The following is a 61,860-nucleotide window of genomic DNA, read 5'->3' on the forward strand; positions in this document are numbered from 1 at the left end:
GTTTTTATGCTTTGAGTATTCATAGGTCAGTGTTAAATGCCTTAAAATAATCACAAAGAAAAAAAAGTTTCTTTGCAATGGTTAGGTACAAGGACAAGATTAAAAATGAGTGACGAAGCAGCCAGTGTGCACAGAAAACTTTGAAAGACCATCAGAAATCTCAGAAAAGTCTGACTCCTTGGAAGCAAAATAGAAGGAAGTGATAGTAGTTTCAATAGTGCTGTGCCTGCTCATTGAAGGTTTTGTTTTTAATATTTTACTTTAAACCATTAAATATATGGAACAAAGTATAGTACAACACAATAACTCCTAATAAGTGGGACTAAAAGTTTACTGTAATACAGAAGAGCAGTTCATTAGTTACCAGCCTTGCAAATAAACCAAAACCTCAAATGTCAGCCCAGATCAATGCTTCTCAGTTTTTTGGTACAAATGGTTTGGCCCAAACTGCCTAAAGTAGTTTGGGCCACCATTTGTTTACACATTTCAGCAGCACTCTATAATAGTCCTTAGAATAAGGCAAAAGTAGCCTGTAATTAGATGCAATTTGCAGGCAACAAGTCAGATATTTGTAGGAAACAATGAAACAATTACACTGTAAGACCTGCGACTAAGGTGTAAGTATCCTGTAATTACAGTTTGTGCGTAACAAGGCGCATGTACCCTGTATTTACATGCAGTTTGCCGATAACAAGGTGCAAGTACCTGTAATTATGTGCAATGTGCAGGCAACAAGTCAGGTTGTTGCAGGAAACAACTACACTGTAAGTACCCTGTCCTTTATGGGGTGCAGGCCATATTATGGGGTCACCTGTGACACCTGCGACAGGGTACCCTGTAATTACAATGGGGGCAACGATACACAAAATTCACAGGACGGTTCAGTTCGATACTTTGGTGTCACGGTTCAATATTTTTTGATACAAAAAATATTCATGCCTTTTTAATTTGTCATTTATTAAAATTACAAATATATATTTTAACTCAAAATGACTCTGGTAAATTTTGTAGCATGCATGCTTGTTGTTTTTTGTCTGCTTCCACTTGTCTTTGCATTAGGATGGTGTCGGCATAAATGTGCAGTCATAATCATTGTGTTCCCACTAGTGCTGTCAGCGTTAATCTCGTTTAAATGACATTAACGCCATAACGCTGCAAATCTCCGTTAATGAGTTACCGCGAATCGCCCCGTGCTTGGTGCTGGACGGCGTCAACACGTTAACGAGCTAACTGCGCTAACGCACTAGTTCCCATCCAATGTAATTGAGCATTGCGTGGCACATCCGACATACTGTTTTGCTTTTGTCCATGATGCGCTTACCTTCAGGGTCATACTTCACATGAAAACCAAAATAGTTCCAAACGCCAGATCTGAATGAGGGGGGGGGGGGGGGAGGTTCAATTTGCCATGTTGCAACGAGCTTAGCTTCTGTCTCGCTAGCTTGCGCTGCGCTCAGTGGATCTGCGCTCGACAGTGCAACCTAGGCAGAGTAGTCGAACGCAGATCCACTGAGCTCTCAACACAGACAGCATCGTCAGAAGAAAAGTTGATAAAATAAATTAAAAATGTTGTATTGTTCGATACATATGCATACCAAACCGAAAGCACTGTATCGAACGGTTCAATATCGATACGAGTATTGCTGCACCCCTAGTAATTACATATAATTTTGTGTAACAAATCCAGCCTACATTATAACTGCCTGCACTGTATTTAGGCAATTGACATTCAGTGTAGGCAATTGGCTAGAAGGAGAGCTGTAGCTGGAAAGGAATTACAGCAGTTTAGTATGATGAAAGATAGCAATGTTAAAGTGCTGACAAGTAAAGTGTGTGTTGAGAAGGTCAGAAGCAGTTGCACTATTTCTTTGTGAATGTAAACAATGGCTGCTGCAGTACATCTATGAGGACAGGGAGACAGTGGTAAAGTTTGCAGCAGGAGTGAAATTCACTGTTCACAGTGGGGATGGACAGCCTGACAGATGAGGTCAGAGCGAGGTCAGAGCTTTACTTGCAAAAGAAAAGTTACCTCGATAACCTATTAATAACTGTGTGTTAATGGCAAATACATAAGTTGTTGTACATGAATTACAATTCAAACTTAATTCTGTGAGAAGTCTGTGGCTGAGGTGTGGTCTTTGGCTCCACTGCAGGGAAGCAGCAGGCAGCAGGCTTGAGGGGAACGGTCAGGGAGGATGGCAGGGCAGGTGCAGCTCATCAGGCAACTACGCCCTTCCCTTTTCAGTCCAGCTGGTTCCAGGTAGAAGGGGTGTGGTGTGGTGACAACTGGAAAGCTGTCTGGTCATCACAGGAATAATTAAAGTTCTTTACAAGCGTACTGAGTGACTGCAAGTGACTGGGGTTTACAAGTGGTGCCAAAACCCAGCTTGCAATGTTGGATGTGGTGACCACGCAGAGATGGCCGCAGTGCACAGGGAGCATGCAGCAGCGAAAGAAGTGCAGATGCCAGGCTTTAGGACCAGGCCAAATGCCAAACCTGGGTGCTGGAGAGGCTGGTCAGGGCTACTGCTGTCAGGAGAGGCGCAGACAGCAGCTCTGAGCCTGCTGCCAGCCTTACAAGGGAGCTTGACTGACATCAGCTGAGCCATCCTAGACTGATTGGGCCTCTCCGGTTCTGGGGCAGCCGGCACAGTGATTTAGTGATCATTAAAATTGATTCAGAATTTGAAAACGTGTAATTATTCGTGTCATAAATCATGACACACTGCTCTCTTCTACATAAGCTGCCTTTATAGGTTGAAAGTAACAGTATCTGTATTGTTATCTGCAATACTGGCCCTGGCCCTCAAAGCAGCCATGCTCTGTTGGCTGCCTTGATTGACAGTTGTGGTAAAGTTTGCTGTAAAGTCAAACTTTTGAACTTTACAACATCCAAATGTTCAGATAATTAAAAACAAAAATACAACCCTTTGAACCTAAACTTTCATAAAGTGTCAAAATCAATCCGCCACATATTAAAATCTCACCTCTCTTGACCATTTCTTCTTTTTGGTCCAGCTCTTCATGTTCCTTCATGTGCTTGAGTCTACTGTAGCAGTGGTAATCATTTTCAGAGACCATGACATCTATTTTCTCTAAGAGATCTATTATCTCGTTGGCATCCATCATGCCTCTTGTGCACGTGTGGCATCTTTTTTCACTAAATCTACTGTTAGCTTTCAGGTCTGCCAGTGCACTTTCATATTTTTCACCCGGCCACCGAGTCACAACAGTCATTACATAAGGAAGAGATCCTTTCCCAAAAGCTTTTTCAAGCCACTGAACCCCTGAGGTGTAATGGCTGCTATGCCGACCATATGGTACCAGTAAGAGAAAGGCATGAATTCCCTGGTTTAAAGGAATTTTGTCAATATTTTGCAGACCAAGAATGTTGATGACCGAGATGTGCCGGCCACACAAATCATATAGTTTGGATGAAAATTGTTCAGCATTTCTTTCTTCATCATGGTCAAATAAAATGTTTCTCGGTCCAAAGTCAATGGCATTTCGCTCACCGGTTAGCACAAACGTGAGGTCAGGCAGCACTGAAACAAACAGAAACAAACAAAAGAATTAAAATGACACTATCAGAGAAAAACAATTGTTATATTATTACAAATATTACCTTTGTCACTAACTGCAGTTGATGCAGACATAGTTTCTCTCTGTCTTCTTGTAGTTTTATTGCTCACTGAGTAGCAAACTTCATTACTGGGATTCCAACTAAAAGAGTGGTCATACCTGAAACCACGTAAAGAGCAACCATGCACCAATACGCCATGTCAGAATACACTTGCACTACTGCAGTATTACATATAGAGCTAGATAAAACAAGCATATGGTACCAAAAGGAAGGAGGCAGAAAAAAAATATACAACAAATTCTCACTTGGATGAAAAACATAAAATCTGTTTGGCAAACCTTTCATATTATGTTAAAATGCTAGACTACCTTTGTTATCTTTCACAGATGTAGTTCAATTGGTTTTGGATTATTTTCCACCTCCAGGTGCTGCATTATCTTTATTCTCTTCCATCCAGCGGCTTTATTACCATTACAGTCACGGGACAAAGTAATTTAAAAAGAAAGAAAGAAAAAAAGATGAAATCACATAGAAAGATTTTTTTGTAAAATGATTAAAATGCAAACATATTTTTGTTTATTTGTTTTACAAATTAAGAACTTTATTAAAAGTGAACTCTTGCAAGTATAGTAGTTTGCAAACATGCCAACTTTTCTCACTTCTTAGGATGACCCAATTGTGCAACAGACATTTACTGGTAAATTTTAAAGATTCACTGTCTCTTATCGTGGCTATAAAAGATGAATAAAGGTGATAAGAATAAAGTTTTTTAATCTTTATACCATAATAACAAACTGATGGGGGAAGTATCTGTGTGTCAGTAGAAAAAATTCTCTATTCTTCCTGTTGCTATGCAATAACAAATTAAATGGACTGAACAAAGTCCATTTTTAGTGCCTCTCTCTTATGACATGTCTGCAATGAAACGCAGAGACAGTTTCTCAGCAAGCCTAACTACCAGTCAAGAAGTTCTTGAAGCCTTGATGACTTAAAAATGCACAGAGCAAAATTATTTGTTTTGATTAGTTTGTTTGTTGCACATTCTCTGATTTTCCAGCTGACTAAGTTTTCAGTCTCTCATAAAGCTTTAATAAAAATGATCATGTTCTTGTCAGCATGACACTCTTCTACGGCTACCATTACAATGACAGAAATTTGTTGCTTGATCAACTCACCATTTCTGTTTAGATACGGCTGCCCTGTCAGAAATCCTCCTAGTACCCCTGAGATATTTAGAGTAAGATCAGAGGATGATTATATGTCGCACTATATTTCTGCTTCTGACCAATCCCTCCCACAAAGGTAAAAAGAGAAAAAAATGTGGCGCTTTGAAACCTTATCACTTACGGGAAAATTTTGGGTTGGGCTTACTGGTAATGATACTGGTAATGAAACTGTTAGCACTGCCCTGTCATGGAGTGAAGTGTACCCAGATGTAGACTCAGATAAGAACTAACACAAAATAAAACACACCTTTATTTCAATTGTGTTAGCAAATATAAATTACAGTAAACGACAGAAGCTGAACAAGTCAAAATGTAGTATGGGAAACCACAAGGGCTGAGAACCAGTACAAACAGTACAACACAGAAAGAAAAACAAGGTTAGAATATGAAAATCTAAAGTACAAGAATAAAGAACAGATTATGCAAAAAATATAATAATGAGCAAAATTCAACTACTGAACTCAAAGCTTGGAGTCAAAGCAGATTAATACATGGCAACTTAAAAAAACAAAATAAATGCAGTGAGGTCATAAAATTTCTTCATTCATTTGATAAATCTTTTGGATTTTATGCCAAGTAAAAGCTTTTCTACACCCACGTACTAATAAATTTATTTTACCCTGATCAAAGTATTATGTTGTAAAGATTACAAATAACTGTATTCTTATCAGCATGCTTTTATACAGCCAACATATTATACAGAATAAAATTACTAAATGAACTTTGACACACCATGTGTTGAGCAGTCAGATCATGTTACATGAATGATGATTTAAGATTATGATGTTATTATGATGTCCATGTAGTGCAGACAGACAGTACAAATGGTATGTTTTATTCAGATTCAGTTTATCTTGTCTAATAAGTAAATAGTGAAGGAAGGCATTTTTGTTTGTTTGTGCATTTTGGGGGGATGAGGGTGAGAATCATCTCTGCTTCCCTTCTGTAAAAGTGGCTACACTCCACTGATACAATATATATAATGAATGGGTCAAAACATAAATGAATGCTGTTACCTTGTCAGCTGTTCTCTCCCACAAGTGGACTGCAGAGTCATGTCATGTAAGAAAGGATCATATAGGATCATTTTTATTTTTGATTGAAAATTATTAGGAAGATTTTATTTTAGCAGTTGATTACCTTTGTTATTTGTCATCAGTGAAACAGACTTGGCTTTATACTTTACATCTTTTCAAGATGCTATGCTATTACTATCATTGTTCTCTTCCATTGTTCACTTTTCTGCATTTCATTCTTACAGTAATGATGAAAAATAATTCCCTAAATGAAATATGCCACAAAGAATGTAACTGTAAAATGTAACCTAAAGGCCTAGTGACATTCACCATCTCTCGTAAAACTCAAGAGGTAAAAAGATTATTTTAGACATTTTTTCTGTGTGAATTTCAGGTGCCAGAAACTTAGTGACATAATGACAAAAATAAAAAAGAAAGAAAGAAGACCTTTTTTTTTTTTACTCAAACTCCTTTCTTTTAAAGCAAATGTAAGTATATCATGAGTATTCAGTGAATACCCTTTATGATTGTCTTCAGTCAGAGTAGGGTTTTTAGTTTGTTTTGTTTGTTTGTTTTTAATTCAGTTCATTTTGATCCTAAGAAATCCAGTGACAAACTGAAAGGGTGTAGCATGAAACCTTAATGACACATACAAATAATACAACAGTCAACACATAAGGAAAATTTAATCATCAATATTTTTAACCTCTGATTAAAATACAAAAAGAAAAGAAAAGAAGAAAAAAAGAAAGAAGTCATAAATAGTTACAGCACTATAATTTTAGATGATCTTGGATTTTGGTTTGCTTGTGTTTAGAAATGGACTGCAGAGATCTTTATAGCTATTTGGTGCCCTCTAGTGAATGAAAACACTTGCCGATTCCTAGGATGATGATGATGATTAATGTTTTTAAGTGCTTTCGTGTTTTTCCTTTAACATAAAAACAAACATAAGCACTTGAAAGCTGTTTTAAGTTCGGTGAGTTATATGGGGGGCGCAAAAAGGTGATATTTATCAGACGCTCATGTGTCCCACCCTGGGCAGGCCTAGGACACGCTGGAGAGATATCTCTCACCTGGCCTGGGATCGCCTTGGTGTTCCCTCAGACAAGCTTGGTGTTCCAAGCTGGAGGAGGTGGCTGGGGAGAGGGAAGTCTGGATTCCTCTGCTTAGGCTACCACCCCCATGATCCATCCCCGGACAACCGGAAGAAAATGGATGAATGCACAGGTAAATACACAGCCATTGTTCACAGCCATTGACATGTTGAAGAGGTTAACACGTGAGGAGCGGATCGAAATTGTGTTGATATCTGGTGAACGCAGTAACCGGGTCATTGCAGCAGATATCAATGCAAGACACCCTACGAGACCACCCATCTCCCATGCTACAGTTAGCAAACTGCTTGCTAAGTTTGATGAAACCAGTTCAGTGTTGGATTTGCCAAAATGTGGACGCAAGAAAACTGTCACTAATGAAGAAACATCAGTGGCTGTCCTAGCTTCATTCAGCAAGAGCCCACAGTGTAGCACTCGCCGCATGTCACTGGAGAGTGGCATTAGTCGAAGATCCCTTCGGCGGATCTTAGCTACTCAGAAATGGCACCCTTACAAACTCCAGCTACTGCAGCATCTCAACGAGGATGACCCAGATCGGCGCGCAGAATTTGCAGAATGGGAAAAACAAAAATTGGAACAGGACCCTCAGTTCACGCAGAAGATTTTGTTGTTGGAACAACAAAAGTGATGGTTTGGTGTGGTATATGGGGTACAACGATAGTGGGTCTATTCTTCATCAATGGAAACCTCAAGGCCACTGGATATTTGAAATTGCTACATGATGATGTGTTTCCCTCTTTATGCACTGAAGCTGGCACGTTCCCTGAGTTTTTCCAGCAAGATGGTGGACCACCACATTATGGGTGCCAGGTCCGAGCATTCCTAGATGAACAGTTTCCTGGAAAGTGGATTGGTCGTCGTGGGCCAGTTGAATGGCGCCCAAGGTCTCCCGATCTGACCCCCTTAGACTTTTATCTTTGGGGTCATCTGAAGGCAATTGTCTATGGTGTGAAGATACGAGATGTGCAGCACCTGAAACTACGGATACTGGATGCCTGTGCTGGCATTTCTCCTGCGGTGTTTCTATCAGTGTGTGAAGAGTGGGAGAAGAGGGTTGCATTGACAATCCAACACAATGGGCAACACATTGAACACATTTTATAAGTGGTCAGAAACTTGTAAATAACTCATGAACGAATAAAGTTACGTTGAAACCAAGCACACCATTGTTTTTCTTGTGACATTACCAATAAGTTTGATGTGTCACATGGCTCTCTTCCTATTGAAAAAACAAAAGTTGTATCCAAGATGGCCGACTTCTAAATGGCCACCATGGTCACCACCCATCTTGAGGAGTTTGCCCCCTCACATACACTAATGTGCCACAAACAGGACTTTAATATCACCAACCATTCCCATGTTATTACGGTGTATCCATATAAATGGGCCACCCTGTATGGGGCAAGAGGGAAGGCAGTCACAACTGCACTACCAGAAGACAATCTTGCAGACACTGAGGACAGCTAAAATTACCTGGGAATCCCACAGGGTCAGCGTTCACCCCAAATCCAGCACTTTGAGATTGCACACTAAGCAAAAGGAAGGAGGCCTGAGGACTGGTGAGAGTTAGAACCACAGGCCAGGAGGAGACAACAAACATCCATGATGTTTGTTGAAGTATCAATGAATGGTCTAAAATGATAGTTTGGAGGAAGTTACCTCAGAAAGAAGAAAAAGTGTCCAAAAAAAATCAGTGGTATTGATATTTATCTTAAGATTACCCTATAAAATAAGAAGTCATCTGTAAGTTTTTAATTAAATTGACTAAACAGATAGGCTACATAAAAACACCGTTGGGAGTTCGCCTTGTAATCGGAAGGTTGCCGGTTCGAGCTTGGACAGTCTCGGTCGTTGTGTCCTTGGGCAAGACACTTCACCCGTTGCCTACTGGTGGTGGTCAGAGGGCCCGTGGCGCCAGTGTCCAGCAGCCTCGCTCTGTCAGTGCGCCCCAGGGTGGCTGTGGTTACAATGTAGCTTGCCATCACCAGTGTGTGAATGTGTGTGTGAATGGGTGGATGACTGGATGTGTAAAGCGTTTTGGGGTCCTTAGGGACTAGTAAAGCGCTATACAAATACAGGCCATTTGCCATTTACCATTAATAACATGAGGTCAAATTCCACTTTTTTATTGTCATTGATTAACAATTCCACAAATAATCGAAACAACATTGTTTAAAAATATTCAATAGTTAAAATAAACTCAGATTTGAGTAAAAGGTAAAACATGCTGTGATGATTTAAATGAAGTTAAAGTTCGTATGTCAAATCAGAAACATAAAGAAACATAAACATCAGAAAGATAAAATATTCATTTGTTACACCTTACATCTAAATAAAATTAGAATAGAACACACACATAAACACATTATCGAAAGAAATGTTTCATGAAGCTACAAAAAAGAAAAATATTGTAATTTCTCATTAAAAATAAAACAATAAACTATTCGTTAATGTTCACAACAATATATTTGGTTTTAATTCTCATTATATTCTCAAAATGAATGTTTCTCTCATGTGTGAGCATTTATGTGACCAAAGCAGAAATATATATATACCATTCTGTCACCCACATGTAATGTTTAAATCACTAACATTATGTTTTAAAGTTTATTTGTGAGTAATCATGGTAAAACAGGTCTTGTGATTTTCAGCAAACTAAAAATGTGTAAAACTGAAACTGTTCAATTTGTACTGTACATTTCATCCAGACTTTGAATAGCCTCTTTTTTATCGTGCATTTTCCATTCACTGGGAATCTCACCACGCTGTGTGAATTTTAAACCATGGTGGTTTTCGAGTTTCTCCTGAAACTGACACACAAACCATGTCCAATACTTGAGCTTAGACTCATCAGGGGTAATGCTCCAATTTTCATATGGTGGTCCAGCAGTTCTGTATTTTTTAAAAGGAATGGTATGATTTGAGTCATGGCAAGGGTAAAAACTTCCTTCACTTGCAACTTGGGTTGTACAAAAGTCGACACACAATATCTCAGTGTTTCTGTAGTGCCAACCATTGATTGCTTGAGATCGATGAAAGGGGACACTGTGATCTTCAGGACTGTGATCTTTAATTGTGTTGGTACAAACAGCTGCACAGAACGGGCAGGTTTCCCAGCAGCAGTTACACAGCTGATCGATGAGGATTTGATCAGGTCTCAGTCTGAATTCCTTCATCTTATCCAGCGAAGTCTGGCTTATCGTCTTTGTGATGGACACAAGGCCTTTCTCAATCGTTTCTTGAAGGAAGTCAAAATTTTTTATGTCCTTGAAGTTTTGACAAGACATGGCATCAAGGGTCAGTTTATCACTGAGGAGACTAGAAAACTCCTTTGCCCACATGTCTGTGTCTCCTCTCTGGGTTTTGACTTTTTTTGTTGTGTCAAATAAAGCATGAATGACAAGTTTGTTGATGTCCTCCACATTTTTCCTGAGTATATTTAGTGCTTTATCTTTGTGCTCTCCAAGCATGTGTGCGTTTACTTTCTCTTTGATAAAAGCTTCTACTTGCTTCCTCGGATTTCGGATGTAGGTGATGAAAGCATCAAAGTCCTCTTTCTCTGCAAGTGACTTCAACAAATGTTTCTCTAAGTTCAGTCTGTTCCCATTAAATGCTGGGAAAGTGCACCTCATCTCTCCAGCGAGATCAATGGCAACTTTGTTACAGACTGCTTCAACAATGGAAACCCTCAGTTTTTCACAGATCATTTCTCCAAACACAACAGCAGATGAGTTTCCTTTGCAAAAGCTGCTGAAAATGTTGTAGTATTGTGTTTTCTTGCTTTCCAAGTAAGTGTGTGCATCATTGCTCGTTTTGTATTGTTTGTGAGACTGTGAAAGCCAACTGCAAGCAGTGTCAAATACATACAGTAACAGGTCAACTCTGAACTCCTTCTTGAAAGCACATTTCTTATTTGATTCAAACTCTGTCACTGTGTCCTGAACTGTTTTAGCCACTTCTTGTAAGTAAGTTGAACTGTAGCCTCTTGTTGCTACAGGCTTGCTCATAATGGCATCAAGAGACTGTTTTTCAATACTGTTTATGAGGGATCTTATCATTTCCTGGTCTTCATGCTCAAAAGGTCTCTTTAAGTAATGTATTATTGTTTTAGCACCAACTTCAAAAAATGTAGCCACTTGGCTGGCAAGCCCTTTTCTTGTTGTATCTTGGTGCTTGCCAAGGACAATATAATCAGAATAATTGCCAACCTCAGATATTTTTTTGTATCTGCCATTCTTTTTGCATTCAAATATGAGATTCCATTCAAAACCAAGGTCATTAAGGATATTTGCCTGATCGTCATCCAGCTTGATGTCCTGAATGGGTTGTGCATCTGCAGTTAACTCTTTTACCCAGTAATCCCAAACTGAGTTGAAACGTTTTTTAAGTTCCTCTTCATTTTTTGCTTTGTCTTTTAACTTATGAGCAAGCTTTTTACTCTTTTGCAGCAGCTTGTTCTCAAATTCGGTCTTCTTATCATCCAGCTTTTTACAAGCTTTCTTCTGCTGAATAACTTCATCCAGTTTTCTTTCCACTCCTCTCACCAGTTCCTCTTGGAATTCCTTTATTTTGTTTTCAAATCGGCCTCTCCACTGAACCAACATTTCTTTGTCTCTGTCATCCTCAAAGTACTTTGACATATCTTTTTCTACTTCTTTATATTTTTCACTCATTGCTTTGAAAAGATCACTACGCTCAACCTTGTCAAGTTCTCCATTTTCAATTCTGGTATGAAGCTGGTTTTCAATCACCAGCATGTTGCTCCTTAGGGCCCAGGTCCAGTTTCCATACTCAACCTCAAGTTTTCTGTAAACTGCAATTTCTAATGTGTTTTTGAAACTGAAAACAAATTGTTCATTCATCAGGGCTTTCCACAGGTCTTGTATCTTTCTGTTAAAATGTGAGAGAGTGATCCCAGGAGAGCATTTAGCCTTAGACAGGATGATGTTCTTCAGCTCTTGGATGCTCTCGCTGTAGCCTGGATTTGGAGGAGCCATCGGTGGACTTCCCTCCCATAGCTGAGCAAAGTATTTCACATCTTTTTGCACATCGAAGTCAATGATATCACTGAAGCACTCAGCATCACACAGCTCCTCTTTAGCAGCTAGCTGAGCCATCTGGTCCAGTTTTTCTTGCAGGCGTCTTTTCCCATCCATGTTTTTCTCAGCAGCTGCGATATCTGTCACATTCTGGTGAACAAACACACAACTCGGAGAAAGTTTAACTTTCTTCATCCTCATGAAAGCCTGAACAACAATCTGCAGGACATCCTGCATCTCAGCTGGATTCTCACCAAAGATGTTGATCAGTGTCAAGCTTCCTAGGCCAACAACAAATGTCGCTAGTGCATTGTCGTGATGAAGAGTAGCATTTCCTGCCAGCTCAAGAGCCCGCAGTCCTTCAGTGTCCACCACTAGAAAATAGTCAAACTGGAAGTCTTTCTTGACTTCCTCTGACACTTTGACCAGCTGCATGAAGGCACCTTTGGTGCACCTGCCTGCACTCACTGCAAACTGCAATCCAAACATGGCATTCAGCATTGTTGACTTTCCACTGCTTTGTAGGCCCAAAACTGACAACACAAAAACTCTCTGGTCACCTAGTTTTTTAATCAGTTCCTTTATAAGACTGGAGATCCATGTTAGAGGCACATGACCTGCATCACCATCCATCAGCTCCACTGGGTGTCCTGAAATCATCAGATCTGCAGCCAACTTTGGATATTTAGACCAGGAAGTCAGTTTATTCTGTGTTTGTACTGCTCTATGGGCTTCATAGATCTGTCCCATTTCTCTGAAGATGTGTTCCAGGCCAAAGGTTGCAGACTGCAGTGTTTTGGAGATTTCTTCAAGCTCTGTTTGTTTGCTTGTTAACAGATCAGATTTGTCGTGTTTCTTCTTCAGAGTCAAGACCTCAGTCCACTTTTCATCATAGCTTTGGAGAATTGAAGAGAGATCATCTGTGGATAGGGCATCTATTAAGATCTGAGTCCATTTCAGGAAGTACTCCTTCTGTTTTGATGGCAAAGACAAGAGGCTTTCTGTGAATGACTTCATCAGTTCACTACATGAAGCTTTGCATTGATTTTGTCTTATTTTATTCAGTTGCTGTTGCTTATGACTTTTTTCCATCTCAATGTTTCCTTTAAGGTGATACAGCTCTTTATTTATTCTGCACCACTCATGCCACAGATCGCCTTGACAAGGTAGAAATGTATCTTTGATCTTTGAAATTTCCATCCCTTGAAGCATTTTAACTGTTTTCATTGCAGCTGATTTCCCTTTTTGACAGACTTCATCATCTTCATCCACTGTGACTCCAGGGACTTTAGCCATTGATTCAAGCTGGAAGGATGTGTGAGGTTCATATAAAATCTTTCTGATAATTCCTTTCAGTTCTTCAGAAACATCTGACTGGCTTCTGTCTTTCAGACCCACTTTGTATTTTCCATCTTTGACTTGAACTGCACCACAATCATTATTAGCAACGAGAATAATGAGAGGCTTTGGTGACCTGTAAAGGTCTGAGATGACTGTAGTACCTTTCTGGCCTTTTTCCAGAGTTCTCACAAGAACAACAGTGACTGAAGCTTTTTCAATCAGTATCTCACGCTGTTTTTCAAATGACAGAGCATCACCATGAAGATTACAAAAGGCAATGCAGTCTGTGAAGGAGTCATTGGGTTTTCCGGCTGGACAGTACCAGGCAATCTCTGCCACACCATCCATCAGCAGGCGAGATTTGGTGCTACCTGGGCAGTTCCTGTGGAAGAAGGTGCTGTGACGGTCATTGATCACAGTGTTCATGAGCTGAGATTTTGACACTGGAAGTGAACCCAGGCGGAAGAAAAACACCATGGGTGTCTCAGCTTTGCAAATGGGCATTGTCTTCATGGCGATGGCATTTGAATCACCCTTGATTTTAGTTTTCTTCCATGTTTTTGTTATCTGCCTGAATGTCCACAAAGGACATTCAATATCCTTTGTGACTGGGTCAGGGACAAGCAAAGGTAAGGCGTACTGACACTGGGATAGCTTTGTAATTATGTTCTGCTTCAGAAAACTGTCTGAGCAGTGAAATACTGCCATCTGAACATCCATTGGATGCACATGACACTCTTTTGATTGGGAATCTACACTGGTGCTAAATAGAGCATCTAAGTCATCACTGTCAGAAATCGTAACAGTTTGTGAATAGCTCACATCAGCATCGTCTTGTCTTACAGGAATGTATCTGGCTCGATAGTCCAGCATTGATAACTTCTGAAGAAATGTACGCGCTAGATCTTTCTCAGATGTGTCATGGATCTGTTTCACAGGAGGACATATTTTAAGTAAGTCTGCTGGTGACATCTTTGTTTTTTTGTCTTGAAGGTGAAGCCTGCTGAGAAGTCCTTCAATGTTTCCTGTACATTGTCGTTTTTTTACTTGAGTCACTGACTGCTGCAAGAAATAAAGCACACTTAGGAACTGATAAACTGATAAATTCTTAAGACTGTGTGGAATAAACATTAAAAAACAAATAAATAAATAAGTCAATAATAAATAAGTAAATAAAAAAGATTCTGACCTTATCCTCGCTTACACTCCTTGTCATATTGGAGGTACCTGCACAAGACAATTGATTTACCAGATCAGCAGAGGGACAGATTAAGGGACTATGGGGGGAAAAAGGTGCAATACACAGTTCAGCCAAAAGTCTTCATTCAATTTATTTTTGCCTTCTTTGACCATGGGTTGTGTCTGAGCTGTTCTGATTAGACTGTAAATCACACTCTATGATAGAACTCCAATAGAAATACCACCCAGAAGGAGACTAAGAAGAAATAAAGAGATAAGGCCTGGGAAATCTTATCAAAACAAAACAAAGAACAAAAACATACACAATTACCTATGACTCAACTCAGAAGTCTTTTCATAATTCTACAGATATAAACAATGTGTTTATGGACTGCCTTCATGTGTTCCTCAAATATATAACTGAATATTGAATACACCCATAAATTCCCTAAATCTCTAACTATCCCATAATTACCCTGTGATCAAATCCATTTCTTATAGAAACCCAGATTTATTGTAATGTGAACTGAATCAATTGCAATCAACTAAAAATGTTAGATGCAAAGGTCCTTGACATCCAAGACTTTGCTATGGTCTCATTACTTTACAACTGCATCTTATGAAGTTAATGCCAAAATGTGGGAAACTAATAATCAAACAAACAAAAACAACCTAGAATGAGTAGCTGTATAAATAAATTGTTTTGTTTAAGATGTCATAGAATGTTACCTTTCTTCTTAGTTTTAGTTGGTACAGGCTTGATGTGACCCTCTCCACCTGTATTGTCATCATTTTTCTGTGAGTGTTCAGAAACACCAGGGGCTTTCAATAGATTGCACTATGGAAAAAATAGTTTAGTTGAGCTTTAGTTCACAGATTGTGGGCTTAACAACATTCACAAGTCAGAAAAGAAAAGCACATCAACAGCAACACACACACCTTGTTAACAAAAGTATCCAAACACATGGCAGCAACTGGGCATATTTAGGATTTAGCTGTGTAGACATGGTCAAGACAACCCGATAAAGTGTGAAAAAATGTAGCAGAACTTTTTTTTTAAAAAACTGTGATTTAAGTTACTTTGATGTTGTTAATGATGCCAGATAGGTTGGCATGAGTATTTCTGAAACTGCTGATCTACTGGGATTTTCACACAGAATCATCTCTAGAGAGAATGATCTGAAGAAGAGAAAATAACCAGTAAGTAAATGGTAAATGGCCTGCATTTATATAGCACTTTACTTAGTCCCTAAGGACCCCAAAGCGCTTTACACTACATTCAGTCATTCACACACTGGTGATGGCAAGCTACATTGTAGCCACAGCTGCCCTGGGGCGCACTGACAGAGGCGAGGCTACCGAACACTGGCGCCACCGGGCCCTCTGACCACCACCAGTAGGCAAACATGGGGTTAGTATCTTGCCCAAGGATATTTGGCATGCAGCCAGGAGGCAGCCTGGGATCAAACCACCAACCTGCTGATTAGTGGCTGACCTGCTCTGCCACCTGAGCTACAGCCACCCCAGTAAGCCATAATTATCTGGGTAAAAATGTGTTGTTAATGTCACAGGTCAAACACTCATTGCAACCAAGGTATGCAGAAGAATATCTCTGAAGTTAAAAACTGAAGAACATGGACTACAGCAGCAGAAGATCACACCAAGTCCCACTCTGATCAGTTAATAACAGACATTCTCTTTTAAACATACATTAGTTCTTCAATTTAAAAAAAGAAAAAGCATTAAAAACTGACTCTTACCTTTTCCTTAATAACTGCATTTTCTCTTTCTTTTCCTACAGGATCAAAAAGAAAAAAAGCAGAAATTCCAAGGTTATTGTTTCATAAAACTATAAAATACCTAAGCCCATGTTACAGAATATATCTGTTTGTGCCGTTGGCAAACTCATTTTACTGACACTGAGAATAGTAAAATAAAGACATTAATAGAAAAACATTGGTGATGGCATGTTGTTTATATTAACAAACAGATAAATATAGAGTTAATTTTGTATTATATACAGCAAACCTATCAATGAAATATATACCCTTGTAGTGCAGTACAACTATTTATTTGTTAAGATGTTACCTTTCTCCAAATATGCAGTTTGTGAAGGCTTGAATTCATCCTCTCCTCCGGGGATGTCCTCATTCTGTGAGTGTTCAGCAACACCAGGTTCATTCAAGGACTCAGTCTTCGAAAACGGTCAGTTAAGATGAGTTTTAGTTCACACTGGCAAATTATTCAGGAATAACAACATTCAAAAATAAAAACATAAAATACAGCACTCACGTTGTGTACATACACATACACAAAGACACACAAACAGGCAGACACTAGCCATTTCAATAAGTGTACTTGTTCAACTGCTTGTTAATGTAAATATCTAATTAGCCAATCACATGGCAGCAGTCCAGTATATTTAGGATTTAAGCATGCACCGTGGTCAAGACGACTCACTGAAGTTCAAAGGTGATTTAAGTGACTTTTAATGTGGCATAGTTGTTGGTGCTAGATCGGTTAGTCTGAGAATCTCATAAAGTGGAACTCCCCACAGAAGTATCTCTCAAGTTTATAAAGAATGGTCTTAAAAAGAAAAAATACCCAGTGAGTGACAATTTAAAGGAAGAAAATGCATTGTTTATGCCAGAAGACAATGTCCAGATGCATTTAACCTGATAGGAAGGCAAAGGTGACTCAAGTAACAACTTCTTTTAAGCAGATGGGGAAGAGCAGGAGCAGACACAGGAAGAACAGGAAACAATTCACATAAACTCACTAAAACTGCAAAAAGATTAAACAAAACGTCATCTAGTCTAACGAGTCTAGATTTCTACTTCAGCATTTGGATCAATTCTGCCTTGAAGCAATGGACTTATGTATTGTTGCTGACTATGTCCATCCCTTTATGACCACAATGCACCCCTCTTCTGATGGGTGCCATGTGTCAAAGATCAAATAATATAAAAGTGGGTTTTAAAATATAGACATGAATTTGCTGTATTCAAATAGCCTCTACCGTGATGAGATCTCATGCCAATACAGTATCTTTAGGGTGTAGTGGAATGGGAGATTTGTATATTGGATCTCCAGCTAACAAATCTGCAGCAACTGTGTGATGCTATCATGTCAATATTGATAAAAATCTCTGGGGAATGTTTCAACCATCTTGTTGAATCTGTGCCACAAAGTATTAAGACACCTAAGAAGGCAAAAAAATGGGACCAACCAAGTACTAGCAAGGTGTAAGTAATGAAGTGGCTGGTGAGTGCAAACCTTTGTGGGAAGTGAAGAAATAATAGCCTTTTGCAATTTTGGGGCAACCAATGGCACACCTTCAGTGAAAAGCAGGAGGAATGCTTAGAATCATTCATGAAATTCAGTCCAGCGTAATCCTTCATCACTCAGATACTGGGGGCTGAACTGCTGGCAGGGTGGTAGAATTTGTGGTAGATTTTTTTATATTGAAACAATTGTGATATATACATCAATTGTTTCCATATTGCAATAGTCTCTATTTTCCACTGCTGATATAAAATCCAATGGTAACTGCAGTTGAAAGCTTGTAAACACGAGACTGTAATGTAACACTGTAAACATTGTTCATAAGAGTTATATTGGATCTGATTGTCTGAAACTTAGCATCATCAAGCATGGTGATCAATGAGGGATGAAAGCTGTTCCTTAGCCTCTTCGTTTGTTGATCTGAAACAACTGCTTGTCGCTGATGTGGGCAGGAGTACAGTTGTGTGTGTAGAGGGTGTAAGAGCAGGGGACTCAGCACACAGCTCTGTGTGCTGAGTCTGATGGATGCAAAGAGGTGGGGTGCCCATTCTAATCTTCAATGTCCAATTACTTAGTAAGGCCTTAATCTAGAAGCAAGTGGAGTGTGGAGGTTCTATGTCCAACAGTGTGGTTACCAGTCTTGGTGACCACACTGTTGACAGTGTTAAAAGCACAGCTGAAGTTTATGAAAAGAAGCCGTGTTTAGCTCTCTTTCTCCTCCAAGTTGGACAGAACAGCATGAATGTGATGACAGCATGCTCTGTAGACTTATTAGCTCTGTTGACGAACTGGTACGGATCAAACATGGGACAAATGAACAACATGATGTGGCTCCTAATGAGCTTCTCGAAGCACTTTAACAATGTCTATGCAGTTCTTAATGTAGCATAGTATGCCTCGCAGACCCAGCATTTCAGACTTTGTGATTATTATTATTATTATTTGGGTATTGTTGATTCATGGTTTTGGTTCTCAGTGATCTTAGTTGTGTTATCTCTGCCTGTGTGTAAGTCTCCCTGTGCTACTGCTTTCACTGTCAGTTCCACGTTTCTAGGTTCTCTTTTTCCAGTGTTTTGTTTCTTGTTCTCATGTTCTGGGTCTAGTTTGTTTTTTTTGTGAGTTTATGTTTATGAACAATCCTCCCCAGTTACTTTGTTAAGCTTGTGTGCCCTGAGTTTGAGTTTCAGTCTGTGTGTTTCCTGGACATGAAGTCAACGAAAGTGCTGACACATCCAAAATAACCAATAATCCAAATAACCATTTTAAAATGATATAGCAGTAAGTTGCACCTACACTGCATGTCTGTGTCAATTTGTGTTGAAAGTGTGGACTTCAAAATAAATACTAGTTTTTAAATTGTGTTGATAGACCACAGAAAACCAGAGTTATGACAAATAATTCATCAATAATAATAATTATTGATAATAATGTATCAATTTTTTTTAATTATTTAATCATTTATCATAAATTCTATTGTCACATTTAGCGCAAGAAGAGATGGTAAAAGCAAGACTTTGACACCCCTTATCTTAGAGTGAGGGGAAGGTTTTCCAAATGGCGGTGGCAAGAAAGAGAGAGGAGAGATAGCGATAGCAATTTTTACGATGTAAGAGATTTGTTACATTTAGCGTTTTGGGAATTTATAATCAGTGTGTAGTGTTGTGTTAATGTTGTGTAGTTAGTGTGCAGTGTAGTTGTTTGCTTTGTTTTGTATGTCAATACAATAAGTATGTCACAGATGCTGGCCAAAAAGACATTAAGGGAAGATTGCAATATAAACGCTGTATCAAGGTGGAAAATAGAAGCGATAGACCTCCTGTTGCAGGTTTTAGGCCTGTAATGTAACAAATGATTTCATTGGCATCTTATTGTGACACCTGATTGTTGAGTAAATAGTGTTAAATAGTTGCACAAAAACACTTGAGGCACTGACAGCATTTTTAGGTAAATAATAATATATAATGTTGGTGTTTGCAAACTTTGTGCGTACGTTTTTAAAATGTACAATTTATATTTGTATTTCAAGTTATGAAAATGCAAATACGATCGCCACGATCACCACGATGGGGCAATCGTGGCTCAAGAGTTGCGAGTTCGCCTTGTAATCGGAAGATTGCAGGTTCGAGCCCCAGCTTGGACAGCCTCGGTCGTTGTGTCCTTGGGCAAGACACTTCACCCGTTGCCTACTGGTGGTGGTCAGAGGGCCCGGTGGTGCCAGTGTCCGGCAGCCTCGCCTCTGTCAATGCGCCCCAGGGTGGCTGTGGCTACAATGTAGCTTGCCATCACCAGTGTGTGAATGTGTGGATGACTGGATATGTAAAGCGCTTTGGGGTCCTTAGGGACTAGAAAAGCGCTATATAAATACAGGCCATTTACCATTTCATTAAACATGTAACTTTCCTCCTTGGATTTTATGTTTGTTGTGTGATTTTAAGTCAACTGTGTTAATACAGTAAATCAGAACAAAAAATAAATGTAAATTCAAACATGGGGCATTGTGCTGAGAAAAAAAAACAGGTAAACAGTTTTTAAAGATGAAATACAAAGGTAAAATCAGAAGTAGTAAAAAAAAAAACGGCCAATTATTCCCCAGACTCCAGAGGGTAATCAAGTTTACTAACTCCAAAGCTGAGCAAAATCTCTTTAATACTGAACTATCGAATCAGTGAAATATTTCATTAATACCCTTAGACTCACGTTGACTAACAGGATTAAAAGTTGGAGTCTGTTCTGCCTAGCTAACTTGCCGCAATCTGCCTTAGTGCGTTCAGCTTCTGGTATGATGGCACCCGTGTTTGACTCTGCTGCTGCCGGGTGCAGTTTGTCGCGCTCTGCTACTTTTGTGTTATTTTTTTCTGCTCTGCTGTTCTCACTTAGTGTTAACAATGTATTGGCTGCCTACAATCTCTCTCTTTACTCTTAAATTTAACAAATGTGTTTTTTATATTTATCAATCTAAAAAAATAAACATTTAGTCTGATTTGATGTTACAATTAAAAAGTGTTTGTGTTTTTATCTGAAGAGTATGTAAATATCCGGTTTCAACTGTATATTTGATGATGCTGGTGTTTGGCTTGATTGTCAGCACAGAGAGGGAGAGAGAGGAACAGAGAGGGAACAAGAGCAGGAGAGACACACATGTTAGTCAAATGGTTGTTTGCCAAAACTCATCAGAACATGTATCTAGTACCTAGTGTAACTTTTTAGGTTTGTTATTTTTCAAATTCTATATTTATTAAGTTATGCAGGCTTGTTTGCACAACAAGGCTAAATAATTATATAAACTTTTCTGAATCTAAATAGTGGACTTTGGTAGAATCAAAAAATAGGTCTAGTGCAGGTCTATGATGATTTTCAGTGTTTTGATTAGTAGTCCTGATTTTGAACTGTTGTAGTCCTATTTTAATTCCCGATCAGTTCTGGTTGAATTGGAGTTTAGTCCTCGTGTCTTGATACAGCCCTGATTTTGATCTGCCTTGCTGCTGTAGAATATTTAGCTGATGTAGAGTTTAGAAATGTGTTATCATAGAATGTAGAACTGTTGTAGAGACACTGACACTGCCCTCAATATAATCTGTCGTGAATTTAGGAGTAGGGTACCCCTCCCCCACTTGAGCTGTGAAAGTAAAACAGAGAAGAGTTAATGCTGAGTGGAAATTCCCCAGATTAAGTTTTAGGGTGGGGGTCTCAACATTGTAACTGGATACCTGTGGTCTGGAAGTGAGAGGGGTTTTATGACCTCTAGGGAGTTACCTACACCCACAGTGTTTTAACTGTCACGCACACACATCCACATACACACTTACTCATGTGCACATGGTCACACACGAGCACTCATATAGGCACGCGGGAACGCGCACATGTAGGCATCCATGTGCTCGTGCACATAGACACAGACAGAGTTTGCAGCACACCGTAGGGGGTTTTATGATGGGGACGTTTCTATAAAGCTGGCTGTAACTAACAAAGGGGTGAAGATTTTTGCAGAGGGGCACCGGCCTCATCTTCCCTTCTAGAAGTGCATGCTTAAATGAAGATGAATAAAGATGAATAAAGATTTTGTGAAAATGACTACTGAGTCCGGCTGCCATCTCTGGATGCTCAAGGAATTAAAAGAACCAGGGTAAAACTGATTTCCCGACACTGCCTAATTAAAAAATTAGTTTAAGGTGTCCTGCATATGTGATATATGTTTTTTTTCCTATGTGACGTTATTCTTTTTTTGAACAAAACTCAAAACACAGCCTAATAAATCTTTCCGTCATTTCTAAGCCCCCCGCCCCTCATGCATACTACCCTTTATGGCTAAGCCCCGGTGTGTAAAATGTCTGGCTCCGCCTCTGATTCTTGCATAGATCAAGTCCTACAAAACCTCATGGTCCAAGGGTTATTTGGATAGGATTTACGGTCTTGGATTTAGAAGCAATTTTTCAACAGGTACACTGTGTTGCAATTTTGGGTCTTTTGACACAGCATTTTGAGTTTATACTTTTATATTGATGTTTATGTTTATTATAAATTCATTTCTATTTTGCCTAGGTTGCTTTGTTATACTTTATCTTTCAGATTTCCTTTGTGTCTTCATGGCTGTGTGTCTTAAGTTGTCAAGTTCATGTTGTCATGTCTCTGTCTCATTATGTTTCCTGTTTTGAAGAGGTCTTGTGTTTCTATGTGTTTAGTTTTACTCTTCCCCTGTGACGTTGTTATGTTTCCACTTCCCCTGATCACCTCCTGTGTGTTTTCAGTAATTCCTTGTCAGATCATTTGCTTTGTTTCCAGGTCATGAATTCATGTAAGTCCTTATGTTTCAGTTTTCTCATGTCAGGTTTTAGGTGTATGTTCCGGTTTTAGGTTGTTTTTTTTAGCTCACCCACTTTAGTTTATTTGCCTTGCCTTTTGTTTTTGTACCGTTATCCAGCCTACACTAAACTAGAGATGGCACGATACCACTTTTTTATGTCCAATACCGATACCGATATCATAAATTTGGATAACTGCCGATACCGATATGAATCCGATATAGTGTTTTTTAATCAACAAAACTGTTTTTTAAAATATCTTGCTGCATTTTGTATAAGTTCATACTCAAGTTTAAAACAACAACTACACTAAAGCTATTCTGTTATACCTGTATGCAAAAAAAAAAATATTTCATAGTTCAGCAATACTGATCAATCTAATAAACTTAAACCTACACCATCCTCCCTATTCTGGTATTTTAAAGAGTACTTAGCATAAATATTAAGCAACCTAACTAATAGGGTTCCAACTCCCAGCAACAACAAAAATAAATAAATAAAAAATAGGGAACCACCCCTCACGCTCCACCTCATGATGCTTAATCGACGTAATCAACCTTAATTTGATGCAGTGTGAAAAAAATGCACAGAAATCAATTATTTTTCAAGAAATATTAAATAGATTCAACATCTTTCTTCAACAAAATTGCAGACTGCACAGATGGTACCTTCCCAAAGGAAAATGTACTATAGCTTACTAGGGTATATTAGACTTAACAGTTACTATATACAGTAATGGACTTCTATACATTTTACATCAGATTAAAACTTTGGCTGTCAGATAATTATTTATTAAAAGCTAGACATTTTAAATGAGAATAAGAAAGAAAAGTATGTCTTTGTGCCCCCTTTTCCCAGTTAATGCCCTATCGGCCCCCCCTGGCTAAACTTTGCTAGATCCGCCCCTGCACAGTTACAGCCGTCAGCTGCGTAGAAAAGGATCCTGGTGTAGAAAGTAATGTTAAATAAATTCTAACAACAGCTGATCAAGCTTAAACGAGCTGCTGTTGTTCAGCCGCTGGTCTCCTCTTTCTGGTGCAAAGTGGGCCAAAAACAAACCAGAGACACGGACTCGCGACAGAAAAGCCGATCAGCTGATCATTAAGCAGTTTCATGATTGAAGTAGCAGCAAGAAGAGGCAGTCGCTTGTTAAGCTTAACGCAGGAATGCTTTACAAACAGTCAGAGATGGACTTACACACTTGCTTTACTTCTCTCGGGGATAACTTTGTCGGAGATGAAATGCCGGGTTGCTAGCGAAGCTCCAAATGCTATCCAGACCACCGACAGGTCCCGCATGCCACAGCCGCTCTATCACGTGATGCATACTGCTCCAACATGCTAACGTTCTGAGGTGAGTTACGGCGTGTTGCAAGTTTTGTGAGGTGCTTTCGTGATATTTAATGGATCGGATTACATTTTTTATTTTTCTCCGATATCCGATCCAGTAATTTAGGTCAGTATCGGACCGATACCGATACGTAATATCGGATCGGTCCATCTCTACAATAAACATCACGTTTTAAGTTCCCATTAAGTTTGTTTCCACACTTTGGTTTGTCTGCACCTGGGCCCACTATTCACACTCCACAGATTGCCTCTGCACACTGTCACACCTGAGGCATATTTGATAGTGATTTGCCACAGAGTAACAGTATGTCAGTATTTACTGCAGTGTAACCTAAAGCTTTTGGCGGTTATTTTCAATTGATGAATTTAAACTTATGGGAATGATGGAGCATTCTGATTGGCACACTAACTTTAGGCTCATTTTTCCCTGGTGGTTTTGTCTTCAGCAGACACATGGTTCAAAACTGGGCAGTTGGAGTCAGTTGATGACTTTTAGAATAATCTTTTGTGTCTGGCTAATTAGAAATGAAACCATTTATCTGTCTGTAGTGGATTCTCCTACATTTCAACTCATCTAACCTAATTTAATGTCTCTGATTTTAATCTGTATAGTTTATCTCCCCACTAACACACAGTCTTAAAAAGAAAGAAAAAAGAAAAGAAAAAAAAACATGCACAGACACTCAGCAGGTTAGTGTCACCTGATGACTTCCCAAAGATTTGAATGAGCTCTTAAGACAGAGAAGATTAAGATTCCTGATTTTAGACATTTAAAATACATGATTCCACTCTTCAAGTGGTTTAAACAATATTTAATATTTCAACATTAATTCAGATATTTTGCTAATTCAAAAATTTATTTTGCCATTAGTAAGCTTTTCCTAATGTACATATAAGATGTCCAGCTACTTGCCAACTTTAAAGCTTTGGTACTTCAGCTTTCAACAGTTCTGTACTTTGGCTTTCATGTGACTGATTTGGTATATTTCAGCTCATTTGCCTTTTTTTTCTCACCAAAGATTCAGCAGTTATAAAAATTTAACTCGGATCACTCAGCTATTCACACTGCATTTTCCTGACGAAATGCATCCTGTAGTATTCTCTTAAACTGGAACTTGACATCCGAACAGAAGTTATACAGCTTTTGAAAAAAACCTTGTCTTTCTGATGATTAGCTAGAACATAAGTCTTACCTTTTCATTGAAAATTGTATTGTCCGTCTCTTTTGATGCAGGTTTAAGGGGGGGGGGGAAGCAGAAATCACAAGGTTATAGTTTCACAAAATTGCATTCTTTTAGTATTGTACATCATTGACTGAATGAAAGAAAGCATTTAGCTTTGATAAAAACTCATCTATAGAGTCAAAAAAATTAGTGTTTAAAAGATATTTTTAGGCCTCTTCAGATCTGGATGTAATAACCAGAAAGAATGCAATAAATAGGTATTAGCTTTTTGTTTGTTTGTTTTGTTTGTTTCTAGAGGCTTGATTACAAAACTGGTGTTTTTATTAGTCTGGTTAGTATCTAATAGCTAGTATTTCCTAATTAACTCATTGAATTCTGCCTTTGTGGATGGGAGTGGAGATATAGATAGATATCTCTCTGTGTATGTATGTATGCATGCATGCATGCCAGCCATTTTTACTAAAACATTTAATACCAAAAAGTTGATTATGTTCATCTAGACATAGTGTTTTCCGTGGAAGAAACGTTTCGTCACTCATTTCCATCACCTATCCGAGTGACATGATGAACAGAATCAACTTTCTGGATTTTCTTACCTGGATGATTGACCATGCATCAAGACCATTTAAGTTTAATAAAAATAATGGTCAGTGAGACCATGTGTGGAGGTCATTTATAATATATTTTGAAAGAGATTCTTTTCATCTCCTATTTAGAGCTTTCTAAATTCGTTGCCTACTTCAAAAATACAGGCTCTTACTGAGTTTTACAATAAAGATGGCTTGACCAAAAAAACCCTGTTAGAAGTCAACTAGGGGAGAACTATGGATGTCAAAAAATGGTGAGACTTGCCGAAGGATTGAAGCACACTGGTATAGACCAGGTGTAATGGTGTAAAGCAGGTTCAAAACGTATTCTTGTTCAGGACATTAAATCTAATTTTTAACTTTTCATCCTAGATTCTGTCTACAAAATCATCCTGACCAGACGATCTTCTTTGATCTAGAGTCTGTTTTAGGTCCAGTAGCAGACAAAAGGAGAGCCACATCCAAGATGCACAGGAAGATTCAGTTTTCATACATCAAGCGCAAAAAGTACATATGCAGCACCCACAACAAAACTGTCCCTCACGTGTTTTATAGTTGGCATAGATTATTATTTCAGAGTTGCAGAACTAGTTCAAAGGAATAAATATCAACAGCACTGAGATGCCTTTGCATTTACTCAAAATAAACATGATTTTTCCACCCATATTTTGATTAGGATTACTTTTTAATTAAGTTTTATGCCAAAAATTCATAATTAGGGCTTAAAGAGGTAAATACCAAATATTAACCATATATATTTTTTGGAACTGAGATAAAGTAAATATTTGTAGTACTTTTTTAGAAAGTTTTCATGTCTGATATAATCATTCAAAAGGCAGCAGGCCCACCAGAGCTTCAAATGTATGAGTAATAACATAAACACAATGAACAATACAGAGTTAATGAGATTACCTTTCTCCATTGTTTTAGTTGGTACAGAATTGAGGTCATCAACCTCTCCTGTGCCATCATCATTTTTTGGTGAGTCGTCAGAAACAACAGGTTCATCCACTGGATCCCACTATGGTAACGGTAAGGCAAGTAATTAAGTTGATTGATATCAGGTCTGTAACATGATTAGCTATAAAAAAGAGATAGGCAGAGACTCTAAAATCTGTGAAAGAGTGACTAAAAAGATTGTGGAATACAAAAACAATGTTCCTCAACATCAAATTGCAAAGGCTTTGCAACTCTCATCTACAGTGCATAACATCATCAAACAAGTCAGAGAAACTGAAGATGGCTCTTTGTGTAAGGAAAAAAGTCGAAGGTCTGCGGGCCCTGAGATGACACTGATGCTAATCGGCATGTGTAACTGACATTACTAAATGGGCTCAGGAATACTTCCAGAAACAACCGGCGGTTATTTCTTGGCGTGCCATCTGCAGATGCCAACTGAAAGTTGAGTTGCTGAATTCACTTGTAGAAATCATTCACATTTGCAAGAATGGAAATGGAATGGATAAAAATGGAAAGCCTATGATTCAGTGAATGACACACATATTTCCAGGAATGCCTAGAACTGCACAAGATCAAAAGGACATTAAGAGCCTTCATCAGGAATTCAAAGGCGATGCGGCGAAAACACTAGAGGCCAACTTCAAGCCAATAGCACAAGTCACCATCAAGTGCAGGATTTACTGAGGACATGCCCTGTCCCCACTGCTGTTCTGCATAGGCCTGAATCCCCTCTGCAAGACTGGCTATGGATACCGACGACAGAATTACGCAATTGGCAGCCACCTCCTCTACACAGATGACATCAAACTGGATTGACAAGAAGATATTGATTTACTAATCCACACCATTAGGATCTCCATCAGCTACATCAGAATGTCATTCTGACTGGAGAACTACAGTCGGATGGTAACGAAGAGAGGGAAGGTAGTCAGAACAGAGAGGAATATACTACCAGAAGGCTTTTATTTTTCAACTTTTGAGTTGGAAGATTGTAAATCTTAGAGAGACATGTTTACAAAAACATATAGCATTCAAATAGAAGTGAGGCTTGTAGCTATGATAAAGAACATTACAATAATCTTACCTCATTTTTGCTCAGCAGAATTCCCATCCCTTCTGCTGTGGGATCATGTAAAAACAAAACACAAGACAGAAACATTGCATTAAATCATAGTTATTACATGTGGATTGTGCCATTTCATTTTCAATCTAAACTATTATTAGCTGCTTTTTTTTAACAGTTAAAATTCCATTTTCAAAGTTATAAAAGGTATATAAAATACACAACTAAACTATAAAATCAGTATTCATAATTAAAATTGATATTTTAGATGCCTGTGTTCTGTGTATTCCAGCACAGTGCAGACCATACCTGAACACTACTTCCACAGAGGTTGATTATCTTGCTAATGGTTTTACATCTTCACTGCGTACAATCTAATTACTGTAGCTTCTCTGAAAAAGAAAGCCTTAAACCAGAAGTACTTGACTTTGTGGTATAACTCTCAAAAAATCCCTTTATAAGTGAATACAATTTTAATCATTAGAGAAAAAATAACTTGTAACCATTTAACAGACATAAGATTATCTACAGCTACTTTCATTACCATTGCTCAGCACTTTGACAATTACAAGAAAGTCTGCCTTATTTGAGACAAATTATGAAGAAATGAGGGATGGCTCAAGACTTTTGCACACTTCTGTATTAGAGATGGCACGATACCACTTTTTTATGTCCGATACCGATACCGATATCATAAATTTGGATAACTGCCAATACCGATATGAATCCGATATAGTGTTTTTTAATAAACAAAACTGTTTTTTAAATATCTTGCTGCATTTTGTATAAGTTCATACTCAAGTTTGAAACAACAACTACACTAAAGCTATTCTGTTATACCTGTATGCAAAAAAAAAATTTCATAGTACAGCAATACTGATCAATCTAATAAACTTAAACCTACACCATCCTCCCTATTCTGGTATTTTAAAGAGTACTTAGCATAAATATTAAGCAACCTAACTAATAGGGTTCCAACTCCCAGCAACAACAAAAACAAATAAATAAAAAATAGGGAACCATCCCTCACGCTCCACCTCATGATGCTTAATCGACGTAATCAACCTTAATTTGATGCAGTGTGAAAAAAAATGCACAGAAATCAATTATTTTTCAAGAAATATTAAATAGATTCAACATCTTTCTTCAACAAAATTGCAGACTGCACAGATGGTACCTTCCCAAAGGAAAAAGTACTATAGCTTACTAGGGTATATATATTAGACTTAATAGTTACTATATATAGTAATGGACTTCTATTCATTTTACATCAAATTAAAACTTTGGGTGTAAGATAATTATTTATTAAAAGCTAGACATTTTAAATGAGAATAAGAAAGAAAAGTATGTCTTTGTGCCCCCTTTTCCCTGTTAATGCCCTATCGGCCCCCCTGGCTAAACTTTGCTAGATCCGCCCCTGCACAGTTACCAGCGTCAGCTACGTAGAAAAAGATCCTCAAGTAGAAAGTAATATTAAATAAATTCTAACAACAGCTGATCAAGCTTAAACGAGCTGCTGTTGTTTATCCGCTGGTTTCCTCTTTCTGGTGCAAAGTGGGCCAAAAGCAAACTAGAGACACGGACTCGCGACAGAAAAGCCGATCAGCTGATCATTAAGCAGTTTCATGATTGAAGTAGCAGCAAGAAGAGGCAGTCGCTCCATATATCGCTTGTTAAGCTTAACGCAGGAATGCTTTACAAACATTCAGAGATGGACTTACACACTTGCTTTACTTCTCTCGGGGATAACTTTGTCGGAGATGAAATGCCGGGTTGCTAGCGAAGCTCCAAATGCTATCCAGACCACTGACAGGTCGGCATGCCACAGCCGCTCTATCACGTGATGCATACTGCTCCGACGTGCTAACGTTCTGAGGTGAGTTACGGTGTGTTGCAAGTTTTGTGAGGTGCTTTCGTGATATTTAATGGATCGGATTGCATTTTTTATTTTTCTCCGATATCCGATCCAGTAATTTAGGTCAGTATCGGACCGATACCGATACGTAATATCGGATCGGTCCATCTCTATTCTGTATAGATGTGAATTTTCACTCTTTTTACAGCCAACACAGTACTGCTACTTATCAACTGAACATATCTGCTGAACACATTTACACATCACACAAAAACTTAAATTAAGCATCAAGATTACCTAAATACATCATTCTCTGCTACACCATGTGTGCACACTCTGACATTTTAACACAAAAATACTACAACAGTAAACCCACCTTTACTGATCAGTTTCCTCACCCTGCTTCACCTGTGGAGATGTGCCCACATTATGAGTTAGTTACTTTCACTTTAGATTTTTCTCTGAGAAAAAGTGAAAGTACCAGAGCTAAAACCAGTTCACTTACTGGAAAATGAAACCTTCTCACCACATAGTGCAGAATATACTGGTGTACTTGTGTATTCAATTGTTTCAGTGAGCACACAGTAATACTGCAAAAAAAAACCCAAGAAAAAATAGAGAAAATGCAATGTGAATGCTTATACTGTAAAGCTTTTGTCTGACTTATTAAAAAAATATTTAAAATCTCCTAAACTGAAGCAATTTAACTGAAAATACTGAAAATATAAACACTCTCCAGGAGATATTCAGAGTTTCTGTCTGAATTCTCAGACCTTTTATCTGATTTAGTGCTTGGCTCAGATAAAATAATTATTATAGCTGATTTTAAGATTCATATAGATACTAAAAATAACAGCCTCAACGTGGCGTTTAATCTACTACTAGATTCAATTGGCTTCTTTTTAAATATAAAAGAATCCCCCCACCACTTTAATCACATTGTGGAATAGATTTCATTACAGGAGAGAGAGAGATAGCCAGACTGACAAAAAGTCAGAGCTCTGTTGAGCCAGACATTCCTTTGACATTAACTAGTAAGGACTTCATGAATTTCTTCAAAAATAAAATTTTAGCCATTACAGAAAAAAAAAAACTTTTAACCATTTCACAGACAAGATTATCTACAGCTAATTACATTACCATTGCTCACCACTTTGACAATTACAAGAAAGTCTGCCTGATTTGAGACAAATTATGAAGAAATGAGGGATGGCTCAAGACTTTTGCACTCTTCTGTATAGATGTGAATTTTCACTCTTTTTATAGCCAACACAGTACTGCTACTTATCAACTGAACATATCTGCTGAATACATTTACACATCACACAAAAACTTAAATTAAGCATCAAGATTACCTAAATACATCATTCTCTGCTACACCATGTGTGCACACTCTGACATTTTAACACAAAAATACTACAACAGTAAACCCACCTTTTATTGATCAGGTTCCTCACCCTGCTTCACCTGTGGAGATGTGCCCACATTATGAGTTAGTTACTTTCATTTTAGATTTTTCTCTGAGAAAAAGCTAAAGTGAAAGTACCAGAGCTAAAACCATTTCACTTACTGGAAAATGAAACCTTCTCACCACATAGTGCAGAATATACTGGTGTACTTGTGTATTCAATTGTTTCAGTGAGCACACAGTAATACTACAAAAAAACCCCTGAGAAAACGCAATGTGAATGCTTATACTGTAAAGCTTTTGTCTGACTTATGAAAAATAATATTTAAAATCTCCTAAACTGAAGCAATTTAACTGAAAATACTGAAAATATAAACACTCTCCAGGAGATATTCAGAGTTTCTGTCTGAATTCTCAGACCTTTTATCTGATTTAGTGCTTGGCTCAGATAAAATAATTATTATAGCTGATTTTAAGATTCATATAGATACTAAAAATAACAGCCTCAACGTGGCGTTTAATCTACTACTAGATTCAATTGGCTTCTTTTTAAATATAAAAGAATCCCCCCACCACTTTAATCACATTGTGGAATAGATTTCATTACAGGAGAGAGAGAGATAGCCAGACTGACAAAAAGTCAGAGCTCTGTTGAGCCAGACATTCCTTTGACATTAACTAGTAAGGACTTCATGAATTTCTTCAAAAATAAAATTTTAGCCATTACAGAAGAAAAAACTTTTAACCATTTCACAGACAAGATTATCTACAGCTACTTTCAGTACCATTGCTCAGCACTTTGACAATTACAAGAAAGTCTGCATGATTTGAGACAAATTATGAAGAAATGAGGGATGTGCTAGAGTAAATTGTTAAATGTTGCCATAGTTGTACTTAAATTTGTAAACCTTGTCCTGAACTGCATGTTCAGATATATTTTTTTGTTCCTCGCCTACATCTAGGTTTGGGATGCTATAGCTGTAAGTGTTTAACTGCAGGCACATTCCATGTGAGATTCTGGTTTCCTTATCTGGGAAAGGATGTTCAATCCCAGCCATTTAGGGGCTCGCCTATGCTTGTATATGGTGAACCATTAAAGTTAAGCCATATACGGGTGTGGGGACATGACCTGTGGATAACTAGGAAATGTGGTTAAACGGTTGTAAGCATATATTGTGTGGCAGGAAGTCACATACACAGAGACATACACACACATGCTTGCACATGCATACACACACTCAGTGCCTTAGTTTCATGAGGCACCACAAGGGGTTTTTACAATGGGTGTTTGTGAAACTGTGTGTCACTTAATAAAGGCTGCAGGGGGAGGCTGGTTCTTTGGAGTCATCTGAGGTCGAGGGCAGAAGTGCTACCAACCAGGCTCCCCTTGCTAGCAAGTGAAAACCAGTTAAGCTGTTTGTCTTGTTTTGTCCACAGGAATAAGTCTCTGAACCAGTGGGGCTGCTAAGCGCAGACCCAACAGGATGGCTCAAGACTTTTGCACACTTCTGTATAGATGTGAATTTTCACTCTTTTTATAGCCAACACAGTACTGCTACTTATCAACAGAACATATCTGCTGAACACATTTACACATCACACAAAAACTTAAATTAAGCATCAAGATTACCTAAATACATCATTCTCTGCTACACCATGTGTGCACACTCTGATGTTTTAACACAAAAATACTACAACAGTAAACCCACCTTTTTATTATGTGTTCCTCACCCTGTTTCACCCGTGGAGATGTGCCTACATTATGAGTTAGTTACTTTCACCTTAGCAGAAAAAGATAAGGTGAAAGTAACCAAGTTCTGGTTTGTATATTTAGATTTACAATAATAGATTACACAGCAGTGGGGAATAGATTTCATTACAGTAGATGTCTTTTTGAAAGCACTGTAACTAACTGAACACTACTCCCACAGAAGTTGATGATCTTGCTAATGGTTTCACATCTTCACTGTGTACAATCTAAATACTATAGCCCCTCTGAAAAGAGAGCCTCAAATCAGAAGTACTTGACTCCCTGGGATAACTTTCAAAAGCGCACCTTAAAGCAGATAACTCGTAGGCTGGAGAAGAAATATCCTCTCACTAATTTAGAAGATCATCATTTAGCCTGGAGCCAGTTTAAGCCAATTTGCTGCTTTAAAAAAAAAACCTCAGTAGTAGACATCTTACTATTCATCACTTATTGAAGGAAATAAGAACAACCCTAGGTTTCTCTTCAGCACTACAGCAAGACTGAACAAAAGTCAGAGCTCTGCTGAGCAGGGCCGTGCAGAGATGTCCGAAGAGGCAGGTGCTCAAAGTTAAAAAGGGCACATAGAACCATATTCATCATCTAATATGAAAACACATCAAACTATATCACTGTAATCGGGTGGGGACAATGCAAAGCAAACGTAGCCTATGTTTTACCTGATGGGGTACAATGTTGCTGTTGAGGGGTTACTGCTGCTCCTGATGCTGATAATGCTGGAGGACAGGGCTGTGTTGATCTGAGACTGTAGACATTAAAAAGTCCATAGGAGAGAGGGTAACTAATTAAAGAAATGTAATGAGATAACAATTAAATGCAAAGACTGGTGACAGCTCTTGGAACCATAAGACAACAGATTTTTTTTTAAAAATGTGGGAAATAAACTGAAACCGGAGTATTAGTAGGGCAAAAGAAAGGGGCTGTCATAGTAGGGTAAGAATGTAACAAAAAAAATCTATGCACATAAAACACACACGCACATACACACATGCATATACAGTTACATTTCATACCTTCTCCAGAATACTGTACATACTATGGCCACAAGTTTGTATCATGGTGCTGATCCAGAATCATTCCCTTATTATTCATTCTTAGTGCTAAGTGATAAGAATTTAAAAAATAAATAATAAATATATGTAGCCAAGTGAACTAATACTACGCATGGAAAGGGTTTAAAAAGAGGGAATTGTGTTTTTGACTGGTTGCCTGTCTACCGGAGGTCTGTTGTAGGGTTGTCATGGTGATGACTAGACCTCGCGTTTTGGGGGTATACTGTCCCTTTAAGAGCCGCCGTAAGCCAGAGCACGCATGCACTCAAGTTTGTGTCACACTGAGCGCTGTGAGCGGGAGCACTGGAGAGTTAGAGACTGCAAAAGATTCTGTGGCTAGCTACACACGAGGTAAATGTGCTAAAAAGTGTAGCATACTGCAAAATATTGTCACCAGTGTTGTAGTAGACTGTAATTAGCTAAGTTTCTTTAGCAATGACTCCATGTTTGTGACCATTTCTGTACAGTTCTTAACGCGCGACGGGTGCATGTTTAATGGTCACGTGCTGTGAAAGGGACTGAAGAGCGGGTTGGCGTGAGTAGTTACAGTGTCCTAACAGATTTCAAAGTTGTTAAGTTTATACTTTTACTCACTTTGCATAACTCTGTATGTTTCTGTTCGATTCAGAGGGGAGATCACTTGCTGTGTGATTCCTGCGTGTGTACTTGTTCTAGCACAGTAGCTGTGTGGAGAAACCGAAGTGAGTTCATGATGTTCTCCCATAGAAATGTATGTTTAAAAGAGAGTTTACAGTGCACTTTATTGCCAGTTGACCTGCGAAGTTGTGGGATGTAAACAATGTGTTTATTTGTTTTGTTTTCTCTTTTTTTGTTGTATTTGTTTCTTGACAGGTCACTACTGTTGTCTATACTGTTTGGATTTAACATGTACATATGATAGTTACTGTTGTCTCAGACCCTGAAAGGCAGTTTAGGCTGAGCCAGTGGAATAGTTAAATTTTGCCGTTTCACTCAAAACTACAGAATTAAAACTGTGCTCCTCCGAGTACAGTCGGAGAATAAAAAAGCCCACAAAAGAGTATTTCCTGTGTCCTGTCTCATTCCCCATGACCGGGCCACATATAAAATAATGCATTTATGATGATTCAATCTGTTTGACTATCTGTACAGGCAGAAAGCCTATTAAACATTTAAACTGTAGAGATACAATAATTTTGCTGCTGAAAATTCAGCATTTTTGTCATATTTGAAATATAAATGTAATATAATCTGTTTCTTAATGTATTTTCTTTAAATTACAGTTTGTGTTTTTTATATCGTAATTATAATAATCCATAATTATGTGGATATGCATACCAGAAAGGTAGGGGAACGCCCTGTAACTTACTTTAAAACTAAATATGTTCCCTAAAACGGTTGCCAGACTAAGACCCCTGTAACCCTTACCCAGTTAGTTAGCAGCTAATGACCACCACTAATTGAGCATTTAATAAAAGGACAGGTAATGTTTTGTTGCGCTTTTGCACACACAGCACGCTCATTTGTTTCAATTCGTCAGTTGCCACGAGACAGCTTTCATCGTGCACACAATAACCTAATATTCCTATTGTTATAGACTATAGTGTACACTCTACTTATTGGTTTTTGTTGCATCAGTCTGCGACTCCCAATTAATTACGGTGCTTCCCCTACAGCTCCGCATCGCCCAGGCAGCAAAAAACGAGCGTGCGCTTTGCAAGCTTGTTCCACCAGCGCGCTCTGCTGCCAAAGGTGAGCTTTGGTTCATGGTTTTCATGTGACTAATGCAAGCCAGATCATTTTATTTAGCAAAATTGTGAATATTAGCTAAATGTTATTGTTGAGGGGCACAGGCAGGACTCCACACACAAACACAGACATAAAAAAAAAAAAGAATAAAATAAAGCTTAAAAAAATGCCTCATGAAAAGGGCACTTGGGGCACCCATCAGGAAATGGGCAGGTGCTCACGCCCCCTGCAAGTCCCTGGCCATATGCAGATTTCAGATATCATGTCACATTTGACCTCTGACCTCTCCTTCAAAGTCAATAGACTGTCAAAGTGATAAAAACTGCTATAGCTAGTTAAATCTATGTTTCTCACTGACATTTGTATTGACAACATACAGACATTTAGGGAATGATTCTAATTATATTGTTACTTTGAACCTCTGACCTCTTCTGTAGGATTAAATAAGGTGAAACATTCATAAAATGTCTTTTATCTTTTAAAAATAGGCTTAAAATTGTGCAACTTTTGTTTGTTTTGGTAACATTTATTATTATTATGAATTTGTTATGTACACAACAGTAACAGATTATAAGTGTTTAGATAGATAACAGTTTGAATACATGTAGAATTCTCATGCATACTTTTAATATTTATTATTAAACATTTAAATGAATTTTATTAAAGAATGAAATAAATGTCATGCATGTATATATTCACATGAAAAAGGTTTCAAAATATCAAAGAAAACACAATGAAAATATACAAAATACAGCACTATTCCCTTAATAGTAAGTACTGCCCCGACAGTGAGTTGCCTTGGTGAAGGTTTGTGTTGTTGGAGTGCATCTTGCTGTTGTAAATTAACTCATGATTGTATAATATTAGTTGTCTGTATGCTGAGCCACTACAAATAAGTTAACAGTAAACAGTGCCCTCTACTGACTGAAATCACATATGGCGCTATTAAAATGTAGTCTCACACAGCCTTTTTTTAGAGACTGCAAAGTAAAGGAGTTAGGGAACTACAACACTCAATGACGCACATTTTTTTCCAAATCTACAAATATATTGTTTTATATATTCGATTAAACCAAAATCTTTTGGTGTTTGTATATGATTTAACATTATTAACCTCTTAAGAACTGAGGGAAAAAACGCACCTCTCTGTTTATCTGTGTCAACTACAGAGGACATAATGTCTCAGGGGGAAATTTACATAATTAAAGTGATGATATTAGGAAAAAAACTTTCCAGATAAATAGGGGAGCTAGTCATCATTATCGCAGTTGTAATTTCTGCCCATTGGGTAATTTCAATGATTTCTTTTGATAAAAAAATTCCCTGAGATTTAAAAAGTTAGTTTCCCGAGTGACCTGGGCAACAAGGAAGCAGACATTATGATAAATGAACATAAAAACACAATGAAAATGCACAAAAATTCAACTGGGATAGATTACTACTGGGTGGACACAATATCGCATCATATATAATACAAAATCTAGATCAAAACGGGAACAATTTAGTCTGTTTAAAGCAAATTCTGCATTTGGAAATTTGGTCTTTAAAATATAAACAAGATATTAGAGCAGTGGCATACAGTCCCAACAATGCCGCCTGACCATCCAACACCAGCGAATGAACTTCCAGCATCCGCGGATGACCTTCCAGTAGCAGCGGCTGACTGCCCAAAACCAGTGCCTGAAATTCCAAAAGCAGCAGTTCATCGCACGACCACAACGGCTGGTAGTCCGGGAAGGTAGTCACAACTGAGGGGACTGCACTACCAGAAGACAATCTTGCAGACATTGAGGACAGCTAAAATTACCTGGGAATCCCACAGGGTCAGCGTTCACCCCAAATCCAGCACTTTGAGATTGCACACTAAGCAAAAGGAAGGAGGCTGAGGACTGGTGAGAGTCAGAACCACAGGCCAGGAGGAGACAACAAACATCAATGAGTATATGAGGAAGTTCGCCACAACCGACCACGTGTTTAGTGAATACCTTAGATAGCAGACACACGAGAAAGAAGAGGAGCAAGAAGAGGAACCATCATAGAAAGGATCGGCCGGTATGTACCATCATGTCGCTTTACATCCGTCACTGATACAAGACAGACGCCAATTATCAGCGCCCGAGAAGACATCGTGAACGCTTCCTGGCCATCCAGTGAAACTTTTGGGAAGACAGCGTTGGAGAAACGTGAACATTTTATTTGTACTGTATGATCAAGACCCCAGGAGCAGGCTGTGTAAAGATGCCCCTTTACACAATCTCCATTTCAAAGCAACAGAAAATAAAAAAAATGTGAAAACTTTGCATGTTCAAATGACAAACTTTGCATGTTAAAAAACTTCCAAAAAATGTAATACAGGGAGCAAAAGCTTGAATTTCCCCTTTTCTGTTTTACACCAAGACTTAACAGTCTCAACCAATTTTACAGATAATAAACAAATCTCAACAATTGAAAGTGCTTTAGAGGCTCACTTTCTTCCCCTTTTTAAACCTAGTGTGAGGGTCTACTAGCCCTGTTATGTAGGGGTATAGAAGTGCACGGGCTGCCTTGAACGACCAGGGGGTAGTGGGATCTGGGTCTGTGACCTCCCCTAGTACAGTTGATCCGGATACTTACTACTGTAAGAATGGTTTTAGCTGTCTGGCTGTTGCTGGTGCAGTAGGGGAGGGCTCCAGGGCTTGAACCTGCAAACAACAGCTGCCCGGAGTGCACTATGCTGTCGAACCATTAACTCAGCCTAGCCCCACATACCCGTACCCAACCAGACAACTTGGGGGCCCCTATTCCAAAGCAACCTGGTTTGACAGAAACATACTACAGTCACTTTTTTTTTTTCAATATTTTATTTAAATTTTTTCAGCATAGAAAACTCCATCAACAAACAAATACAGCTCAGGCGCTGAGATGATAGGACAAGAAATAGCACAATAATAACAGTCAATAGGGAAAGACAAAAGAAAAAAGAAAGAAAACATTAAAATTAGAAACTACCAGTATCCATAATGAATTAAATGTCATGAACATGTAATAAACAGGGAAATTGCAGTGCCATGCTACATGTTTATACAACGTGAGCTTTCTCAAGATGAGAACAAAACGGAGTCCAGGATTTTGAGAAAACATTTGCTGCAGGTGTTTGCAGGTATCAAACTTTTTCCAGCTGAATGACTGATAACATGTCATTGAGCCAGACACTGAAGGAGGGAGGAGCAGCGGACTTCCATTCCTTTAGAATAAGTCTTTTCGCAATCATCATTCCGAGGTCGATTGGCACCCGCACAGTCGCAGGGATAGTTCTGGAATGTACACAGCCAAAAACTGCAATTTCTGGATTGGGTGAGATGGAAATCCCATAAGCTTTAGAGTACCAATCAAATATTTTGGACCAAAAATTGGTCAATGAGGGGCAATGCCAGAAAGCGTGAGCCAATGTGCTCTCTGATGTTTTACATCTGTAACATATAGGGGAAGTTGAAGGATAAATTTTGTGTAGTCGAACCTTAGAATAATGTAGCCGATGGACAATTTTAAATCGTATTAATTGATGTCTGCTGTTAACAGAGCAGGAATGAATTTTTGATAGGCATTTGTCCCACATTGATTCTGATATTTCTATGCCCAATTCCTCCCTCCAAGCGTCTCTTATCCTCGTAGTCTGCACTTCAATGCTGTCATCAAACAATTGTACAATTGTAGAAATCAAATGTTTGGAGTAAGGAGGGCTCAGGAGCACATTAAAAAGGTTATGTTCATGTGGAACATCTTGGTAATTCTTCATATTGGATTGCATAAAATGCCTGACTTGTAGGTAACGGGAAAAATATGAATGCGGTAAATCAAATTTTTGCTTAAGTTGATTAAATGATGCAAATTTTCCATCTATATAAAGATCTTTGAATTTGAGTAAGCCCTTCTCCTTCCAAGCATAGTAGGATTTATCATCCCAAGGAGGCAAAAAGGCATGGTTATCACATATTGGTGCCTGCACAGAGGAGTTTGGCAGTTCAAAAAAACCTCTAACTTGGTTTAAAATCCGCACAGATTGTTTCGGAACAAACCCCAGTTTCTTAAGACTCTCAGCCCTCCCTACTTTTGAGAGAAGCAGGGCCTCTAGAGAGGAGCCCCTTACAATGCCAGCCTCCATTTTAACCCAAAGGGGGATGTTGAAATCACCAAGATCTGAGGATGTCTGCTGCCAGAAGGTCAAGGCTCTTAGATTTGCAGCCCAGTAATAATGTTTAAATATTGGTAAACTCAGACCTCCCTCCGATTTGGATTTTTGTAGATGTAGTTTTGAAATCCTAGGATTCTTGTTGTTCCATATGTAAGAAGTAATAATTGAGTCCAACTCCTTAAAGAAAGAGGAAGTGAGATAAATAGGAAGATTTTGGCAAAGATACAGAAATCTAGGAAGAGAGACCATTTTTATGGAATTTATACGACCAACCATAGATAGGGGTAGAATTTTCCATGACTCGATGTTATGCTTTAATGTTGACAAGAATTCAGCAAATTTCAAGCTAAAAATTAATTTGGGATCTTTAGGAACAGTCAATCCAAGGTATGTGAGATGGTCGTTAACTATTTTGAATGGAACGTTACAAAGAAAACTCGGCGAACCGGTTTTAGATAAAGGCATAAGTTCACTTTTAACCCAGTTAATTGTATATCCTGAAATTTTGCCAAATGAGGTGACCAGATTAAGAAGGGATGGTACAGAGTCTTCTGCATTACGCAGGTATAATAGTACGTCATCTGCGTACAAACTAATAACAGTTTCAACCCCTCCGACCAAGAGCCCTTGTATTTTTGGATGTGCTCTTATCTTAATCGCAAGGGGCTCTAATGCCAGAGCAAATAGAGCAGGAGACAGGGGGCAGCCCTGCTGAACAGAGCGCTGCAAAGGAAATGGCGCCGACCTCTCTCCATTTGTGAGAACTGAACAGATTGGATTTGCGTATACTAATTTTACCCAAGATATAAATATCTCACCAAACCCAAACTTCCGTAATGACTCGAACATATAAAACCACTCAACCTGATCAAAGGCTTTGTGTGCATCAAGAGCTAAAATTGCTGCTCCTGCCGAACTACCGTGGTCAGAATAGATGGTGTTGAGAAGACGTCTAACATTGAAAAAAGAAAGTCTGCCAGGGATAAATCCCGTTTGATCGGGGTGAATAATAGAGGTCAAGTACTTGTTCAGTCTAGTTGCTAAAATTTTGGTTATCACTTTTCGATCAAAATTTTGAAGAGCAATTGGCCTGAAGTTAGCAGGATCTGAGTCAGCCCTGCCTTTCTTCAAGATTAACGAAATATTTGCTTCATACAGAGTTTGGGGTAGTACGCCCCTGTTTTTAGAATCACGCATCATCCTAAGCAAGAATGGAGCAAGACCATCACAAAATTTCTTATAAAATTCTATGCCAAAACCGTCAGGGCCTGAAGCCTTCCCAGATGCAAATGACTTAATAGCAGCTACCACTTCTTGCAATGTAAAGTCCGAATCGAGTTGATCTCTGGCAGCTTCATCTAGCCTAGGCAGACTGAGAGAATCAAAAAAGTCATTTAAGGCAGACTGTGTTACATTCAGCTGGGATGAGTACAACTCCTGATATAACTCTCTGAAGCGCTTATTAATTTCCATAGGGCTTGTTAGAAAAGCACCAGATTTAGATCTTATTTTGTGAATTGCTCTCGAAGCTTGTGTTCCTTTTAGTTGTTGCGCTAGCAATTTACCGGGTTTGTCTCCTATCTCAAAATGTTTATGTTTCAGCTTCAGTAGTAGGTTGGTAACCTGGTCACTCATAATTGCATTGTATTCGTATTTGAGTTTTAATATCTCTCTGTAATCCTCAGGTGATTTAGAATTCTGGTAAGCCCTTTCTAGACGAGGAATGGCACTATTAATTTCAGAAAGTCGCTTCATCTTCTCCTTTTTGAGGCCTGAGCTATAGGAAATAATTTCGCCACGCATTACGACTTTTAATGTTTCCCACAGTGTTGAATCAGAGACCTCTCCGTTGTCATTTGAGTCAAGAAAGTCCTTGAGTTTGGGTGTAATATATTTAATAAACTTTTCGTCGCTGAGAAGGGTTGGATTGAAACGCCAGGAATAGTTCACTTTAGGCAAACTAAGACTCAGTGATATAGATGTGGGACTGTGATCAGAAATCAAAATATTATGATATCTGGAATTCGAAATTTGAGAAATAAGGCTTGAACTGACCAAAAAATAATCAATTCGACTGTAGGATTTGTGGACGCCAGAGTAAAAGGAGTAATCTTTATCAGTGGGATGTTGAAGTCTCCAAATGTCCACTAAATTTCTAGCTTTAGAAAGATTATTCAGAAGCCGCACAGAGGCAATCTCTGGGGGAGGGCGAGTTGACAGCCGATCAAGGTAAGGGTCTAAATAGCAGTTCCAATCTCCTGCTATTACTATATTTGAGTCAGCATCATCCGGTAGCAAGTCAAACACCTTTCTGAAAAACATAGGCTCATCTGTATTTGGACCGTAAATATTTAGTAGGGTTAACGGGAGAGAAGCTATCATCCCTGAAACCAATATGTATCGTCCCTGAGGATCGTTGATTACAGATTTTAGTTGAAATGGGACATTTTTCTTAAATAGTATAGCTACCCCCCTGGCATGTGATGTAAAGGGTGACTGATATATTTGAGATATCCAGTTACATTTTAAAACATGCCGCATTGTAGATTTTACATGGGTTTCTTGCAGAAAAATTACATCTGCACAAAGAGATTTCAAATGTTTAAATACTTTGCCCCTTTTGACAACTGAACCAAGCCCTCTAACATTCCATGATACAAGCTGCAAATCCCTGTTTCCCATTTGTATACTAGCCTGTGATCTAGCCATTATAGTGGGGGAAAATGAAAAAAAGAAAAATGATAAGGAGTGACATTGTTCATATAAAATGACAGAAAGTCGTAAACTGGCAGTAATGAAACTAATGCACCTGAGCTGTAGAACAAGAACAAATCAAAACATAACCCACCCTCGCCCCAAAAAACGCGTCCCCCGGAACCTGACGCATAACATCCCCTCTTCACTTCGAAGGGAGCTGCCGGGCAAATGGCAAGATATCTTCACACCCACCACTCAGAATAAAAACATAAAAGTGTTGTGAATTACCACCACCATGTAATAGAAAAAGCAAACATCATTCACTGAGAAAATGTTACACCAGTAAGGAGGTCTCATCTAAAGTTGTTGGTACAATGTTGTACTTGAAAGTCCAAAGCCAGTTCTCAGCATGGTGTCTTTTAAAGTTAGAAGTCTTAATACTGCTCAGGCATTCCTGCAGTCAGAACCACTACAGTTACCTTACATTGAGACCTTAATTTCTCATAGTCGACCCGTGTCCTTCAAGGCAGCGTGCTGCCTCATCTGCGTCGTTGAAGATTGACGGTGCTTGCCCATCACGCCAGTATACATAGAGCCTTGCCGGGTAACGTAGTGTGTGCTTGATTCCATCACTGCGCAGGGTTTACATCACACCATTAAAAGCGCGACGCTGGTTCATCACTTCGTTGGTGTAGTCCGGAAATATCATCACCCTGTTTCCTTTATACTCGCAGCCTTTTTGCATCCTTCAGCGACGCAGGATCAGCTCCTTCTCCTGAAAATGATGAATGCGGGCCAGGATAGTGCGTGGTTTAGCACCAGCAGGTGGTTTCGCTTGTAGTGCGCGGTGTGCACGATCAACTTTTATCGGATGTGGAAAGTGCTCATTTCCCAGCAACTCCGGGATAAGCCTAGAAACAAAGTCAGTGGGCATACCTTTTTCCTCATCCTCGGGTATGCCGACAATTTTGATATTGTGTCTGCGAGAGCGGGCCTCTAAGTCCTGGAGTTTGGTTTTGAGTTGGTTGGCGTGCTGAGTTAGGGCCGAACATTTGGCTTCTAGCGCTTCTACGCGTTCGTCCAAGGCACACGTCGCTTGTTCTTGACTTTCCATGCGGTTTTTCATCTCTTTCTGCTCCGAAAGGAGCGACTGAAATCTAGCCTCAAAAGTATCAAACCGCTCATCAATCTTCCCCATTATAGAAGTGGCCATTTCCCGACACATCTCCTTGCATAGGGTGTAGGTTCTGTCCTCGTGGGGGCCAGCCTCTGGTGCGGTAGGGCTACTGGTGCTAGCATTAGCCCCGCTAGCGGCGTTGCTAACATAGCCCTCGATGGTTTTATTCTTGCTCAGAGGGTTCGTTTTCGGTCTCATTGCGCAAAAATGGACAGCGTAGATCAGCCTGGAAACGTTCACCCGCAGAAAATATCCGCCTGTGTAAGAATTTATGGTGGTGTTCAGTAAAAATCTGAGTTTTGGTGGAGAGCTCCGAAAAGCACGTCTACATCCTACCGATGCTCACTAGTGCCCCCCACATACTACAGTCACTTTTAAATCACGTGTAACCCTTTTATTTGTTCAACTGGCCCTCGTGAACCTAGACCATCCACCAACGTTAACGGGGCCCTGGAGAACACAAGTAACAGAAAGAAAAACCCCAAAATACTCAAAAAATTAAAGAAACCCCAATAAAACAAATAAAACAGGCTGTTACTCCCCAAGGTTGTGAGTTCTCAACCCCTCCCGAACCACTCTAGCTACGGGAAAAGGGCCCAACATCACAATACAGCAAACCAATGAAAGGTTAACACAGAAACGTTCTTATTTAGGATGGTTAACACAGCTCACATTATTCGAAATGTCCACACAAAAAAATAGTTCCCGTCTTTAAAGTAAAGTCCGATCCAGTGAATTGTCCCTGGTGTGTGAAACCAATAAATAGTTTTAGGTGTAGCTGTCGTGAACCAGAGTTCCAGTCTGTTAGGCTGCCCAGAGATTCTGCAGTCGGATCAGATTATCCAGTCCCGGGCTCAGAAAAAAACAAAGAACACAGAAACTGTACCTTTGCCTCCAGAGAAACGGGGCGTGAAGAACTCCTGAGTTAGAAAAGAGTGATGTTCTCACATACAGCCAGCTGGAGCAGGGTGAACAACCCGGACGTCGTCTGGATGGCAGGGTAATCCAAATGCCGCCGACTCACGTGGTCCCAAACGTCGGGTCCGTGGAATATATCGAAGCTCCGGCAGTCCACGGGCAACGCGAAGCAAAGTTGCCCAACTCCCCAACTCAGCCTCGAGCGACAGGAACGGAGGTGAGTTAGAAAGGGCAGGGAAGCTAGTCTTAGCTCTCACTTAGCTCCTCTGCACCACGCTATCTCCGTTGCCACTACACCACAGCGCCGCGTCCGGCTACTTTTCTCTTACCTGACAAAGTTGTTTCAAGGACTATATGCAGTCAAAAAGTGGAAGGTTAGTTCTTACAAACTGCTCTTTCGGGGCCACATTTGTTAGATCACCAATTGCATCTGGAGAAGTCTACCATTTACCCATTAAAAATGCTCTATTTTCACTGTTCAATTTTCTTCTTTACACAGCACCATTTGTTCCTTGTTTTTCTCTCCCTTTCTCAGTTTTTCAGTTTCTTTTTCTCAGCTTACTCTGGCGCTGTTGTCTGTATTTCTCTCTTTCTTTATTCTACACATGCTATCTTTCTTCTTCTTTCTACCGTCTTTTAATGTGTAACTAAATAACTCTCAGTTGGTGGCACTGCAGAGTCCCAGGTTTTACTGCCAGAATGTACAGGGTTGATTGGTTTAGTGGTGGAATGGCTAACCTTCATTCAACTGGTTTGTGCATTTCTTCACATGCTGGACTACTACTGTAAAGAACAGAAAAGCTGCACCATTTAAAATAGAAACGTCCCTTCAGGTTTTAAATCTGTTTTGGGTCCATATGGGACCGCTTCTGGTTCCTGACCCGGACTGCAGTCTGCCTGTTAGTGACCTCTGGTATATACGGCAGGACTGAGCAAACACCTCATAGTGCCTTTCAAAAAAAGGGACATTAGAATACTACCAAAAAATGGTGTCTAGGCCAATGACTGTAGAAAGAACAGTCATTAGTCTAGATGCAATTTGTTTAGTCGTTATGTGATCCATGAAGGCCCTGACTGGTGTTAACTGGATTCCAGATTTGAGCCGCTGACACCCCCACCACCAGCCATTTTGAAGCTCTGATGATTACTTCCATTACCATGATGAAACAATACTAAGATAAACTTCGACAGCTAACTATCAAAGTCAAAGTTTTTTTGAAGAAAGCACCATCTCCTGGTGACACTGCAATTGACTAAAAGGGGCGAAAGTAGATACACCCCATGAGAAGGAGGAGGACTCCCAGCAGCTTAGAGTTGGCTGACAGTGGCAATTTTGAATTGTTGTATCTGTACTGCCAGAGCATGGGAGGGACAAAAAGGAGGTGGCCACATATCATATTTTAGCAAAGTGTTTATTTAACAAAACAAAAGTAAAATAACCATAACTATGTAGGTCAGTGAAGTCTGTAGAGTATGCAGAGAGAGAGACAGAGAGAGAGACTGATGCCAGCAGCATATATATCAGAGGACAATCGGTCATTGATAGGTTTGTAGCATAAACCTATTCACTGGAACGTTCAAGACAGTTCAACTACACACCAAAAGGATTAAACACCAAGCAGGCAAAGTTCTTTATGTTTCTCGTGCATGGGAGAGAACTGGACAAACACCGTTCTTTCGCTTGACCCCAGTTGCTCTTGTCCGCTCCCCCTGTAACACTGCTCTTTATTGAGGTTACATGAGTAGGCATAGGTTCATTAACATATGACGTATAGGGCTTTGGAGCGTGATGTCACGGGGGGTGGGCGTGGAAAGGATTTTGGCCCGATCCGCCATTTTGGGGGTCTAGCGCAAGTGAAAAGGGAGCGAAGTCACACACAACAGCCATGGTTCGTATTTGCTGTGTGGTCGGCTGCAATGTTCGATCACACGACCGGCAAGAGAATAAGGTTGAAAATGGTTTATCTTTTCATTCTTTCCCAACCTGGAAGCAACATGAGCAGCTCGTGTATTGATGTTACCAAACGAAGGCGTCTAGCCTGGATAGCAGCTGTGAGACGAGCTGACGTGCAGTTCTCTTCCATCTCCAAATATCTGTTGGTGCTCCAGACATTTTCATTCCGGTAAGTTCTAAATATGTTCATATCACTCTTTATAGCCTATTAGTTTTATTTTCTATGCGCTCTGAGGTCATAGCAAATTAGAACAAACATCCTACTGAGTGATTTTGCAGAACTACCTTCTATCTATAGAGATGCTAATTATTTGGCATTATTGCAGCAAACCAGCCTATGAAATGGATGAAACATCGTGACTGGGTTCCAGCGCTACACAAGGGACCTGCTGCAAACATACCACCATGCCAATCAGATTACTTCTTCCATGTGAGGGTGAAGAGGGGACCCTTCTGGATAAGATGGTGAAGGTTTGCTGCGTTTTGGTGAACAGTGTGATAATAAAACCAGGGAAGAATGAAACCTGCTCCTGTTAAATATTCTTAAGTCTTGTGCTGTTAAAATTGCTGTATTTTTTCAAAAGATACAGTAAATAATGTTAGTAGTGGGTGATGTCATGTAAACACTCATGATTTTGTGTAAACATTTTGTCATTTGTAAACTATGGATTCTACATTGTAACTGATGTGATGTTCTATAAGGTGGTTTCAATAAAAAAAAAAAGAGGCAAAAATTAGTTTGTTTCTTTATTCAACTTTTGAACAGTGGTACTCAGTCAGTATATATTCAGTAAATGCAAATTATTTACACGGCAGTGCACTACAGGCATAAATCTAGACCCCTAGATAAAACATTATGGGTCATTCCCACAACCCACAGCTTTACTGTGTTCCAGCAAAGTATCCAATAGCAGTGACAACTCCTCCAAAGTAGCAGGTGGGATTTTTCTGTTTTGAGGACAGCTCCTTTTACCTGTCACTACAGATGGTCTGTTTAGGTTTTGATCAAGAGCCTTTTTTTGGGCAGCTGAAGAGGAGAAGTCTATCTTATGGCCAACCTCTGGCTGTATCTTGGTCATATTACCCAGCAAAACCCAGTATGCAGGTTCATCTGTAACAGTCCTTGTGCCACGGATCAACACTGTTGCTTCTACATTAAACAGAAGAGCAGCGACATGGCTGCAGGTCTCTGCGACTCCGGCCATACAGGTGCAGTGGGCGGCTTCAACCTTCCCTGTGATGCTCACAGTGACCCATGGCTGCAATGCTGGTTCATTCAGTCTTTGAGAGTGCAGGACCTGAAACACACACAGACAAAGTTCATTTAAAGACAAGAACTATGAGCCAAGGCTGACGTAAATGTTCAAATTCAAATTTTATTTGTCACGTACACAGTCATACACAGTACGATATGTAGTGAAATGCTTGGTGAAATGTGTTTTATCTACTTTATCATAAATGTAACAAAGTGTTTAGAAAGTTAGCACATACATGTAATTTTTCATTTCTTTATGTGTCCATCTATAGAACACTGCATGTTATAGTGTAAATCTGCCTGCAGAAAATGAACCTAAAGTATGTACCGGTAATGCAAGGATGTCATCACTTTAGAGATGGAGAAAGCATACAGTGACAATTATGAATCCCTTAATATGATAAGGAGATTCTGCAGGTCATTGATCAATATATAAAATTAAAATAAATTGTATTTTTAGTGACACAAGATACAAACATGGAAGCAAGATGTTTAATTAGGATTATTTATAATAAATATGAATAAATTAGTGCAATTTCTTTAACCATAAAGAATAACAATCCTTCAGGAGAATGTCACATCAATGCACTGAACTCGCTATGTTATCCAACTAACAGCCTCCACATGTTCTCACTGTAATTTCCCCTCATGAATGAATTTATGCTGCACTAATCTGAATGTTTGCAAGGAAATCAAACGCATTTCACTCGCAGTACTCGAGCTGACTTACCTTTGCTTGAATGATGACTTGTACGCACTGATTCCACAGATAAGGTACGAAAATATGTCAGGCTACGTCAGTAGCGGTTGGTCTTCAGGGTTTCTACTCCACGGCCGTATTTCATACGGGTCCACATTTCCAATGCACGCTATTTTCTGCAAGTACCGCTGCTTCGCCTCTGAATGAAATCGGTCTCTATACAGTCCATTCTCTTTTGAGCTGCTTTTAAGCATCTTTCTTGTAGTCGTCGTTCCAACACAGTGTGTTTGGTTTGATTCGTAGACCCCGAAAATGGCGCTGCGCTCCCATAATGCATTGCGGCGTGACGTCAACTCCAAAGCCCTATACATACAAACAAAGAGTACCTTGTCTGTGCGTTGTATAAGTGTGTGTGTGTGTGTGGGGGGGGGGGCACTTCCCTAAACCTGCTGGTCTGGAAGTCCAGCAGTTCATCTAAACAAAAGGCACTTAGACTAAAACAGACATAGATACAGTTATACTACCATAAAACTATAAAATAAGGTACGACCTCTCCCCATGACCCTAGGATCTGAGTGTGTGTATGCCAGAAGCCTCTGGAATGCACACAAAGTCTTTGCAGACTACTAAGGATCACACATCCTATCACTACACAGTTGATTATACACCTTTAAGCATATATGGTTATATATTTCTAAGCATAAATGACAATCAACAATATAAACCTGACAGTCATCTCAGATGTATCCTCTTTTCCACTAATGAACTCTCCAAATTCTCCTAAAGGAGGAGACAGCCTAGAACATAGCCAATTAATAGACATATGTTCGTCATATTTAAGATTGAAGTATTAATGAATGGTCTAAAATGATGGTTTGGAGGAAGTTACCTCAGAAAGAAGAAAAAGTGTCCAAAAAAATCAGTGGTATTGATATTTATCTTAAGATTACCCTATAAAATAAGAAGTCATCTGTAAGTTTTTAATTAAATTGACTAAACAGATAGGCTACATAAAAACACCGTTGGGAGTTCGCCTTGTAATCGGAAGGTTGCCGGTTCGAGCCCCGGCTTGGATAGTCTCGGTCGTTGTGTCCTTGGGCAAGACCCTTCACCCGTTGCCTACTGGTGGTGGTCAGAGGGCCCGTGGCGCCAGTGTCTGGCAGCCTCGCCTCTGTCAGTGCGCCCCAGGGTGGCTGTGGTTACAACGTAGCTTGCCATTACCAGTGTGTGAATGTGTGTGTGAATGGGTGGATGACTGGATGTGTAAAGCGCTTTGGGGTCCTTAGGGACTAGTAAAGCGCTATACAAATACAGGCCATTTACCATTAATAACATGGGGTCAAATTCCACTTTTTTATTGTCATTGATTAACAATTCCACAAATAATCGAAACAACATTGTTTAAAAATATTCAATAGTTAAAATAAACTGAGATTTGAGTAAAAGGTAAAACATGCTGTGATGATTTAAATGAAGTTAAAGTTCGTATGTCAAATCAGAAACGTAAAGAAACATAAACATCAGAAAGATAAAATATTCATTTGTTACACCTTACATCTAAATAAAATTAGAATAGAACACACACATAAACACATTATCGAAAGAAATGTTTCATGAAGCTACAAAAAAGAAAAATATTGTAATTTCTCATTAAAAATAAAACAATAAACTATTCGTTAATGTTCACAACAATATATTTGGTTTTAATTCTCATTATATTCTCAAAATGATTGTTTCTCTCATGTGTGAGCATTTATGTGACCAAAGCAGAAATATATATATACCATTCTGTCACCCACATGTAATGTTTAAATCACTAACATTATGTTTTAAAGTTTATTTGTGAGTAATCAAGGTAAAACAGCTCTTGTGATTTTCAGCAAACTAAAAATGTGTAAAACTGAAACTGTTCAGTTTGTACTGTACATTTCATCCAGACTTTGAATAGCCTCTTTTTTTTCGTGCATTTTCCATTCACTGGGAATCTCACCACGCTGTGTGAATTTTAAACCATGGTGGTTTTCGAGTTTCTCCTGAAACTGACACACAAACCATGTCCAATACTTGAGCTTAGACTCATCAGGGGTAATGCTCCAATTTTCATATGGTGGTCCAGCAGTTCTGTATTTTTTAAAAGGAATGGTATGATTTGAGTCATGGCAAGGGTAAAAACTTCCTTCACTTGCAACTTGGGTTGTACAAAAGTCAACACACAATATCTCAGTGTTTCTGTAGTGCCAACCATTGATTGCTTGAGATCGATGAAAGGGGACACTGTGATCTTCAGGACTGTGATCTTTAATTGTGTTGGTTCTTCAGCCTGGATTTGGAGGAGCCATCAGTGGACTTCCCTCCCATAGCTGAGCAAAGTATTTCACATCTTTTTGCACATCAAAGTCAATGATATCACTAAAGCACTCAGCATCACACACTTCCTCTTTAGCAGCTAGTTGAGCCATCTGGTCCCGTTTTTCTTGCAGGTGTCTTTTCCCATCCATGTTTTTCTCAGCAGCTGCAATATCTGTCACATTCTGATGAACAAACACACAACTGGGAGAAAGTTTAACTTTCTTCATCCTCATGAAAGCCTGAACAACAATCTGCAGGACATCCTGCATGTCAGCTGGATTCTCACCAAAGATGTTGATCAGTGTCAAGCTTCCTAGGCCAACAACAAATGTTGCTAGTGCATTGTCGTGATGAAGAGTAGCATTTCCTGCCAGCTCAAGAGCTCGCAGTCCTTCAGTGTCCACCACTAGAAAATAGTCAAACTGGAAGTCTTTCTTGATTTCCTCTGACACTTTGACCAGCTGCATGAAGGCACCTTTGGTGCACCTGCCTGCACTCACTGCAAACTGCAATCCAAACATGGCATTCAGCATTGTTGATTTTCCACTGCTTTGTACGCCCAAAACTGACAACACAAAAACTCTCTGGTCACCTAGTGTGGAGCAGGGAAATTATTTTACTGCTATTGTTAAATAATCATCATTATTACCATTGCATTAATAATATAATCTGTAGTTTAGGCCAGACGAGGCCATTTGAATTACTAGGTTATTCAAATTGATCATTGCTTTAACAATGTAACAGATAGCTTTAAGATGGCCTTAAGATGTTTATGATAATGTTAACTTTGTATTCCAGGTGCAGTTCTAACTATTTTATACACAGTGCATATCTGTGCTTATTTGAGTTGATGTTCAGGTTCATTAATGGTCTAAAGCTTCACTAGTGAGAGTGTCTAGATGATCCATGCTGAGGGAAAACTAGAACATAGAAGGAATTGCAATACATGCTTACACAACAGTTCATTTTAATATCTTTTATATGTTCATATTCTTGTATTAAGCTTTTAGTAGGGGTTCTTGATTAAAACATTTATTTAGTAGATGACATATCTAAAGTTTCAGTTCGGTTATTACATATCTGAGGGTGGCTTCTGTCTCTCTGTCTGGTTAGGGGTCAGGAGCTAGTCGGCGAGGTGAAACAGGGTGCAATTTCTTTGGTGATGTAAAGTAGGATGTTTTAAAGTTTGAAAGTGTTTTTAATTTGAGAGATGCATGAGTGATGTTATAAGAGTTTGAGTTTCTTTTCTTTCAGTTCAAGAACGCATAAGTACATACACTTGGTACACCCGTTTACTCTTTGACTTTATTAAAACAGACGGTGTATTTGAGTCTGAATTTCAGTAATTGTATGTTGATATGGTAATTTAGTTTATGTTAGGTGAAGGAGATGTCCATCTCTGCGTCTTGCAGGATTGAAAGTGAGCACGTTGAAGGTTGTGATGTGAATGCTGTGAGTACTCGATTTGAATGATTCTGTGTGATTTGAACAAAATAATAAATAACTAATAATAATAACTCATAGGCGAGTGTGTGAACAGAGGAAGTCTGCAGAGTGTGTGTGCGTGAAATAAGGGTGTATTGTTTTTACATCAAGATTTAGTAGAACCAAAGTAGAACGTTACAAACAAACAAAAGAAGGTAAAATGAAGAGAGAAAATAAATGACAATTACATTAATGAATAGAAAACACACATACACAAAGTGTCATATGTGAAATTATTCGAGGAAAGAATCAGAAGTGAGATAGTTTAATATAAGATGCAATGAAGGAAGCAGCTTATACTCCTTTAATTTCCAGAGCCAGTGTGTTCCCTTCCCTGCCCACTTGGCCCCCGTATCAGGCGAGTATGGAAGGCTGGATAGCCCATGACGGGTAAGATCCCACCTCGAAACCCTGGGACAACCTAAGGCAGGCACAGTCACGATTACTCGGCCTCAGTAAGAAGATGGGACCTCAAGGGTAAAGCCGCTGGGCCAAGGCGGAGGGGGTAAGTGGCAAGTGGAGCCCTAACTTCTGGCTGAGGACAAGGAATGCTGTTATTTAAGGGGAAATCAAAATGAGGGTTAGTAAATTTGGGAAAGAAACTGACGGCTTAAGTGGAGAATTATGAAGGAGTCTGACACACTGCAAAAGCAACATATGCAAATTCACATACACAAACAGAAAATGCATTAACCTTATAAAGACAAGACAAGCCCATGATGATTCATGTATAGACACTGATTAAACCTGGCTTAGAACACAAAGATACGCAATGAAGATCAGCTTGCTACTTGTATGAGTGGTGGAATGGGGTGAATGGTTAATAAAATACATTTGAGTTTGTGATTGAGGAATAGAAGAAGCCATATGACAAAGGGAGTTATGAAAAAAGTGATTAAAGTAGTTTTAAAAGAGTGACTTAGGAGTGCTCTCTCGTACTGAGTGATCAAAACCAGTGATAACTGTAGAAAGAAATAAAATAATTTAATAAGGTGGTAATGTTTATACATATGTTTCTGTTGTTACAGCAACTCATTGAGAGATGACTCAGTATGCAAATTAGCTGGAGTGAGTGGTGACGAAGGAACTTCCTGTGTGTGTGTGTGTGACTGAGGAAGTGGCTTTCAGAAGAGGAAGCATAGCAGAGAGAAGAGAAGTGCAGATTGGGGTAGGAAATTTATAGTTTAGTGATATGTTGTTGTAAGGGGGGTTGTGTTTTATGTTGAATCCAAGTATGTTGAAGTGCATAAAGGGGGTGATTTTTTTGTGCAAATTGTGTGGTTTTAATGAGACTTTCGGTGTATTGAGGAGGTGAAATTATGTGGTGGCAAAACTTGTGTGCTTAATGGTCTAAAGCTTCACTAGTGAGAGTGTCTAGATGATCCATGCTGAGGGAGAACTAGAACATAGAAGGAATTGCAATACATGCTTACACAACAGTTCATTTTAATATCTTTTATATGTTCATATTCTTGTATTAAGCTTTTAGTAGGGGTTCTTGATTAAAACATTTATTTAGTAGATGACATATCTAAAGTTTCAGTTCGGTTATTACATATCTGAGGGTGGCTTCTGTCTCTCTGTCTGGTTAGGGGTCAGGAGCTAGTCGGCGAGGTGAAACAGGGTGCAATTTCTTTGGTGATGTAAAGTAGGATGTTTTAAAGTTTGAAAGTGTTTTTAATTTGAGAGATGCATGAGTGATGTTATAAGAGTTTGAGTTTCTTTTCTTTCAGTTCAAGAACGCATAAGTACATACACTTGGTACACCCGTTTACTCTTTGACTTTATTAAAACAGACGGTGTATTTGAGTCTGAATTTCAGTAATTGTATGTTGATATGGTAATTTAGTTTATGTTAGGTGAAGGAGATGTCCATCTCTGCGTCTTGCAGGATTGAAAGTGAGCACGTTGAAGGTTGTGATGTGAATGCTGTGAGTACTCGATTTGAATGATTCTGTGTGATTTGAACAAAATAATAAATAACTAATAATAATAACTCATAGGCGAGTGTGTGAACAGAGGAAGTCTGCAGAGTGTGTGTGCGTGAAATAAGGGTGTATTGTTTTTACATCAAGATTTAGTAGAACCAAAGTAGAACGTTACAAACAAACAAAAGAAGGTAAAATGAAGAGAGAAAATAAATGACAATTACATTAATGAATAGAAAACACACATACACAAAGTGTCATATGTGAAATTATTCGAGGAAAGAATCAGAAGTGAGATAGTTTAATATAAGATGCAATGAAGGAAGCAGCTTATACTCCTTTAATTTCCAGAGCCAGTGTGTTCCCTTCCCTGCCCACTTGGCCCCCGTATCAGGCGAGTATGGAAGGCTGGATAGCCCATGACGGGTAAGATCCCACCTCGAAACCCTGGGACAACCTAAGGCAGGCACAGTCACGATTACTCGGCCTCAGTAAGAAGATGGGACCTCAAGGGTAAAGCCGCTGGGCCAAGGCGGAGGGGGTAAGTGGCAAGTGGAGCCCTAACTTCTGGCTGAGGACAAGGAATGCTGTTATTTAAGGGGAAATCAAAATGAGGGTTAGTAAATTTGGGAAAGAAACTGACGGCTTAAGTGGAGAATTATGAAGGAGTCTGACACACTGCAAAAGCAACATATGCAAATTCACATACACAAACAGAAAATGCATTAACCTTATAAAGACAAGACAAGCCCATGATGATTCATGTATAGACACTGATTAAACCTGGCTTAGAACACAAAGATACGCAATGAAGATCAGCTTGCTACTTGTATGAGTGGTGGAATGGGGTGAATGGTTAATAAAATACATTTGAGTTTGTGATTGAGGAATAGAAGAAGCCATATGACAAAGGGAGTTATGAAAAAAGTGATTAAAGTAGTTTTAAAAGAGTGACTTAGGAGTGCTCTCTCGTACTGAGTGATCAAAACCAGTGATAACTGTAGAAAGAAATAAAATAATTTAATAAGGTGGTAATGTTTATACATATGTTTCTGTTGTTACAGCAACTCATTGAGAGATGACTCAGTATGCAAATTAGCTGGAGTGAGTGGTGACGAAGGAACTTCCTGTGTGTGTGTGTGTGACTGAGGAAGTGGCTTTCAGAAGAGGAAGCATAGCAGAGAGAAGAGAAGTGCAGATTGGGGTAGGAAATTTATAGTTTAGTGATATGTTGTTGTAAGGGGGGTTGTGTTTTATGTTGAATCCAAGTATGTTGAAGTGCATAAAGGGGGTGATTTTTTTGTGCAAATTGTGTGGTTTTAATGAGACTTTCGGTGTATTGAGGAGGTGAAATTATGTGGTGGCAAAACTTGTGTGCTTAATGGTCTAAAGCTTCACTAGTGAGAGTGTCTAGATGATCCATGCTGAGGGAGAACTAGAACATAGAAGGAATTGCAATACATGCTTACACAACAGTTCATTTTAATATCTTTTATATGTTCATATTCTTGTATTAAGCTTTTAGTAGGGGTTCTTGATTAAAACATTTATTTAGTAGATGACATATCTAAAGTTTCAGTTCGGTTATTACATATCTGAGGGTGGCTTCTGTCTCTCTGTCTGGTTAGGGGTCAGGAGCTAGTCGGCGAGGTGAAACAGGGTGCAATTTCTTTGGTGATGTAAAGTAGGATGTTTTAAAGTTTGAAAGTGTTTTTAATTTGAGAGATGCATGAGTGATGTTATAAGAGTTTGAGTTTCTTTTCTTTCAGTTCAAGAACGCATAAGTACATACACTTGGTACACCCGTTTACTCTTTGACTTTATTAAAACAGACGGTGTATTTGAGTCTGAATTTCAGTAATTGTATGTTGATATGGTAATTTAGTTTATGTTAGGTGAAGGAGATGTCCATCTCTGCGTCTTGCAGGATTGAAAGTGAGCACGTTGAAGGTTGTGATGTGAATGCTGTGAGTACTCGATTTGAATGATTCTGTGTGATTTGAACAAAATAATAAATAACTAATAATAATAACTCATAGGCGAGTGTGTGAACAGAGGAAGTCTGCAGAGTGTGTGTGCGTGAAATAAGGGTGTATTGTTTTTACATCAAGATTTAGTAGAACCAAAGTAGAACGTTACAAACAAACAAAAGAAGGTAAAATGAAGAGAGAAAATAAATGACAATTACATTAATGAATAGAAAACACACATACACAAAGTGTCATATGTGAAATTATTCGAGGAAAGAATCAGAAGTGAGATAGTTTAATATAAGATGCAATGAAGGAAGCAGCTTATACTCCTTTAATTTCCAGAGCCAGTGTGTTCCCTTCCCTGCCCACTTGGCCCCCGTATCAGGCGAGTATGGAAGGCTGGATAGCCCATGACGGGTAAGATCCCACCTCGAAACCCTGGGACAACCTAAGGCAGGCACAGTCACGATTACTCGGCCTCAGTAAGAAGATGGGACCTCAAGGGTAAAGCCGCTGGGCCAAGGCGGAGGGGGTAAGTGGCAAGTGGAGCCCTAACTTCTGGCTGAGGACAAGGAATGCTGTTATTTAAGGGGAAATCAAAATGAGGGTTAGTAAATTTGGGAAAGAAACTGACGGCTTAAGTGGAGAATTATGAAGGAGTCTGACACACTGCAAAAGCAACATATGCAAATTCACATACACAAACAGAAAATGCATTAACCTTATAAAGACAAGACAAGCCCATGATGATTCATGTATAGACACTGATTAAACCTGGCTTAGAACACAAAGATACGCAATGAAGATCAGCTTGCTACTTGTATGAGTGGTGGAATGGGGTGAATGGTTAATAAAATACATTTGAGTTTGTGATTGAGGAATAGAAGAAGCCATATGACAAAGGGAGTTATGAAAAAAGTGATTAAAGTAGTTTTAAAAGAGTGACTTAGGAGTGCTCTCTCGTACTGAGTGATCAAAACCAGTGATAACTGTAGAAAGAAATAAAATAATTTAATAAGGTGGTAATGTTTATACATATGTTTCTGTTGTTACAGCAACTCATTGAGAGATGACTCAGTATGCAAATTAGCTGGAGTGAGTGGTGACGAAGGAACTTCCTGTGTGTGTGTGTGTGACTGAGGAAGTGGCTTTCAGAAGAGGAAGCATAGCAGAGAGAAGAGAAGTGCAGATTGGGGTAGGAAATTTATAGTTTAGTGATATGTTGTTGTAAGGGGGGTTGTGTTTTATGTTGAATCCAAGTATGTTGAAGTGCATAAAGGGGGTGATTTTTTTGTGCAAATTGTGTGGTTTTAATGAGACTTTCGGTGTATTGAGGAGGTGAAATTATGTGGTGGCAAAACTTGTGTGCTTAATGGTCTAAAGCTTCACTAGTGAGAGTGTCTAGATGATCCATGCTGAGGGAGAACTAGAACATAGAAGGAATTGCAATACATGCTTACACAACAGTTCATTTTAATATCTTTTATATGTTCATATTCTTGTATTAAGCTTTTAGTAGGGGTTCTTGATTAAAACATTTATTTAGTAGATGACATATCTAAAGTTTCAGTTCGGTTATTACATATCTGAGGGTGGCTTCTGTCTCTCTGTCTGGTTAGGGGTCAGGAGCTAGTCGGCGAGGTGAAACAGGGTGCAATTTCTTTGGTGATGTAAAGTAGGATGTTTTAAAGTTTGAAAGTGTTTTTAATTTGAGAGATGCATGAGTGATGTTATAAGAGTTTGAGTTTCTTTTCTTTCAGTTCAAGAACGCATAAGTACATACACTTGGTACACCCGTTTACTCTTTGACTTTATTAAAACAGACGGTGTATTTGAGTCTGAATTTCAGTAATTGTATGTTGATATGGTAATTTAGTTTATGTTAGGTGAAGGAGATGTCCATCTCTGCGTCTTGCAGGATTGAAAGTGAGCACGTTGAAGGTTGTGATGTGAATGCTGTGAGTACTCGATTTGAATGATTCTGTGTGATTTGAACAAAATAATAAATAACTAATAATAATAACTCATAGGCGAGTGTGTGAACAGAGGAAGTCTGCAGAGTGTGTGTGCGTGAAATAAGGGTGTATTGTTTTTACATCAAGATTTAGTAGAACCAAAGTAGAACGTTACAAACAAACAAAAGAAGGTAAAATGAAGAGAGAAAATAAATGACAATTACATTAATGAATAGAAAACACACATACACAAAGTGTCATATGTGAAATTATTCGAGGAAAGAATCAGAAGTGAGATAGTTTAATATAAGATGCAATGAAGGAAGCAGCTTATACTCCTTTAATTTCCAGAGCCAGTGTGTTCCCTTCCCTGCCCACTTGGCCCCCGTATCAGGCGAGTATGGAAGGCTGGATAGCCCATGACGGGTAAGATCCCACCTCGAAACCCTGGGACAACCTAAGGCAGGCACAGTCACGATTACTCGGCCTCAGTAAGAAGATGGGACCTCAAGGGTAAAGCCGCTGGGCCAAGGCGGAGGGGGTAAGTGGCAAGTGGAGCCCTAACTTCTGGCTGAGGACAAGGAATGCTGTTATTTAAGGGGAAATCAAAATGAGGGTTAGTAAATTTGGGAAAGAAACTGACGGCTTAAGTGGAGAATTATGAAGGAGTCTGACACACTGCAAAAGCAACATATGCAAATTCACATACACAAACAGAAAATGCATTAACCTTATAAAGACAAGACAAGCCCATGATGATTCATGTATAGACACTGATTAAACCTGGCTTAGAACACAAAGATACGCAATGAAGATCAGCTTGCTACTTGTATGAGTGGTGGAATGGGGTGAATGGTTAATAAAATACATTTGAGTTTGTGATTGAGGAATAGAAGAAGCCATATGACAAAGGGAGTTATGAAAAAAGTGATTAAAGTAGTTTTAAAAGAGTGACTTAGGAGTGCTCTCTCGTACTGAGTGATCAAAACCAGTGATAACTGTAGAAAGAAATAAAATAATTTAATAAGGTGGTAATGTTTATACATATGTTTCTGTTGTTACAGCAACTCATTGAGAGATGGCTCAGTATGCAAATTAGCTGGAGTGAGTGGTGACGAAGGAACTTCCTGTGTGTGTGTGTGTGACTGAGGAAGTGGCTTTCAGAAGAGGAAGCATAGCAGAGAGAAGAGAAGTGCAGATTGGGGTAGGAAATTTATAGTTTAGTGATATGTTGTTGTAAGGGGGGTTGTGTTTTATGTTGAATCCAAGTATGTTGAAGTGCATAAAGGGGGTGATTTTTTTGTGCAAATTGTGTGGTTTTAATGAGACTTTCGGTGTATTGAGGAGGTGAAATTATGTGGTGGCAAAACTTGTGTGCTTAATGGTCTAAAGCTTCACTAGTGAGAGTGTCTAGATGATCCATGCTGAGGGAAAACTAGAACATAGAAGGAATTGCAATACATGCTTACACAACAGTTCATTTTAATATCTTTTATATGTTCATATTCTTGTATTAAGCTTTTAGTAGGGGTTCTTGATTAAAACATTTATTTAGTAGATGACATATCTAAAGTTTCAGTTCGGTTATTACATATCTGAGGGTGGCTTCTGTCTCTCTGTCTGGTTAGGGGTCAGGAGCTAGTCGGCGAGGTGAAACAGGGTGCAATTTCTTTGGTGATGTAAAGTAGGATGTTTTAAAGTTTGAAAGTGTTTTTAATTTGAGAGATGCATGAGTGATGTTATAAGAGTTTGAGTTTCTTTTCTTTCAGTTCAAGAACGCATAAGTACATACACTTGGTACACCCGTTTACTCTTTGACTTTATTAAAACAGACGGTGTATTTGAGTCTGAATTTCAGTAATTGTATGTTGATATGGTAATTTAGTTTATGTTAGGTGAAGGAGATGTCCATCTCTGCGTCTTGCAGGATTGAAAGTGAGCACGTTGAAGGTTGTGATGTGAATGCTGTGAGTACTCGATTTGAATGATTCTGTGTGATTTGAACAAAATAATAAATAACTAATAATAATAACTCATAGGCGAGTGTGTGAACAGAGGAAGTCTGCAGAGTGTGTGTGCGTGAAATAAGGGTGTATTGTTTTTACATCAAGATTTAGTAGAACCAAAGTAGAACGTTACAAACAAACAAAAGAAGGTAAAATGAAGAGAGAAAATAACTGACAATTACATTAATGAATAGAAAACACACATACACAAAGTGTCATATGTGAAATTATTCGAGGAAAGAATCAGAAGTGAGATAGTTTAATATAAGATGCAATGAAGGAAGCAGCTTATACTCCTTTAATTTCCAGAGCCAGTGTGTTCCCTTCCCTGCCCACTTGGCCCCCGTATCAGGCGAGTATGGAAGGCTGGATAGCCCATGACGGGTAAGATCCCACCTCGAAACCCTGGGACAACCTAAGGCAGGCACAGTCACGATTACTCGGCCTCAGTAAGAAGATGGGACCTCAAGGGTAAAGCCGCTGGGCCAAGGCGGAGGGGGTAAGTGGCAAGTGGAGCCCTAACTTCTGGCTGAGGACAAGGAATGCTGTTATTTAAGGGGAAATCAAAATGAGGGTTAGTAAATTTGGGAAAGAAACTGACGGCTTAAGTGGAGAATTATGAAGGAGTCTGACACACTGCAAAAGCAACATATGCAAATTCACATACACAAACAGAAAATGCATTAACCTTATAAAGACAAGACAAGCCCATGATGATTCATGTATAGACACTGATTAAACCTGGCTTAGAACACAAAGATACGCAATGAAGATCAGCTTGCTACTTGTATGAGTGGTGGAATGGTGTGAATGGTTAATAAAATACATTTGAGTTTGTGATTGAGGAATAGAAGAAGCCATATGACAAAGGGAGTTATGAAAAAAGTGATTAAAGTAGTTTTAAAAGAGTGACTTAGGAGTGCTCTCTCGTACTGAGTGATCAAAACCAGTGATAACTGTAGAAAGAAATAAAATAATTTAATAAGGTGGTAATGTTTATACATATGTTTCTGTTGTTACAGCAACTCATTGAGAGATGACTCAGTATGCAAATTAGCTGGAGTGAGTGGTGACGAAGGAACTTCCTGTGTGTGTGTGTGTGACTGAGGAAGTGGCTTTCAGAAGAGGAAGCATAGCAGAGAGAAGAGAAGTGCAGATTGGGGTAGGAAATTTATAGTTTAGTGATATGTTGTTGTAAGGGGGGTTGTGTTTTATGTTGAATCCAAGTATGTTGAAGTGCATAAAGGGGGTGATTTTTTTGTGCAAATTGTGTGGTTTTAATGAGACTTTCGGTGTATTGAGGAGGTGAAATTATGTGGTGGCAAAACTTGTGTGCTTAATGGTCTAAAGCTTCACTAGTGAGAGTGTCTAGATGATCCATGCTGAGGGAGAACTAGAACATAGAAGGAATTGCAATACATGCTTACACAACAGTTCATTTTAATATCTTTTATATGTTCATATTCTTGTATTAAGCTTTTAGTAGGGGTTCTTGATTAAAACATTTATTTAGTAGATGACATATCTAAAGTTTCAGTTCGGTTATTACATATCTGAGGGTGGCTTCTGTCTCTCTGTCTGGTTAGGGGTCAGGAGCTAGTCGGCGAGGTGAAACAGGGTGCAATTTCTTTGGTGATGTAAAGTAGGATGTTTTAAAGTTTGAAAGTGTTTTTAATTTGAGAGATGCATGAGTGATGTTATAAGAGTTTGAGTTTCTTTTCTTTCAGTTCAAGAACGCATAAGTACATACAC

At 38.9% G+C, this 61,860-nt stretch overlaps 2 protein-coding genes and 2 long non-coding RNA genes across 4 annotated transcripts; 2 read left to right on the plus strand and 2 right to left on the minus strand.

The window, feature by feature from the left end:
• Nucleotides 1–2,752: 2,752 nt before the first annotated feature.
• Nucleotides 2,753–3,781, minus strand: LOC113020061 (uncharacterized). The gene is made up of 2 exons (XM_080300685.1): nucleotides 3,742–3,781; nucleotides 2,753–3,545 (listed from the first exon to the last, which is right to left on the minus strand). Exons 1-2 carry the CDS (start codon nucleotides 3,779–3,781, stop codon nucleotides 2,884–2,886), a joined length of 702 nt encoding a protein of 233 aa, XP_080156811.1. The 3' UTR covers nucleotides 2,753–2,883.
• Nucleotides 3,782–9,624: 5,843 nt separating this feature from the next.
• On the minus strand, nucleotides 9,625–14,295 carry LOC113021572 (interferon-induced very large GTPase 1-like). Its single transcript, XM_080300686.1, has 2 exons — nucleotides 11,080–14,295; nucleotides 9,625–11,028 (listed from the first exon to the last, which is right to left on the minus strand). The coding sequence occupies exons 1-2, from the start codon at nucleotides 14,293–14,295 to the stop codon at nucleotides 9,625–9,627; spliced, it is 4,620 nt and encodes a 1,539-aa protein (XP_080156812.1).
• A 19,600-nt stretch (nucleotides 14,296–33,895) lies between these two features.
• LOC145428334 (uncharacterized) lies at nucleotides 33,896–34,854 on the plus strand. Its single transcript, XR_013908622.1, has 2 exons — nucleotides 33,896–34,347; nucleotides 34,441–34,854. It is a non-coding gene; the product is annotated as an uncharacterized LOC145428334 (long non-coding RNA).
• An 11,422-nt stretch (nucleotides 34,855–46,276) lies between these two features.
• Nucleotides 46,277–47,095, plus strand: LOC145428333 (uncharacterized). Its single transcript, XR_013908621.1, has 3 exons — nucleotides 46,277–46,392; nucleotides 46,495–46,626; nucleotides 46,784–47,095. It is a non-coding gene; the product is annotated as an uncharacterized LOC145428333 (long non-coding RNA).
• Nucleotides 47,096–61,860: the final 14,765 nt, after the last annotated feature.

Source organism: Astatotilapia calliptera, chromosome 4 (assembly GCF_964374335.1).
Source record: "Astatotilapia calliptera chromosome 4, fAstCal68.1, whole genome shotgun sequence".
Lineage (NCBI taxonomy): Eukaryota > Metazoa > Chordata > Actinopteri > Cichliformes > Cichlidae > Astatotilapia > Astatotilapia calliptera.

Coding starts and splice junctions, on each gene's coding strand:
- LOC113021572 (XM_080300686.1), bottom strand. CDS start 14,295: ATGTCACCAGCAGACTTACTTAAAATATGTCCTCCTGTGAAACAGATC. Junction 11,029..11,079: donor GAAAAGGGCTTGCCAGCCAA/GTGGCTACATTT, acceptor CATTACTTAAAG/AGACCTTTTGAGCATGAAGA.
- LOC113020061 (XM_080300685.1), bottom strand. CDS start 3,781: ATGGCGTATTGGTGCATGGTTGCTCTTTACGTGGTTTCAG. Junction 3,546..3,741: donor TGCTCTTTACGTGGTTTCAG/GTATGACCACTC, acceptor TGTTTGTTTCAG/TGCTGCCTGACCTCACGTTT.